This window comes from Garra rufa, chromosome 15, assembly GCF_049309525.1.
Source record: "Garra rufa chromosome 15, GarRuf1.0, whole genome shotgun sequence".
Lineage (NCBI taxonomy): Eukaryota > Metazoa > Chordata > Actinopteri > Cypriniformes > Cyprinidae > Garra > Garra rufa.
The window spans coordinates 857,348-929,436 of NC_133375.1; the positions used below are offsets into that span (position 1 = coordinate 857,348).

The 72,089-nt window shown below is 37.3% G+C and overlaps 3 protein-coding genes across 5 annotated transcripts in view; 1 reads left to right on the forward strand and 2 right to left on the reverse strand.

The window, feature by feature from the left end:
- cacna1fa (calcium channel, voltage-dependent, L type, alpha 1F subunit a) overlaps nt 1–13,967 on the forward strand; it is a 48,493-nt gene extending 34,526 nt beyond the window's left edge. The window contains exons 37-45 of the mRNA XM_073819096.1: nt 1,765–1,866; nt 2,008–2,132; nt 2,626–2,736; nt 2,895–3,184; nt 5,540–5,750; nt 7,442–7,766; nt 7,858–7,970; nt 12,540–12,860; nt 13,003–13,967. Coding sequence (XP_073675197.1) covers nt 1,765–1,866; nt 2,008–2,132; nt 2,626–2,736; nt 2,895–3,184; nt 5,540–5,750; nt 7,442–7,766; nt 7,858–7,970; nt 12,540–12,860; nt 13,003–13,212 — 1,808 coding nt within the window. The 3' untranslated portion in view covers nt 13,213–13,967. The remainder of the gene's footprint in view (nt 1–1,764; nt 1,867–2,007; nt 2,133–2,625; nt 2,737–2,894; nt 3,185–5,539; nt 5,751–7,441; nt 7,767–7,857; nt 7,971–12,539; nt 12,861–13,002) is intronic.
- Nucleotides 13,968–17,196: 3,229 nt separating this feature from the next.
- On the reverse strand, nt 17,197–43,745 carry aebp1b (AE binding protein 1b). The gene is made up of 22 exons (XM_073819254.1): nt 43,492–43,745; nt 37,838–37,912; nt 37,201–37,410; nt 34,065–34,346; nt 33,417–33,539; nt 33,237–33,329; nt 32,243–32,323; nt 30,261–30,320; nt 28,978–29,049; nt 26,049–26,138; nt 24,977–25,086; nt 24,741–24,880; nt 24,551–24,635; nt 24,087–24,231; nt 22,685–22,773; nt 22,354–22,477; nt 22,062–22,258; nt 21,655–21,834; nt 20,849–21,506; nt 18,677–18,816; nt 18,377–18,476; nt 17,197–18,297 (listed from the first exon to the last, which is right to left on the reverse strand). The coding sequence occupies exons 1-22, from the start codon at nt 43,646–43,648 to the stop codon at nt 17,717–17,719; spliced, it is 3,792 nt and encodes a 1,263-aa protein (XP_073675355.1). The 5' UTR covers nt 43,649–43,745; the 3' UTR covers nt 17,197–17,716.
- Nucleotides 43,746–60,963: 17,218 nt separating this feature from the next.
- The window catches only part of elmod3 (ELMO/CED-12 domain containing 3), a 23,042-nt gene continuing 11,916 nt past the window's right edge, over nt 60,964–72,089 (reverse strand). For all 3 annotated transcript variants that reach the window (XM_073819443.1, XM_073819445.1, XM_073819444.1), the window contains exons 9-13: nt 71,793–71,915; nt 70,058–70,188; nt 69,904–69,980; nt 69,586–69,713; nt 60,964–64,587 (exon numbers count right to left, since the gene is read on the reverse strand). In XM_073819443.1, coding sequence (XP_073675544.1) covers nt 64,343–64,587; nt 69,586–69,713; nt 69,904–69,980; nt 70,058–70,188; nt 71,793–71,915 — 704 coding nt within the window. In that variant the 3' untranslated portion in view covers nt 60,964–64,342. The remainder of the gene's footprint in view (nt 64,588–69,585; nt 69,714–69,903; nt 69,981–70,057; nt 70,189–71,792; nt 71,916–72,089) is intronic.

Below are 72,089 nucleotides of genomic sequence, written 5' to 3' on the forward strand. Positions count from 1 at the left end.
ACCCTCACAGCCTCATTTTCATCCAAGAAAAAAAAAAAATTAAATGCCATCTACCCTATCTAAGGTCTAACCATTCATCATATAAAACCCAAAACACAGCCACAGAGATAAGATGTTCTTTCTCTGCTCCTCAGGTCTCATTCACTAAGCTTCCTACCCACCCCGTTGAATTTATACATTTACTATATAACAACAAATACAGTCAAGTCCTGTCCTGCCCTATAATTTTTCACATTCTGAAAACTATTTCACTCTGAAATATGTCACAATACATATGCAATGTATGCTTTTGTTACATTTAAATTGTCATTGCCTAATTCTAGTTGTAAAGGTTAAAACAAGGTTAAGAATCTGACAAACAGTAGTGTTTAGTTGGACTCGGACTCGACCCATTTGGACTCTGACTCGACTCTGACTCAAATGGTTAAAGACTTGGACTCGACCCATTTGGACTCGGACTTGAGTCCAACTCGGCCCATTTTTGACTCGGACTCGGACTTGAATGGCTAAAGACTCGGACTTGACTTGGACTCGACTTAGGTGGACTCGAACCCAACACTATTATATACATTAAATGTCCATCCTTAGTATTCCAGGTATATCTCTTGTTCTTTGAAATGATAATAATGGGGATGACTGCTGACTTGGCAATTGTCCAGAAGACAATCATTGACACCCTCCACACAAAGGGTAAGTCACAGAATGCCATTACTGAAAGGGGTGGCTGTTTACAGAGTGCTGCATCAAAGCATATGGTGCACAAGCAACAGGGATGACCGCAAGCTTGAGAACACTGTCAAGCAAAGCTGATTCAAACACTTGTGAGAGCTACACAAGGAGTGGACTAAAGATGGAGTCAATGCATCAAGAGTCACCACACTCAGCCGCTTGCAGGAAAAGGGTTACCAAGCCACTTCTGAAACAGAAACAATATTAGAAGCATCTTACCATGCCTAAGGAGAAATAAAGAACTGGACTGTTGCTCAGTGGTCCAAAGTTCTCTTTTCAGATAAAAGTAAATTTTGCATTTCATGTTGAAATCATGGTCCCAGAGTCTGGAGGAAGACTGGAGAGGCACAGAGTCCAAGTTGCTTGAAGTCCAGAGTAAAGATTCCAAAGTTAATGCAGCAGTCTACCTGGAGATTTTGGAGCACTTTGTGCTTCCATCAGCTGACGACCTTTATGGAGATGCTGATTTCCATTTCTAGCAGGACTTGCTAGAATACTAGCAGCATCTGCCCACAATGCCAAAACCACTTCCAAGTGGTTTACTGACCATGATACTACTGTGCTTGATTGGCCAGCCAACATGCCTGACCTGAACTCCACAGATAATCTAAGGGATATTTTCAAGAGAAAGATGAGAAACAGTCGATCCAACAAAACAGACGAGCTGAAGGCTCAATTGTGCCTCAGCAGTGCCACAGGCTGATTGCTTCTATGCCACACCTCACTGATGATGTAAATTGTGCTAAAAGAACCCTGACTAAGTATTGAGTGCATAAATTACCATTCTTTAAAGAACTTGAACTTTTCTGTTTTGCAAATACTTTTTTTGGTTGATCTTAGAAAATATTCTATTTTGACACACTGGAATTTTGACTTTCATGAGCTGTAAGCTCTAATCATCAAAATTAAAACCAAAAAATCCTTAATTCTTTTCTTTTTTGAAATAAGTTACTGATCATTATAGATCTAAAGACTTCTAAACACACACTACAGTAAAAAAAACTGAAGCATTTATCTATCTTAAATTTAACACAGGCCCCATTGACCAGCAGAACGAGGAGCTGAGAGCAATCATTAAAAAAATCTGGAAACGTACCAAACCCAAACTTCTAGAGGAAGTTATACCTCCGCCTTCAGGTACAATATGTTATAAGATCTCTTAATAGGCTTTATGTGCTTAATATGGACTACAAATGACATGTACAACATTACTCTTTTTAGTGTTTTTAGTAGTATTAGTAGTAGTATTTTTTTAACATTTATCTCTCTGGATTTTAGGGAATGAGGTGACTGCAGGAAAGTTCTATGCCAGCTTCCTGATTCAGGACTACTTTAAAAAGTTTCGCAAGCGAAAGGAGAAAGAGAGGAAGAAGAAAGGCAAGGACAAATCAGCCTCTCTCCAGGTAAAGAATTATGACAGTTGTCTGAGTGTGTCGAGGCCATTTTTGCATGCATTAGACTATTATAACCATTTCAGATTAGAAACCATATATATGAGCAAGTGAAATTACAGATAACAATGAAATTAATTATGAGCATTCTTAATTGGGCAGCATGAACTTTATTTCTTATTTAAAGTTGGTATGTTACGATGATGTTCATGTCTTTTGATATTTAAATATCATTTAACTAAGACATTATTGGGAGATACAGAATGACAACTGATATTTATGTGCATTTTATGCAAGTAGTCTTTTATTCTGTTATAAATATCTCTTTGAGTACATCAGAAGTTCATCTTTTTTGGCCATGTAAATATCAGCACTCGCACTGATTTGCGTGCTTTTTCCTCAAGTATGAGCTTTATATTCTGTTTATATCATACTATATGATACAAATATGGTACTCAACAAAAACACGTCACATCTTTGACATGACTGATCTTGTGTGGTCCAGGCTGGGCTACGCACACTACAGGATCTGGCCCCAGAGATGCGTCTAGCTATGGTGATGGAGGATGAGGAAGGGCTGGAGGGGGAGATGATAGAAGACGAGGAGTTCTTCAGGGTGAGAACATCCATCGTAGTCTGTCTACATTAGAACTGGTGGTGTAGGGTTGATGCGAGCCACGTTGCAGTTGTAATTAATACAATTATTATGCATTATAAAAATATCATCAGTCTCACTGCGACCATAGTTAATTGTGTTTCTTTTGACAATGACAGAGTGACAGCGTCTTCAGTGATGCTCCTCCCACACCGGCCATGTCCACTCCCAGAGACACCCCTATGCCGCCCCATCTGGACGAGACCACAGTGAGCATTGAGCTTCCAACTAGAGTACCCAGTGGGAGCTTTATGCTGGAAGAAGCCCTGATGGACTCCCGGCCGGCCTCCGCCCTATCCGAAAACACAGTTATAAGTGAACAGCCTCACAGGTTGTCTCCCTTGCCCAGCAGGTGGGCCTCTGGTCACAGCAAACTCACCCCATTGTGGATACTGAATAACAACCAAAGGCAAGGAGCACAATTAGATAAGAGTCAAAAGAATAGAAACATACCTGTATAATCAGAGGCTAATGCTGCAATGCCAAATTAGAGATTTAAAACTGATGGCTTGATTTGCTTAAAGTCTCAAGGTCTGAAAGCTGTTTGAGCGATTTAGACTGAAGGATGTAGTATTTGGTCAGATTTTAGTCCAAGACAAAACCTAACAGTGTTTTCATCTCTTCTAATTGATCTTTTGCAAAGACCAGCCCCCTTATTTTCTGTTGCTACAGTACATTCAATAAGACATGGCACTCTCACATCACACATGTTCTCATGCAGTGAAAAATACATTGCAGAGCAAAGAGGACAATGACAACTTCTGGTATGAAACAAAGAGGCCTATCCTACAGTGAGGGAAAAAAATATTTGATCTGCTGATTTTGTACGTATGCCCATTGCCCTGACAAAGAAATTATCTTATCAGTCTATAATTTTAATGACAGGTTTATTTGAACAATGAGAGAGAGAATAACAACAAAAAATCCAGAAAAAAATGTATTTCAAAAAAGTTATACATTGATTTGCATTTTTGTATTTGATCCCTTCGCAAAACATGACTTGATGGCAAAACCCTTGTTGGCAATCACAGAGGTCAGACGTTTCTTGTAGTTGTCCACCAGGTTTGCACACACCTCAGGAGGGATTTTGTTCCACTCCTCTTTGCAGATCCTCTCCAAGTCATTAAGGTTTTAAGGCTGATGACTGGCTAGGCCACTTCAGGACCTTAATGTGCTTCTTTATGAGCTACTTCTTTGCTGCCTTGGTCATGTGCTTTGGTTCATTGTCATGCTGGAATACCCATCCACGACCCATTTTCAATGCCCTGGCTGAAGTTCTCACCCAAGATTTAACGGTACATGGCACCATCTATAGTCCCTTTAGCAGAAAAATACCCCTAAAGCATAATGTTTCCACCACCATGTTTGATGGTGGGGATTGTGTTTTTGTTTTTTGTCTCCTCCAAAAACGGTGAGTAGGGTTGATGGTAAAGAGCTTAATTTTGGTCTCATCTGACCACAACACTTCCACCTAGTTCTTCTCTGAATCATTCAGATGTTTATTGTCAAATTTCAGACAGGCCTGTACATGTGCTTTCTTGAGCAGGGGGACCTTGCGGGCGCTGCAGGATTTCAGTCCTTCATGGCGTAGTGTGTTACCAATTGTTTTCTTGGTGACTATGGTCCCAGCTGCTTTGAGATCATTGACAAGATCCTCCCATGTAGTTCTGGGCTGATTCCTCAGCGTTCTCCTGATCATTGAAACTCCACGAGGTGAGATCTTGCATGGAGCCCCAAAACGAGGGAGATTGACAGTTATTTTGTTTTTTCTTCCATTTGCGAATAATCGCACCAACTGTTGTCACCTTCTCACCAAGCTGCTTAGTGATGGTCTTGTAGCCAATTCCAGCCTTGTGTAGATCTACAGTCTTGTCCCTGGTATTCTTGGACAGCTTTTTGGTCTTGGCCATGATGGAGAGTTTGGAATCTGATTGATCGATTGCTTCTGTGGACAGGTGTCTTTTGTACAGGTAACAAGCTGATATTAGGAGCACTCCCTTTAAGAGAGTGCTCCTAATCTCAGCTCGTTACTTGTATAAAAGACACTTGGGAGCCAGAAATCTTGCTGATTGATAGGGGATCAAATATTTATTGCACTCGTTGAAATGCAAATCAATTTATAACTTTCTTTGAAATGCATTTTTCTGGATTTTTTTTTTTTTTTTTTTTGTTATTCTGTCTCTCACAGTTAAAATAAACTTACCTTTAAAATTATAGACTGATCATTTCTTTGTCAGTGGGCAAACGTACAAAATCAGCAGGGGATCAAATATTTTTTCCCTCACTGTACACCAGCCACAAAGCAGCAGTTTGTTTGCTAGACAAAATGGCAGATTCATCATTATGATTGGTCAGATTGCGTGACAATCCAACTCCCGGCGAAGGGTCGATTAGGCTTTAATGGTCTGAATTTTCTCAATTTATAGTAACTTTCATCAGGAAAGTTAACTAACATTAGTTTAAACAATAATATAAAACAACATCACCCCCTACAGTACCTTAAGAACCCCTGGTTGAAAACCAGGAAACTTTGGCAGTACTTTTAAACATCTTCAAAAGGCACTATTATTGTGGAGCATTATCAGCTGTTGTAACTTTGGCTATCGCAGTTAGCATGAAGAAATGCAAGTGACAGGCATATTCTCTCAATTGTTTGTCTACTCATACTTTAAAAAATGCATTAGAAGAAGAATATATTCTATAAGTTGATAGAACAACCTCAAGATTTTTTTGTATATCATCTTAATGTATTTCTCATATTCAGGACTGACACAACCAGGCCAAGTGAATATATTCCTTCCCCATCTCCGGATGGAGGAATGCAAAATGGAGGAGTCACAGGAGGAGATGTGGTCACTCCAGGAGGAGATGGAGGAGCAGTGACAGGAGAAGTTGCCACAGAGATGCCGCATCCTACAGAGCAAGGCAGTGTCAGCAAGGAGGAGCCTCAGAGTGCTGTCTCAAATAATAGGCAAGTACTACATGTTTGACTACCCATAATGCACTAAAACAAGCACTGTTAAGCATTGATATGTATATGTACAGTGCCTTATGAAAGTATTAATATCCCCCTTTTTTTCACATTTTGGTATGTTGCTGCCTTATGTTAAACTGTTTTAAATGACTTTTTTCTTCCAAATCAGTCTGCACTCCATGCACCATAATGACAAAGCAAAAACAGAACTGTCACAACTTCATAAATGTATTAAAAAATAAAAAAACTGAAGTGCATTGCATAAGTATTCATACTCTTAACTCAGTACTTAATTGAAGCACCTTTGCAGTCTCAAGTCTTTTTGGGTATGATGCAACAAGATTTGCACATCAACATTTGACAATTATCTGCCATTCTTCACCTCTCAAGCTGATTTTCAGGTTTCTCCATAAATGTTCGATTGGGTTCAAGCCCAGGCTGTGGCTGGGCTACTCAAGGACATTCACAGAGTTGTCTATAAGCATTAGGGTCGTTGTCCTGTTGGAAGGTGAACCTTCTGCCCAGTCTATGGGTTCTGAGTGCTCTTGACTGGATTTTTATTAAGGCTGTCTCTATATTTTGGCGCATTAAGCTTTTCTTCTACGCTGACAAACAGCCCCAGAGCATGAGGCTGCTACCAGCACACTTTACTTTTGGGATGGTGCTCTGCAGGTGATGAGCAGTGGCTGGTTCAAACATGATGCTTGGAATAGAGCCTCATCAGACCACAGAATCTTGTTTCTCTCAGACTGAGGGTCCTTTGATGAATTTCAAGTGTGTTTTCATATGTCTTTACTGAGGAGAGGATTGAGTTTGGCCACACCACCTTAAAGCCCAGATTGGTGGAGTGTTGCAGTAATGTTTGTCCTTCTGTAAGTTTTTTTCATCTGCATATATGATCATGAAGCTCAACTAGAGTGACCATCAGGTTCTTGGTCTAGCCAAGGCCTTTCTCAATTGAGCATCAGTTGCTCAGTTTGGCCAGGAGGCCAGCTCCGGGAAGAGTTGTGGTAGTTTAAAACTTCTATTAAGGGTAATGGAGATTGCATGCTTCTGTGAAACTTCACAGAAGGTTGCAGCTGATTTTTTTTTATAAACTCTTCCCCAGATCTGTGTCTTGACGCAGTCCTGTCTCTAAGCTCTACAGGTAGTTTTTTTGCATCAGGGCTTGTTTCTTGCTCTGATATGCATTTTCAGCTGTTAGACCTTTCATTAAGATGTGTGTGCCTTTCCAAATCATACCCATTCAATTGAATTTGCCACAGGTTAACTTCACTTGAAGTGTAGTAACATCTACAAGCTATATGAATGCTCCTGAGCTAAATTTCAACTATCTCAGATAATGGTATTAATACTTATGCAATGGAATCATTTAGGTTTTTAATTTTTTATTAAATTTGCAAAAATGTTGAAATAGTCAAAGACAGTCCGTGAACACTCGAAAGCTAGTTGACTGTGTCTGAAAGTAAATATACGCATGTATGAATATCTGTATCTACAATAGACGTGTTTCGTTTAGCAAAATCATTTGCTGACAAGACAAGAAAACAAAGACGTTACACATAAAAGCACAAACCAACACATTTTGCTGTATTTCAGGATCTTCACATGATTCAAACAACTCAACTGTCTCATACAGCATTTTACAAACTTTGCTCACAAATTAATCTGTGTTGATGTTTGAACAGACAGTGGTTTCCTGAGGTTCCTCCAGCACCAGCACTTAATGGGAGCAGTGAAAATGTGGCGCCGGTTCAGCCCAATAACATTAACAACAACAGCTATCAAGGCAACAGCCAAGATGCTGGTGTCTACCAGGGCAATGGATATCCTGTAAATGGCTACAATGCCAGTGTTACCAATGGGACTGGCTATCCAGGCAACCGTTACTCCACCAATGGCTACAGCAGCAATGGTTACAGTGGTAATGGTTACAATAGTAATGGGTACAACGGTAATGAATACAATGGCAGTGGTTTCTCTGCACGGCGGCGAATGCTTCCCCAGACTCCCTTAGGTAAAAGCAACTATTATATTTCTGCACTGAAAAATACTGTGTTCAGCTCTTCATGAATCTAACATTGCTTATATTTTCCTGTATGTGTCAGGCCGAAAGCCCAACTTTAACATCCAGTGTTTGAGAAGGCAGACCAGTAATGAGGATCTGCCCATTCCAGGCACTTACCATCAAAACTCTCCACCCTGCAGGGCACGAGTACAGGTACACATCATCAGTACTTTTCCAAAACATCTTTTCTATGTAATCTACATGTCTTCTGTCTCTTCAGTTTCATTTGATTATTCATGAACTTCAGGAAGCAGAAGGATATTTAATATAACTTAAAACATGACTAAAAATCTGATTTGAATGAACAGTAAGAATAGCAAGTTATACTTAATGTTTAAAAACGTTTTAATTAAAAAATAATTAAAAAAATAATGTACACACAGACACACACAGACACACAGACAGACAGACACACACATGCACACACACACACACACACACACACACACACACACACACACACACACACACACACAAACACACATGTTGGGTTTACATGTTTTATGGGGACATTCCATAGGCGTAATGGTTTTTATACTGTACAAACCGTACTTTCTATCGCCCTACACCTACCCTACACCTAAACCTAGCCCTCACAGGAGATTGTGCAAACTTTTACTTCCTCAAAAAAACTCATTGTGCATGATTTATAAGCCTGTTTCCTCATGGGGACCTGAGAAATGTCCCCACAAGGTCAAAATTTACTGGTATTCCTATCCTTGTGGGGACATTTGGTCCCCACAACGTGATGAATACCAGGTACACAAACACAAACACACACACACACACACACACACACACACACACACACACACACACACACACACACACACACACACATTTATTCGTCATCATTGTAATTTGTTTCATATGGAAGCTCGTATCCGACACTAAATAAAAAAGAAAAGTTATTGCAACTTTTTTATCTCACAATTCTGAGAAAAAAATTGTGAAATATAAACTTGCATTGGAGATTTATATATATTTAAGTCAGAATTGCAAGATAAAAACTCTAATTGCAATTCTAATATTCTTTTCCGCTAATAAACTTGCATCTACCTATTTTTTCACAATTATGACTTTCACAATTTTTTTCTTGCAACTGCGAGTACTTAAACCCACATACCGATCCGATACCATTTTCTTAAACAAGATATGTTATTCCCGCTAGCAAATCGGAAGCCAGTTCTTCTTCGCTGCTCAGAATGCAAACACAGGTGCTGCGTCCGAAATCGCATACTGCTTCAGTAGGTACTACATTTGAATTTGAACGTACTTCATGACCGTTAAAACAGTACTTTCTATATAGTATGAATATGGGTAGTATGAATGGAATTCGGACGTACTACATCCGCCGCGTTTCCACTTTCCGCCATTTTTCGAATAAGGACTCCTCTCCTGGGGCCTGAAGTGTCCATGGTATGCGTACTGCAGAATTCGGGCAGAAGCAGTAGGTTATCCGAGTACTTCTCGCCTACTGTATTTCGAATACTATGAATTCGGACATACTACTCGCCTCACATACTGTTTTTCGCATTCTATATAGTAGGGAAGTATGCGATTTCAGACGCAGCATATGTTCTATATAGTATGAATATGGGTAGTATGAATGGAATTCTGACTTACTACATCCGCCGCGTTTCCACTTTCCGCCATTTTTCGAATAACGACTCCTCTCCTGGGGCCTGAAGTGTCCATGGTATGCGTACTGCAGAATTCGGGCAGAAGCAGTAGGTTATCCGAGTACTTCTCGCCTACTGTATTTCGAATACTATGAATTCGGACATACTACTCGCCTCACATACTGTTTTTCGCATTCTATATAGTAGGGTATGTGATTTCGGACGCAGCAAGGGAGTAGTGCTGTGTTGCCACAAGCAACCACTGTTGAGAGCAGCGAAGAAGAAATACAAACGTGCTAGCAGTATGTCCGCTGTTTGGCAGTATCTCAGACTGGACCAACCAGCCAGTAAAACGGCAACATGTCTCATATGTAGGGCTTTATGATTTCATACTGGTGCGACCACTGCGTTGTTCAACTGCCATTTCTGTTTCAGATAAGAAACATAAAACGGCAAGTGAAACGAAAGCGAAACTAACACGATATTTGAGCTGCTCAGCTTGGACCGCAACGCAAACAAACTTGCACAAACCCCGAACAGCTTTATTCGGGAGCCAATGCTGATTTTGCGACACTGTTACTGCTGCGAGATCCAGTGAGGAGTGTTTGAAACTGCCGCACAACGAATAAGGTTGCTGCGAGATCTAGTGAGAATCTTTCAAATTCTGGCCAAAATTCTCTGTTATAAACAGGGCTGATTTACCCTGGAAATCCCGAGGTCTCGCAAGAGCACAATTTGAATTGTCTCTGCAAGACACTCTGGCATCGAGCAATGATGCAGGTTACTGCATTACGTAAGCAGTTCTGGGAACCAATCAAATCGGTGTATCTGATGTAGGCGGGCCAGAGGCGAGCTAAGCTGATGACGACGATGTCTGGAATCATTTAGTAGACATTGAAAGATGGCTACAGATGAACACCAGTTGTTTGAAACGGCTTTGGCCGATACAATGAACGAGTTAGACTTGGCTTTTCATATAAAAGAGGAACAGAAAACCGCGCTCGAATCGTTCCTTTGCAAGAAGGACGTTTTTGCTGTTTTGCCGACTGGATACGGCAAGAGTTTAATCTATCAGTTAGCTCCGCTGTTGTGATTGGTCGTGGCGTTATCCAATTGCGTGCAGTTAAGAGTTTCAAATGCATGCTTGGTGCCGCCCCTCGAGTTAGGTCCTTTTCATTGCTCGATGCCAGACCCTTAATCTTAATAGATTAGGGTCTGGATTTTTTCCTGGCTAGGCTGATGTAAGTCAGAAAACCAGATTAGTAATGCTAACTATATATAAAAATATTACTGTCAAATGTATGTCATATAATAAAAATACTCTAGTTCACTGTATATATCGCTGTATGTTTGTTTTATTAAGGGATAAGTCTGAAGCACACCATAAAATAATTTATTAGTATTATCTACAGCTGTATATACAATTACACACCCAGGTATCGGATTAGTACTCGGTATCATCCGATACCCCGAGCCCAGGTATCGGAATCGGTATCGGGAAGGAAAAAAGGGTATCGGAACATCTCTACTTTTTTCACTAATGCGACTTTATCTCACACAATTCTGACTTTTTTCTCGTGAATGCGAGTTTATATCTTGCAGTTGTGACTTTTTCTTACAATTCTGACTTTTTTGTATCTTTTGTATCTTGCTATTCAGACTTTTTTCTAGCAATTGCAAGTTTATATCTAACGTGTTTTTTTTTGTTCTCACAAATGCGAGTTTGCATCTTGCAATTCTAACTTTTTTCTTGCAATTGCAAGTTTATATCACAATTCTTGTTCTCATGAATGCAACTCTTGCAATTTTGACTTTTTTTCTCGCAATTCAGACTTTTTTCTCGCAAATGCGAGTTTGTATCTCATAATTCTGACTTTCTTTCTCACAATTCTAATATTTTTTCCTGCAAATGCGAGTTTGTATCTCGCAATTCAGACTTTTTTCTTACAATTGCAGGTTTGTATCTCACAATTCAGACTTTTTTCTTGCAATTGCAAGTATGTATCTCACAAATCTTGTTCTTACGAATGCGAGTTTGTATCATGCAATTCTGCCTTTTTTTCTTGCAGTTTTGACTTTTTTCTCACTAATCTGAGTTTATATTTCACAATCCTGGCTTTTTTTCTTGTGAATGCGAGTTTATACCTCGCAATTCTGACTTTTTTTTCGTAATTTGCGAGTTTGTATCTTGCCATTTTTTTCTTGCAAGATTTAAACTTATAGATTTAAACTTATAATTCTGAGAAAAAAGTCCGAATTGTGAGATATAAATACGTAATTCAGGGAAAAGTCCGAATTGTGAGTTTATATCTCATATATGTCATTATAACATGCAATTTTGACTTTATAACTCACAGTTACGAGTTTTATATCTTACAATTCTTCGAAAAAAAAAGTCAAAAGATAAGAAAAAAGATAAAAATTTGCAATTACCTTATTTTATTTAGTGGCGGAAATGAGCTTCCATAGTTTCATGATATATTACACCTCCCATAATAAAATAATTTAATCATTATTTTATATGAATTATATTGGATTATATACAAAACTTGATATTTGAGTAGGAGGTAATATTTAACTCTAACTTTTTGATTACTGGTTTTTATCTTGCTATAGATTAATTTTAATTCATATTATTATAGAGTATTATTCATAATAATATAATCTATATATTACATTTAATATGCACTTTATACATACATTTTATAATATACATTTATATTTACTAAATACTTATCTTGTCACTGATGAAACTATGAATGCATGGCAAAATAGGTTTCATGGATTGTAAATGTATAAAAAAAAACTTTTTGTCAATAACCATAAAGCCATTATGTATCAAAAAGTGAATTTAAAAAAGCATGCAACAATTAAAACTAAAACAAAATACAGACTATTTTACTGATTATTTTTATATTTCAGCCTTTACAGGGTTAAAATAATATGTATCATTTTGAGCATACTACAATTTACTATAAACCAAAATACAAAAATAAATTAATAAAAAAAAAAAAATCAATGAAAAATGAAATGAAATTGACACATTTTAGTTTCACTTTTTTCCATACAAAATGTAAAATGATTTACGTACCTGATCCAGCAGACAAACAACAGCTACGACTCACGGCGGAGCAGCATTTCATCTGAGGTTTCTTCAGCCTCCTGGGCGAACAACCAGGCCAGACGGGGTCGTCTCCTCTACGCCCCCCTCATTCTGGTGAACGAGGTTGGAGGCACTCAGGCAATGTGGGGCGACACCAATGGCAGTGCTAGCCTGCCGGCAGCGGCCCGTCCCGGGTGGATTGGCAGTGGAATGGCAGGCGTGACTCAGCAACCTCGAGCATACACCACTCTCAGAGTGCCCTCCCAAAACAGCCCTGCATACTTAGAGAAGGGAAGCGCAGACAGCCTCGTGGAGTCGGTAAATACTCTTTTTTTGATTGGTGTATCAAATAACTATTTTGCCTGAAAGTAAATTGTGCAGGTACAGTGTCTATTATTCAAGCTGTACCAGTTAAGCATAGACTTGTGTTATCATGATTTTTGTATTTTTTTTTTTTTAGATCCTTATCTCTGAAGGCTTAGGTCTATATGCCAAAGACCCCAAATTTGTTGACTTTGCAAAGCGGGAAATCGCAGATGCTTGTCACATGACTATTGATGAAATGGAGAGCGCTGCAACTGATCTTCTAAGTCGAGGAAGGGCAGGACAACCGATCAGACGCTTTGAGGAGGATCTGTCTGATGAGATGAACTGTGTTATATCATACTAAATGGGCTTCAGATTGTTGGGAAGCACAGAACATAGATTGTCAGTGTGATTGTTATGTTCTGTGCATCACAAACGCAAATGCATTCAACTCTTCATATTCAGCTCAGTTGGGCAGAGTCAACTATATTCAATTCCGCAGATATAAGGAACTTGTGGAGACAATATTTACCAATTGCTTTGCACAGAGTTTAGTAAGAGCTTCCTAAATTTGGTAAAAGAGATTTGGTGAAATATGCACATTTATGTTGAAATTATTTGTGCTTGTGGAAGTCTTAGCCCTAATAAAAAAACACACAGCCAGTAACTTGCAAATGACTGTCTGGTTCATACAAACCTACAGTAAAATCTGTAAGTTTAAAGTCACCATAAAATCAGAATGGAAAATGTTTTTTGTATGTATGTTGTAGCATTTATTATAAACGATTTATGTTGACTTGATCACCAGATAAGACTTCAAATAACCTCAGTTTTGGATTAACATACCATTGTCGACTTTTATCCTTGTAATCATTGCCTAATGTTTATTATGTCAGCTTAATTGAATTCATGATGTTTACTGACCATATATACATACATAACGTATTATCTTACAGCTGTGTAATACTACTGTATGGACATTACTTTTATATACTCATTTTTGGCTGTTAACAGCATACTTCTTGATTGTAATACTGAAACATGCATTTTCTGTGAAGCTGCTTTGTAACAATATATATTGTGAAAAGTGCTATACAAATAAACTTGAAATTAAATATTTTCCATGAACATGATTAAATGAATACATTTTTAATCGAAAACAATAACTTAGACTAATCATTTCACTTCATAAGACCTCAATATAAATCAGAACCACGGGTATTAATGGGCTATAAATCACTAAGGACCAGCTAAAAGTTGTCTTCACTGTTCTATTGAAGAAAAAGTTCATCTACATCTTGGATAGCCTGAGGGTGAGTAAATTAACTTCAAATTTTTATTTTTGGGCAAAACTAATGTCAACAACACTTAGTTAATGCGCAGATCTTTCACACCTAAACACATTTAACACCTGAAATATGCGCATAATACGAGTTATTGTAAATATGTGTATTTTACAATGTTATTGACGTGATAAAATTCTCGTGTTTTTGAACCATTTAGCCTTCCATATGCAAACGCATATTTTGGGCTTCATGACTCCACTCAAACATCACAAACACAGCTCTTACATGTCTTAAAGGGGTCATATTATGCTCTTTTACCAGAGTCTTTATTTTGTTTTGGGGGTGCAACATGCTCTCACGCTTGGTGGTTCGAAAAACGCATTATTTTTCACATAATTTACATTATTGCAATAGCTTTCTCCCCACTTTAGTTAATGCTTGCATTTATACAAGCTGCCCTCCGACTCGCTGAAGCATCCTATTAGCGTTAGTCCATGCTTCACCGCTAAATTTTGGCGAATCCCCGACCTTGTCCTTCCCAAACTGCCAACGATTTGAATTTCCGTAGGCAGGATTTATTTGAATGATATTCTAATGGACTGCATTGTGACATCATAGCATCTGGAAAACAAACGCTGTAGTCCAAACGAGCCATTTGTTGTAGTTCTTGAAAAGAGATTTTTTTAAAAACTAAATATCTCCCTTTGGAGTGGACTTTGAGATTTGTAACTTTGCAGATGTTTTTTTTATACCCAAACATACACACCACACACTGGCTAAAGTTCAAAAAGTGAAAAAGCATAACCTTTACCTTTAAAGACAAATATCAGGTAAAAGCAGGTTACTTTTCATAAAGGGTTTAACATATTAGGAATGCTTTTAGCTTGAAGTTATAGCTTACCTGCCGAGAGAAAAACTGAGCAAGTTTGTCGTATCGATGAACATTCCATCAAATCCCTCCATCTTGTAAAAACACTATAAATGTTTACCCTTTATTTCTGTCTCTGTGGTAGTCTTTGAATTTTGGCTCGCACTTAACGGAAATTTTTTTTTTTTAGCACTGACAAAACCATAGGTTTGCACTTTCGTGATGTTGGTCAGTTACCCGTATACACGGCCATACTGATGATACTTGGACGTAAACAACAGCATAGGAAAAAACGTGGAAGCTGCTAGATCATATAGAGAAGGACTTAGTAAGCAGGAAAGGGCGCAATAGTGTGACAAACTAAAGTAAATAGGTGGTCAAGATACGTACAAGCAGTATTAATTAAGATATTAGCCTAATATTTCACCTACTCAGGGCTGGACTGGGATAAAAAAAGGGCCCTGGCATTTTTGCTCAGACCGGCCCACCACAATCGGTCGGACACAACCAACAAGTACACCATCCTTGCGGCCCCTGTAGATATGCATATCTACTGTTCCATTCCCAAAAACCCCTACAAAGCGGAGAACTAAATGCCATGGACCAGTGTACTCACTCTCTATGTTTTTGGCCCGCAACTTCTCCGCACCCCCCTTGCCCTTGCGCTTTTGCTTCTCCATCCTAAATCCACTGATTTCTGGCTCTGAGCCACTGACTGCATCTGACACAAGAAACAGAGGAAGGGTGGAGCCTGTTAAGTGGAGCCTGTTAAGAGATGATTAGGCCAGCCCAGTGTCAGTATGGAAAATGAACCAATGGGCCGCTGTCCCTGCTTTATGGGCCGGTCGTTGGCCAATTAAAAAAAAAAAAAAAAAAATCATATTATATCGACCAGCCCCCAAGTGCGTCGGCCCACCGGTATGCCAGATTACCAGTCCAGCCCTGCACCTACTTGACCAGAAATGATAAGAAAAACACGAATGTTGTCAAGATTCTTGCCCTGGAAATCCTGGTTCAGTTTGGCCAGCCACAAACGCCTTTTGTTCGCCAGACAGTTTTTTGCACTCTTCTCCTTGATTTGTTACAACTTTTGTTAGTCTATAGTACTCCAAAAGTCTGACTAATTAGTACAGCCCAAAACATGACAACAATTGATAATTTTCTGCAGCAATAATCAGCAAAGTATGTGAGTTTTGTTTGGTTCAGTGGCATTGTTTATGTTCTGTGCCGCCAATATGCTGACTGATGAAGCATTGTAAAAACACTCGCCATTATAAAGCAATGGAACATTTGTGTGCGCAGTTTAATTAACAGCGTCACTTGTGTTTGAAAACATTGAAGTGTGCGATTCCGCAGTTTTCTCATTTTGCAAGTCCCGATACAGTTACTTTCCACAGTAAAAAACTCTTATCATGGCACTGAAGAGAAAAAACAGTTCTAGCGCTTGGGTGTACAACTTTTATCAAAGTACACCACCAAAATACAGCACCATTGCGGTTGAGAACTAGCCTCTTTTCAGTAGTCTTGAAGTCCTTCCTTTCAATCCCCTCTAGCTCCAGTTTACAAACGGAAACACTTGGAGAGTGACCTTGAGATATTGTTCAATACATCTTAGTGTATATTTGATGCTCGCTCTTTAGTGCACCTTGACGTCCAATCATTTTTTGTAATGTTCATAGACACTAACCCTGATTTGTGCTTCTTTATTAGCTTGTTAGTAAGAGAAATGATAGTCAGGAGAGACAGAACAGGAGAATCTGCCCTCTGTTCTTTTGTTTGACTGGAGCAGCGTTTTAGGTCAGGGTCAGAAAGTGGATGGCCAGATTACTGCAGCCATTGGTGAGAGACGAGCTGAGAGTAAATCAAACCATTTGACAATGTGTACCTGTTTTCTGTTTGCTAGAGCTTTGTACATCATAAATGCTATCATTTTAAGATAGAGTAATTTTTCTGTTCCCAAAGATTAAGTGTCCTTAACGGATTAGTTCACTTCCAGAATAAAAATGTCCTGATAATTTACTCACCCTTATGTCATTCAAGATGTTAATTTTTTCAGTCTCTCATTTTTCAGTCGAAAAGAAATTAAGGTTTTTAAGAAAAACATTTGAGGATTTACTTGAATCAATATATAGAGTATGAAGGTAGTGGCTTGATGTGCACTTGACACTGTAATGCAGATAAAATGACAACAGTGTGAATATGCAAAGACTTTATTTACTGAAAAGAAAAAGTCTTTTAGCACAGACCATTTAACATGGTGGAACTCTGAGGGAAAACTCCCTTGTACACTTGCCTTTAACAAACACTGACTGTTAAGGTGAAAGAAAGAAATGGTAATACAGCCATGTCTCTTGCGTTAAAACATTCTCATTTCCTCTCAGTGGGCATGATGGTCATATGAGAAGTTTTTATGTTATGTTTTGGTAGTATAGTACAGATGTTCAGCCATGAATACACAGCATAATTATGACCAACCAGGTCAATTTGATAATTTATATTATGAAATAATCTTATGTGTAATTACTTCAAAACTGTGCAAAGCTTTTCTTTAGTGTTGCCAGAATTCTTTCGTTCTAGATGTGACACCTCTTTTCCCATATCTGTTCATAGTCACTGGATCCAATCAAACCAAGGCGCGAAAGCATGGCAACATTGACCTATACTACTCCAAAACAATCAATCTCTGGAGCAAAACTCTTATCTGTAGTTTGCTCTTAATAATCATCTATCTTGTAATTGTAGTCGTAGTCCAGTGCATCTGTGAACTCAACCAATTCTGGTGGGTTTGTGCTCTCTTCAAAGGTTTCCTCAACAGGCCAAGTGTCATACCAGGGAGTTGTACTCTCTGTGGTAGGTGCAACTGTAGTTGTGGTCGTCGTGGTTGTGGTTGTGGTAGGTGGCAGTGTTGTTTGGCTGGCCAAAAGCCTCTGTTGTCTTAGGCGGCGGAGTCTCATTAGCCGTATTCGTCGAAGACGAGCCCTATTCATGTCCCCACCATTACCGTTAAGAACTTGGTTATTGAATTTAGAATTTGGGATTTGGTTACTGCTGTCCGTGTAGCGCTGTCCACTACCCCTGTTGCCACCGCTCAGCAATCGGATGGGCCTATTGCCATGGAGAGCCATGATCTGTTTGATGCGGTCCCAGTTGGATTTGTTGAGTTCAAAGTTGCACAAGGTAGCGCCTGCTTCAAACCCTACCACACACAGACGGCTGAAGGGGGAGAAGCCTTCTGCTCGGGCCGTTACACGGTACTCACCGGGATTTAGAAGTCGCCAGTAATCTCCAGAATCACCTAAGAGTAGAAGAGTCTTGTGAAACTGTTCAGTACTCTAAAAACAGGACACTTTTCAGAACTACAGAAAATATCTCACCTGTTCTAACGTCGTGGTTGACTCCCTCCACAGATACAGTGGCATTGAAAATAGGGTTGCCTTCCTTATCCTTCACAACTCCCTTAATGCCCCGATGCACCTGTGGAAAAAGACAATGGTTAGTCCATCTCAAGTCCGATTCCAAGACCAAATTTTTAGGAGCTTTTGGACTGGTTGGTTTTGTCCAGATTCAAGTGCTACAACACTGCCGCAGGTTTTTCAGTCTTACCTACAAGGGATTTTCTGTTTCTAAACACTCACAACTGTCCCATTCCCATGATGGGGAGACAAGTAGCTCACCTGAGCCATGAAGGTCAGCAGGGCCTCTCTGTTATGCTCCCACTCTCTTAAAAGTTCACTCTGATGAGGAAACTTATCACAGCCCAGGAAAACAGACAGCTCAAAACAGTTAGTGTGAAGGTAGCTGAAGTCATTCATACCTACAAGAGAGGATGAGACAGGAATAGGTATCAAAAAGAAAATTAGTCTCTAGAGCAGGGGTGCCTAAACTCGGTCCTGGAGGGCCGATGTCCTGCAGAGTTTAGCTCCAACTTGCCTCAACACACCTGCTGGGAAGTTTCTAGTATGCCTAGTAAGAGCTTGATTAGCTGGCTCAGGTGTGTCTAATTAGGGTTGGAGCTAAACTCTGCAGGACTCCTGCCCTCCAGGACCAAGTTTGGAGACCCCTGCTCTAGAATGTTCATGTAGACTCAAATTGATCTTACAGATCCTTCTAGACCAAGGCTGGGCAACTTTGGTCCTGGAGGGCCACTGTCCTACAGAGTTTAGCTCCAACCTAATCAAACACACCTGACCAAAGATAATCAATGTCGTCAAGATTGTTAGAAAGCGACAAGCACGTGTGTTAGATTAGGGTTGGAGCTAACTCTGCAAGACACCGGCCCTCCAGGACTGAGTTTGGAGACCCCTGCTCTAGAGTGTCAATGTAGATCAAATTGATCTTACAGATCCTTCTAGACCAGGGCTTGGGAGGGCAACTGTCCTGCAGAGTTTAGCTTCAACCCTAATCAAACACACCTGAAAAAGCTAATTAATGTCTTCAAGATCACTAGAATGCTACAGGCAGGTGTGTTAGATTAGGGTTGGAGCTAAACTCTGCAGAGCAGTTGCCCTCCACGATTGAATTGCTCAGCCCTGGTCTAAACCAAGGGTGTCTAATTCTGCTTTCGGAGGGCCACCTTCCTGCAGAGTTTAGCTCCAAATTAGCTCGATACACCTGCCGGGCAGTTTCTAGTATGCCTAGTAAGAGGTCTAATTTAATTGGAGCTAAACTCTGTAGGACATAGGCCCTCCAGGACTGAGTTTGTACACCCCTGCTCTAGAGTGTCAGTGTAGATTCAAATTGACCTTACAGATCCTTCTAGACCAGGGCTGGGTAACTTCAGTCCTGGAGGGCACTGTCCTGCAGAGTTTAGCTCCAAACCCAAATCAAACACACCTGAACAAGCTAATCAATATCTTTAAGATCACTAGAAAGCTACATGCAGGTGTGTTAAATTGGGGTTGGAGCTGAACTCTGCAGGACAGTGGCCTTCTCTGACCGAGTTTGGGTACCCCTACTCTAGAGCAGTGGTTCTCAATCCTGGTCCTGGGGGACCCCTGCTCTGCACATTTTGCATGTCTCTCTTATTTAACACACCTGATTGAGATCTTCAGCTTGTTAGTTCAGTTCATGGATGTCTCTCCTAATGAGCTGATCTCAATCAGGTGTGTTAAATAAGGGAGACATGCAAAATGTGCAGAGCAGGGGTCCCCCAGGACCAGGATTGAGAACCACTGCTCTAGAGTGTCAGTGTAGATTCAAATTGATCTTACAGAGATCCTTCTAGACCAGGGCTAGGCAACTTTGGTCCTGGAGGGCCACTGTCCTGCAGAGTTTAGATCCAATCCTAATCAAAAACCTTAACCTTAATTTTCAACCTTAATCTAATACACCTTAATGTAGCTTTCTAGTGATCTTGAAGACATTAATTGGCTTGCTCTGGTGTGTTTGATTAGGGTTGGAGCTCAACCAAGGTTGTCCAATTCTGCTTTTGGAGGGCCTCCTTCCTGCAGAGTATAGCTTCAAACCTAATTAAACACACTTAAACCTGAACCGAAGGGAAATCAATGTTTATTTATCCATTTGTTGTGTCGCATCGGCTTCTCGATAATACTGTTTCTGGGTCCAAGCCTCTATTTGATTTCAATTGAGAATACTGTCTCAATTGTTTAGGAACACTATTCATTTATAGTACACCTTCAATGTGGTGTAAATTAACACTGTTGTTGAAAAAACCTGGAAACGGTGACACATAACGTAACAACCAGATAGAAACTTCTAGGCAGGACTGGGGGAAGCTAATCTTTGCAGGAATGTGGCGCACAGGAGCAGGATTGGTCAGCCCTCTTCTAAATTATCCACTTTATGATCTATCACATGGTGGTGCAACACAAATTCCAAATGCTCACTTCCTGGGATGGGCTTCCACTTGGCACGGTTGACAATTCCCATTCCACCAGTTGGGTCATCAGTATGGCATCCTCCCTGAAAGGTTTGAGTCATGGTGCGATGAGTAGAGGCATAAGATATGGCCAACCAGCGGAACAAAGATTGGTCCTCAATCACTCTGATCTCCTCTTCTGGTTCAGCCTCTCCATATCCCTCCCTATTATATCCCTCTGAATATCCTTCCTCATGGTACCCTTCAGAGTGACCCTCATGATGGTACCTTTGGCTCTCATCATGGTACCCTTGGTTCTCATCATGATACCCTTGACTCTCCTCATGATATCCTTGGTTTTGATCGTGATACCCATAACTTTCTTGATGGTACCCCTGATGGTAGTTTTCTTGATGATATGCATTTTCTTGGGGGCCATTGTAGCTCTCTTGATGGTAGCCAATGTGAAGGTAAGGGTTGGGTTCCTCTTCTTCCTCTTCTTCATACTGTCGCTTACGTCTGTTTGCTCTAGAGTTTAGTTTTTTCTCCATCTCCTCAGCCTCCTTGGTGGGGCGGCGCATGTCGAAGGGGTATGTCACCAAACGCTCGCCACCCTGCAGGTTGGCACCAAGTACAAATGGATGGCTCTCCATCCAGGACATAAGGGCAAGAGTCTCCACTGCAACCTGCAAGACAGAACATAAAAAAAGTTTTGTCCTATAATCTGATCTCTTACCAATTTCAGTACGTTCAAGAAGTACTGTACAGAGTATGTGAGTGGTGCTTTGATTCATTAAATATACATCCATTACACAGCGTTATTTCATTACTTACTGAGCCATTGGTAGACAGAAAACCCTCAGGGATAGGTACATGGTGATTTGGTATCAATTTGGGCACCATGCCCTTATCCTCTGCATCCCAAAGAATGTTATTTACGTCTGGAAAGTTCTGAAAGATGTCATGGCCATCTTCAGTCCAGTGCCCTAACGTCCAGCTGCCCAGCTCAGAACCCTGTGAAATAAAGCAATATACATTTGGTAGATAGTTTTATCCACATTAGTCTGTCTTTTGTTAATCAGGTAAACCTGTTCAGTCGTTAAGTTAGATCTTTGCCAAACATGTATTTGTTTACTAGCTCAACTGGTGAATTTACTACCTTTGCTTAGCAATTTCTGGCCACCCAGTAACACAGAAAAAACATATTTCAAATTTACCTTTGTAAACATTTTTAAACGCACCTTTTCAAAAGCTTTCATATGGCCATCAGGATTGACTGATGGCACCAGATGAATTCGTGTCTCATCCACAAGGTAGCGCACTCGAGGGTTGCCATCTTTATATTCTCTACACAGGTACTGCATAAGCATCAGAAGAAGCTCTCGTCCCAAAGCCTCATTGCCATGATAACCTGCTGTGTACCTGAACTCTGGCTCTCCTATGGAAAGATGTTCATGTTCATGAAATGAAACAGTATCTGTAACCATATTGAAATAATACTGTGCCTTCCATAATTACTCTGACATTTCTCACCTGTTTCATGTGTCCCAGGATTGTCTGTAATCTCCATGGCATAAATTTCCAGACCTTTAAAGCTCTTGCCCAAACTGTAGAATCTGGTGATGTTGGGACACTCATCAGAGATGGATTTCATGAGCTGTGACAATAAGAAAAGTCAAATTTGCAAATCCACTCAATCCAAATGGTTTGTCCAACAAATATGAATCACAACATTTAGACTTAAAAACAAAGACATTCCCTGGCAGCCACCCACTATTTTCTAAATGTAAACTCTAGTGTATTTCTTATATCTTTTTTCATTCATGAAGTTTTAAGACTCCAGGCATTGGTACTCTCCCATCACCTTCTCCATGTCGAGATAGTTGTGATGTGTGTAGTCCAAGTCATCTCGATGCATCACTTCATTCTGACTCTGGTGCTGGCTGAGAGGATCTGAGTAAAGAGCAAATGCACAATATTGAGTAATTACATACAGTAAGTGAAAAAAAATATTTTTGGTATTTAAAAAAGTTATACATTCATTTGCATTTTAATGAGTGAAATAAGTATTTAACCCATTTGCAAAACATGATTTAGTACTTGTTGGCAATCACAAAGGTCAGACATTTGGTCATTTGGCCACCAGGTTTGCACACATCTCAGGAGGGATTTTGTCCCACTCCTCGTTGCAGATCCTCTCCAAGTAATGTTTGGCAATTTAAAGCTTCAGCACCCTCCACAGATTTTCTATGGGATTAAGGTCTGGTGACTGGCTAGGCCAATCTAGGACCTTAATGTGCTTTTTCTTGAGCCACTCCTTTGTCGCCTTGGCCATGTATTTTGGGTCATTGTCATGCTGGAATACCCATTCACAGCCCATTTTTAATAGTTCTCACGCAAGATTTGAGGGTACATGGCCCCGTCTATCGTCCCTTTGATGCGGTGCAGTTGTCCTGCCCCCTTAGCTGAAAAACACACCCAAAGCATGTTTGATTGTGAAATTGTGTTCTTGGGGTCATAGGCAGCATTTTTCCTCCTCCAAACATGGCGAGTTGAGTTGATGCCAAAGAGCTCGATTTTGGTCTCATCTGCCCACAACACTTTAACCCAGTTCTCCTCTGAATCATTCAGATGTTCACTGGCAAACTTCAGATGGGCCTGTACATGTACTTTCTTGAGCAGGGGGTCCTTGTAGGTGCTGCGAGTTTCAGTCCTTCAAGGCATAGTGTGTTACCGATTGTTTTCTTGGTGACTATGATCCCAGCTGCCTTGAGATCACTGACAAGATCCTCCCGTGTAGTTCTGGGCTGATTCCTCACCATTCTCATGATCATCTAAACTCTACAAGGTGAGATCTTGCATGGAGCCCCAGACCAAGGACGATTGACAGTTATTTTGTTTTTCTCCCATTTGCGAATAATCGCACCAACTGTTGCCACCTTCTCACCAAGCTGCTTGGCGATAGTCTCGTAGGCCATTCCAGTCTTGTGTAGGTCTACAATCTTGTTCCTGACATCCTTGGACAACTCTTTGGTCTTGTCCAAGGTGGAGAGTTTGGAAACTTATTGATTGATTGCTTCTGTAGACCGGAAGACAGGTAACAAACTGAGATTAAAAGCACTCCCTTTAAGAGAGTGCTCCTAATCTCAGCTTGTTACCTGTATAAACGACACCTGGGAACCAGAAATCTTGCTAATTGATAGGGGATCAAATACTTATTTCACTCACTGTACTTGCTTCCTATTAACAGGTCCTGCGTCTCTCACCTGATACTGGACAACCCAAAACCTCCATCCTCAAACACATGGTGCCATTCCAGCTCTGTGGCAAGATGCGGATATACCGTGCCACTACAGGCTCCATAAACTGAGTCAACACTGGGGTGGATTTATCTGAGTTACCAAAGAATAACTGAAAGCAGAAAGAAGGGAAAAAAAAAAAGGTGAATGAACTGCATGTGACTGAACTGTCTCTTTTGACTTCCACAGTACGGAAAAAATGCTGTGGAAGTCAATGGGAACCATCAACTGTCTGGTTACTTACAGAACATTCTTCAAAATATCTTGTTCTGTCTCCAGCAGAAGAAACAAACTTATACATTTTTGATCTCTTCAATGTAAGTAAACGATGACAGAATTTTCATGTTTTGGGAGAAATATACATTTAAGCACCACAGAAAGATTTGGCAACCAAAAGAAGAAGAGAAAATTATGACAATCTGGCAACCAACCCATTCAGCATATCCATCATCAAGGACGTTCCACTCTCTGCTGTCATTACTAAACGCCACATAGTAAGAAGACACATAGTCGGTCCTGAAACAACAAAACAATAACAAGGACTATAGATGTAGACTTGGTATTCTTAAACACAACTAAGAACACTGTGCATGGGCTCCAAGGTTTTAACAGCCATCTTACTCTATGGGGTCATCTCGACCCTGAGTGATAACGCCAGTGAACTCTGTTAGTGTGCGAGCATCCAGTTCAATCCAGTGGACCTTCTCTTCAGGGTTAGCACACCATGCTCCACCATTCATATCATCTTCATCACCAGATGCCTGTGAGATGAGCCAATATGACACCGCATCACATTTCCTACATTTCAGTCATGCCAGTAACTACTTTTCAGAGTGAGTATCTGCACACGTTTGTACCTGAATGTTGAGACGAGCTCTGTGTGTGCCATAGCGATGTTGATAAACAGAGGAAGTCAGCAGCTGGTCATTCTCTATGCGATGAGACTCCATACCCAGAGGAGGACATACTGGTAAACAATGTAAACCAGAGGAAAAAAATGAATATGGACAGAATGTTCACACAATAAGTTAAAGTAAAGCCTGGAATTGTTTTATCTGTGCTTTCTCACTAAGCAACTATTTTGATTGCATATTATTTTATTTAAATCCACACCCTTTTATTTGTATTTTTATTGATGTTCTTAGTCATTCTAATGTATTTTTCTTTTTAGCATTACAATTTTATATATTACTACTTTTTCATGAATTTTTATTAATTTAAATTTGTATGGTGATGTATCAATATGAACAGGTACACATATATTTCTATTAGTTTAAACTAGCAAGATAAATGGAAAACACATAGACTATAGACAGATTATAATGGAGTGTTTTAACTTAAATTTAACTCAACAACTACACCTTTTTAACTTATAACTTCAAAACAATTTGTTATGCCACTTGTCTTGAATCATAGTAATGTGCTGAAGATGAAGGACTACATCCATGCATCTGTTTCATGAGCAGGGAGGACATTTGGAATTTCCTTTGAAAAGAACCAGCTGTGGAATTGGAGCAAGATTTGGCAGGATTCTGCATCTGTAATGACTTAAAAACAGTCTTACAAAAGTTCTCATATTCCCTTGAAACTAATGAAACTTTCGTCAAGATATCACGGTTTCAGTTACATTTATTAGCATTAATTATGCTGTCATTATTATCTAAGACATTCCCAACAAGACACTGAACTGAATGCCAGAGTTCTGCTTCAAGAAACATCTTTGTCGGTTAAGATCTGTGGCTAGAACTAAGAGCTGGGTGAGATTCAGTATTACATCACTTGAGAACCATTATATAAGTTTGTTACATGTCAGTATTTTATTTATTTTTTCACAGCCATTTTGTCTTAAGTGTATTTATTGCTCTATGTTATCTATTAAGCGATGAATCCCACCTGGCTCCGTGCCTAAACCGAGTCCCGATCACTTACTTTTAGGTTCTCTGTACACGCGTGGAGGTGGAGGTTTGTGAATCCTGCGTTCTCTCTCCTCTTCTTCCTCATGTCTCCTCTCTTCTCTTTCTGAGGGGACAAATTATTGGAGAAAAGTTCACCACCGATGCTATGGATTAATGAGCATGAAATATGAAGACTAGGTTCTTAACTTCATTTTAAAGGGACAGTTTACCCAAAAATAAACCTGGAGCACTAAACAAGAACAATTCTTTTACAAACTGGACATCACTCCAAGCTGTTTCTGAGGCACTGGATTACAGGTAATAATGTTATTAATAATGTTCAGATTCTTGCACAGACCAATTGTTTCACTTCATAAGACCTCAGTATATCAGAAGCATCTGGTATTAATTTTGCATTACCTGTTATGCTTTTTAATTCTCAAAGGCAGCTGTTGATTTGCATTTTATGAATCACCAAGCACCACAGTTTCAGCTAAAATATCTTGTAAATGAACAGCATTTTTTTTTCTTTAACTGACAGTATTCAGTGTTGTTATGGCTAACAAATACTATGAAACATCGTTTTTGATCATTAAATAAAAAAATAAATGAAAGAAAATGACAGAATGTAGAAATGTTGCCTTGGCAGCTAAGTGAGTGTAAGTAATTAGTAAGTGTAAGTTGAAATGAAGAGTTCAGATGCAAAAGCCTCTAAGTTCCATCTAAAAATTTAATCTAAAATTTGTATTTTTTATTAGGCTCCTATTTTCATGTTCAATTATTTAATTTAATTGCATAGGAAAGGACCTATACATTGCCATTAGAGTGAATTACTGAACCTAAACATAGGACCCTGATAAAAGTGCTAATTTTAGATGAAAATTTCAGATGGCACTTACACTCTTAAAAAAATAAAGGTGCTTCACGATGCCATAGAAGAGCCTTTTTTTTTTTGTCTAAATGGTTCCATAAAGAATACTTAATATCTAAAGAACCTTTCTGTTTCACAAAAGGATTTTTGTGGTGAAAGAAGGTTCTTCAGATTATAAAAAGGTAAGAAAGATATGGTTCTTTAAAGAACCTTTGACTGAATGGTTCTTGGTGGAACTAAAAAAGGTTCTTCTACACTCTTAAAAATAAAGGGTGCTTCACGATGGCATAGAATAACCTTTTTTTTTTTTTTTCGAAATGGTTCCATAAAGAACCTTTAACATCTGAAGAACCTTTTTGTTTCACAAAAGGATCTTTGTGGCGAAAAAAGGTTTTTCAGATTTTAAAAAGGTAAGCAAGAGATGGTTCTCTAAAGAACCTTTGACTGAATGGTTTATTGTGGAACCAAAAAAGGTCATTCTACACTGTTAAAAATAAAGGGTATCAGGTTGAGCAATTTGAAGAGAAACACACATATAATTCATAAATGAACACAAATATCTTGAATGTACACTAGATTCATGCAATATTTTTGACAAACATTAGGAACTGTTCAAAATCATCTGGAAATGCTCTGGAGCTCCATTCCCATTTATCTTTACAATCCAGAGATGGGAGGATGTCATATAGATCTGTAACTGTAAATATTAGGATTATAGTTCCTAAAATGCTCAAAGACCCGTCATAGTGGCATAATGGTTTTCCAAGTAACATCTTGACCATATATTTGCAAATCAAAGATAATATCCTTTACAAGTTAGCATCTGTTTATGCATTTTAAGCAAGAAAAAGGCCTTTTAGTATAGTTCTAAAACTGTCTATCTTCATGTTTTTTTAATACATTTTTAGTAAATGTAAGAATAACTTACATGGTTAGTAATGTTTAAAGAAAAACATTTATTATACTAATCCACTTACACACTTAAAAATAAAGGTGCTTTATGAATGAAAGAACCTTTTTTGTTTAAATGGTTTCATATACAACCTTCAACATCTGAAGAACCGTTCTTCTTTCTGTGGCGAAAAAAGGTTCTTCATATTATAAAAAGGTAAGAAAGAGATGGTACTTTAAAAAACATTTCTTTGTGGAAATAAAAATGGTTCTTCTATGGCATCGCTCTAAAGAACCTATTAAAGCACCTTTATTTTTAAGAGATTAGTTAGGTTACTGGATTATCCATATATAATTATTAGAAAAATCATGTTAAAATGTGTCAGATATACATAGTATCTCTATCATTTCTTCTTTTTAACCCATTTATACAAATTGAGAGATGACACATGCTTATTTTCAGTGGTAATGCCACATATGCTGTTAATAGAGCTGAACTTTTGTTGAACCTAAAACTTTTCTTCATCTCTATCTCAGCTTGCTTTCTAATTTCAGTTGATAAGCCCTGCTCTACAATATCCTGCATATCAAAATTGTCCTATTTCCTCCAGCACTGTCTTATGTCAAAATAGTGCAAAGGATGTTGTTCAGTCTGTTGAAACCAAAATTGAAAACAGAGTTCATGGGAACAGGGTCCGCTCACAGTTAATAAATGCTTGTCATTCAGTAATTTCCCACAAAGTCTATAATCAAGTAAATTGTGGGGCAGCTGAATGACAAGCAGAGGTGATTTCCATGCTAACGGTGTTATTTAAATAATTATAGTGCAGATAGTTCGAATTCGGAGACGGGAAGTTAAAAGGCCAAACATTTTGATGTTGACCAAACACATTAATGTTTTTCATCAGTAAAACATCTCATTTTTTCGATTTAGCTCAAGATGAACCAAATAAATGGAATGAATTTCAATGAAAGAACAAAAGAAACTAGATGATCTTGTCCAAGTATAACTGAAACCAATGTTAGTCTAATGGAATAAACAAGACATTACAACACTATTGTTGTGGCAGACTGAAGGGTAGATATGGTAAGTGTCTGTGAGTACATCTGTGAGTACTTGTAGTTTAGTATCTACATGTTCAGAGCAGCAGCACGTTTTAAATATTAGCTTACAACTTATAATGGGATGAAAACACTGTACCTTTTTCCTCTTGCTCTTTTCGTTCTCTTTCTCTCTGCCTTTCTTTTTCACTCTCCTCTTCCAGTTTCTTTTCTGTTGACAAATCAGAAACCTTGGGTGTAAGTGGCACTAAATAACAGTGAAGTGTTACACATTAAGCAAGTACAGCAGGTTTCAGTCCAAGACTATTGAATTCTACAGTTCCATATTACAATGCATAAGAAATAATCCAAATTCTGAGCTTTAAGGCCAGTACATTTGTAACATAGAGCATGTGAACTTGTTAGTACAAAAGATAGAAAGATAGAAAATCTTTAATCAAAGCAAATGAGGATAAACCAAATAAAAAATTGAAATATGTAAGAAAATACTGTCTGAAACTCATATTTGCAACTGAAGTGGATTAAATAAAAAATGAATCAAAAATGTCCTCAAGGCTTTTGCCAGATTTCCATTTTTCTACCCTAATAAAAACAGGCTCTGGCTACATAATCAGAAACGGGTGACATTTTTGTTTTTATTCCAGGACAGAGTTTGGTTACTAAAATGCTACTTATGTAAGAAGTGTTCCATGCAAAACTTGATAACAGATTTTTTTAATGCACTTTAGTTTTAGTTAAAGTTTAGTTATTTAACAAGTTAGACGACAACTATTCATTGTTAGTTTAAATTAGCTTAAATCCGTTAAAAATACAACTTTTGAGTTTAATATTGCATTAGTACATGTTGAATTTAATATTAACTAAGATTAATAAATGCTTTAGAAATATTGGTTCCATTATTTTCTAACAAAGAAAAATACTTCTGAACCATTTATTAATCTTAAATTGTATCTATTAATGTTATTTAACAGACCTGAACTAACAATGAACAGTTGTATTTTTTTTTACTTATGTTAACAAATGTATTGCTCATTGTTAGTTAATGCAATAAATTAAAAAGTCTATATGCAACAAGTGTAACCTTACTGTAAAGTATTTTTCATTGACTAATTTTATCAACCATTTTGTAAAGTGTTACTGTTTTTCTTTTTCTTTTGTTTTTTGAGTAAAGTCTAGTTGGGGAGGATGCACTAGCACTAGTAATTTTCTATTTATAATTTTCATCTAATGGCAACATAATTTAAAATGTTTCAGCTTGACATCAAGCGGCACCTCTGCGTCTCTGAAAGGGTTTATTTGAGCGCAGAAATGACAGGTCACACTGTCTGTACCCTCATTAAGACAAGAGCGAGGCCAGCACCTCTCATGCAGTCTCACTTTGCTTGTTTTCTTTTTAAAACAGAGTATGAAAGCAGTATGTACCATGTCCGTATTCATATTCTTCATACCAGTTGTTTTCAAATGGAGGGACGGTGGGCTCCTCTGTGAGAAGATAAGAAAAGAAATGCTGGTTAAATTTGGGAGTTTTACAGACAGTACAGTAGAGAAACTTGAATGACTCATAAAATGCTTGCTAATTGTCTGTCACTGCTGGTCCGCTGAACCACACTAGACACTGTGGATTTTAAATGGTGTAAAAACAAGATATTTTATGAGAGGGGTGTATATTGCGGCATATGTTTTAGTTGATTCACACACAAATTGAGTATTAAATTGATGTATTAAAACACCAGAAACCTATTAACACAACTGACTGCTAATTTTTTTTTTTTGTCTGTGTTTAACATGTTTTAGAACTACAGTCACAAATATAGCTGCAAGCAGCAATTACGGGGCCAAGCTCAAAGAAAGCAAGATAAGTCATGCCAGCATGTCTGGCAGCATCAGACCAACTGCGTCAATGAGCAATAAAGTTTGGTGTCAATATGTCAAAGCTTTGCAGAGATGCAGCCTCAAAGTAATTTTGGCATCACGCCTCATATATGTTGTTGCACTGTACAAATACGGTTTTGTCTATCGACATGAAATCCATAACTTTTTGTCAACACAGTCTGAAGATGATCTGACTCGATTTTTGTGAAAATCGGAAGAACAGTGTACGACGAATTCGAAAAAGTAGGTTTTCAACATAAATCAAAATAGCAGACAGGAAGTTCGACCGACTTTGGCAAAATTATATCTATGTTCTCGGCATTACCTAAGGATTATTTTGAGACCCGTTTAATTACAATAGGCTAATGCAAGCTAAGGTTAATAGCATTTTTGGAAATGTTATTTTTAATGGTTAAATGAATGGTTTATTACTTTTGACCAATGAGTGGCGCTGTTACCAAATTGATGTGGTGTGGTTGATGTGAGGTGAAAATGGCACATACAAAGTTTGATGTCAATATATCACAGCTTTGCAGAGATACAGCCTCAGATGCAGTTTGGCTTGATTCCAGCAAATGTATTGTTTTGCTAAATGATAACTGTTGACACAAAATCCATAACTTTTTGCCAGCATCGTCTGAAGATGATCTGAGTCAAATTTGGTGAAAATCAGACCAACACTCTAGGAGGAGTTCAAAGAAGTAAAAATGGGGGACAGGAAGTTCGGCTGACTATGGTATCTACGTTCTGGGCATGACCCAAGGAATATATTGAGTTCACCAATTTAATCAAATGGTATTGGCAAATTTTTTTTTTTACATTTCTTTATAGCTTTTACTATTGGCTGAAACTTTTTGAGTACTGCCAGAGCATGCTGCCGAAGAAACACGGCGAGTTTCATAACGATATGCCAATGCGTTCGTAAAAATATAGCATTTTACGGAAAAATGCTGAATGGCCTACGTCCAAAATGGCTGACATGGGTATGGTTTTGCTGCACTAAATCCAAAAAAGACCAGTTTTGTGATTTTTAGTCATAAAATTTAGAAGTTATAAGCCCAAAATATAAATATTTCATATCTTCTGACCACTAGGTGGCACTATGCCGAAACTCTGCAAGTAGCCTCAGGTCATGGTTGTTACAACACACTCCAAGTTTGGTCTCAATATGCTAAACCGTTGCGGAGATATAGCCTAATATCCATTTTTGTGTGCTCTTCGTCAAATTCGTTCACGCATTTTTCGAGAACGGCTTGATTAATCAACTCTGTTGTTTCAACTTTTTGCTAGCGTACTCTAAAGATGTTCTGAGCCAATTTTAATGAAAACCATATACTAATACTAATGTAATCGGATACATTAAGTATTACCTAATTACATAATGTGAACATACAGTAATGTAATTTCAAAGTAGCAGCAGTCTACAATAACAGTGAAACAAAAAAAGTAGCACAAGAACATTTAATAAATCATTCATTTTAGGCAGGCATTTTTGCAGAGGACACAGCGTTTAGAAGTAATGATGGGTTTACCTGTGGTAGTGTGATGCCAGTCTTTTTCAGTAGAGCTGATTTCCTTGCCATCAGGGAAAGGCATGTTTTCTGCCACCTCATCTGTTGCCACAGAATAAATGTAAAAAGTTTATAAGCTGAACAATCAGTAATTTGTGACCATTACTTACTAACTACAGATCTTATTAAAAGGATTAGTTCACTTCCAGAATAAAAATGTCCTCTTAATTTACTCACCCTCATGTCACCAAAGATGTTCATGTTTTTCTTTCTTCAGTCGAAAAGAAATGAAGGTTTTTGAGAAAAACATTCCAGGATTTTTCTCCAATTAGCGGACTTTGATAGGTCCAAATTGCAGTTTCAATGCAACTTCAAAGGGCTTTACACGATCCCAGCTGAGGAGTGAGGGTCTTATCTAGCGAAACGATCGGCAATTAAAAAAAAACTAAAAACATATATATATATTTTTAACAAGAATTGCTCGTCTTGCACTAGCTCTACAATGCACAAATTCACACATTGCGTAATCACGCTGGAAAGGTCACACACAGTTAGTTCTTCATCTGTGTACTTCATTTCAAAAGGTAGGGTAGGGTGAAAAACTCCATCACATTTTCTCCTCCAACTTCAAAATCGTCCCACATTGTTGTTTTACCCTTTTTTTGTGAAGGGCGTTTGACTTTCTTTGCACATTTGCTTTGTAAACACTGGGTCAGTACTTCTGCCAACATCACGCATGATTTGTCCAATGTGATTACGCAATACGTGAAGTCGAGCTAGTACAAGACGAGAATTTGTGGCTAAAAAGTACATAAATACATTTTTTTTTTAGAAATGATCTATATATAAGCTAGATAAGATCCTTATTCCTCGGCTGGGATCATGTAAAGCCCTTTGAAGCTGCATCGAAACTGCTATTTGGACCTTCAGCCACCATCGAAGTCTTATTCTGGAAGTGAACTAATCATTTAATCTAAAAAAAAAAAAAATAATAAATAATTATTGAAAGACTCACATCTAGCATCCCAGTAATCTTCATCATCAGTTGGACGGCCAGCAATCACGGAGGTTGTAGGTGTGGGTTCATCCACCTTCCAATAGTCATCGTCTAAAAAAAAGTAAGTTGAAGCAAATGTTGATCAAGATGAACAAAAGTGGTGTTTATTTACACAGACATGAGTGATATTCTGCTTACATGAGTCAGGGTAAGGCGGGGAATACTCATCCGTGTCAGGAGGAAAGTCCGTTGGGAATTCTGTGGTTTTCTCTGTTGGAGGGTCAGTAGGCTTTGCTGCCGTTGTTGTCTCTGCAGGAAATTCTATGGATACCAAACAGTCTTTGTGAGTGTAAGTTAATTCTAATGAGTCATATTCCAGGTCACGGAATAAAATCTTAAACTTATTCCAAGTGCAGCATGTTCTCCAAAGTAGTTTAACAATGATACATGCTTCAGTAGAAGCCACAAGTAACTATATTTTATTTATTTTTTCCAATAGCAGAATTCCAGGTGAAGAATTGCATTACCCATAATTCCTGAAGAGAGAAGCTATTGTTATCATACAAATCTCTCAAACTACAAACACTAACAATATTTTTCAATAAACTTATTTTACTTTGAGTTAATTTGTAAAAGAAGGCCGCTTGATATTCAAATCAGAGTTTGCAATGTTACGATTCATCTCTGAGCTGGTTTGGTTGCTGAATCTTTATTAAAGAATGTTTTGAAATCCCCATGGAGAAAACAAATCGGAAAACCACTTCGACAAAACCAAGGCGGTCACTCTTCACCAAAAATACACAGATCTAAAAGACTCAGTCTTTTAATGAGAAGGGCTTCTCTAACCTTCCTCCCAGTACTGGTCAGGTTCAGGGTCATAAAACTCCTCATCATACTCAAGGGCCACAGTGGTTGTGGGAGCCTCAGTGGTGGTAGTGGTGGTGATGATGGTGGTGGTCTCCTCCCTATTCTTCTTGCCTTTCTTCTTCCCACCCTTCTCCCCTTTGTTCTTCTTCTCGCCCTTGGGTTTCTTGGTGGGCTTAGGAGCTTTGGGCTTCTTGGTGGGCTTGGGCTCTTTCTGTCGTTTTTCTCTTCCCTCCCTCTCAGTTTCTCGACGCATTCTCGTCGCTTAAAGAACGTAGAGAAAATAAAAGAGAATGAAAAACAGCTTGGCAAAGTAAGCAAGCGAGAAAACTGTAGTTTATACCTCAATCATAGACTATAACTTCACATCTAGTTCATGTAAGAGCTAGTTGAAGGTTACTTTGTGGTTAGTCTGATGCATATTGGAAACAAAACTGTCACTTTCCAAAAAAGCAAGCTAATCTTATTGGTTGCATTTATGCAATTTCCATTCCAGGGTTTAAAGGCCATGTTTACAAAGTACAGTTTTTGGACGTCACATGCTGGTTGGACGGTCTGTCTATGTAGTTCTTGGCAAAAATCAATTGCAAAGTTACTTTAAACCCATAGTCAAAAATACAGTCAATTTCCATTATTCAGTTCACTTTTATCAACTCTGCATACATTGCATACAAAATTCTCCAAGTAGTTTAAGGTTTTATTCACTTTTCATTTTGAGTTAAAAGTTTCCTGGTAATTTACTCACCCCCATATCATCCAAAATGTCCATGTCTTTCTTTCTTCAGTCGAAAAGAAATGAAGGTTTTTAAGGAAAACATTCCAGGATTTTTCTTCATATAGTGGACTTCAATGGGGATCTAAGGTCTAAGGTCTAAATTCAATGCAGTTTCAATGGGCTCTTATCTAGTGAAACGATCTGTCATTTTCTAAAAAATAACAATAAAATAAATATACTTTTTAACCACAAATGCTTGTCATGCATTCTTCACTTCATGACTTTAATCATTATGTAATCAAGTTGGAAACGTCATGCATGGTTAGTTCTTCGTCTGTGTACTTGGGTTCAAAAAGGTACTGGCGAAAAACTCCATCTCATTTTCTCCTCCATCTTCAAAATCGTCCAACATTGTTGTTTTACTTTTTTTTTTGTAAAGGGCGTTTGACTTTCTTTGTACGTTCGCTTTGTAAACACTGACGTTCCACGCATTGTGATTATGCAATGTGTGAAGTCGTGGACACAGAGCTGGTGCAAGACGAGCATTTTTAAAAAGTGTATCGCTAGATAAGACCTTTATTCCTCGGCTGGGATCGTGTAGAGCCCTTTGAAGCTGCATTGAAACTGCAATTTGGACTTTCAACCCGTTAATCCCCACTAAAGTCCACTATATGCAGAAAAATCCTGGATTGTTTTCCTCAAAAACCTTAATTTCTCTTCCAACTGAAAAAAAGAAAAACATGAACATCTTGGTTTTTTGCAACAAAGCCATTTAAAGAACAATTGTAGGTTCTCTTAAGAACCTTTCAGTAAACAGTTCCTTAAAGAACTGTTATTTTGTCCTCAATGTGAATAATCTGAAGAAGAACCTTGATTTTTAAGAGCGTAAACATATTACACAATGTAGACATTTTAAAAGAAATGAAAAATAGCCTGTCATGTCTATTTTGTTTGAATCTGTTGTGACCAAAATCCTCCCAGGCTCAATTGAATTGTTTTTTAATCAAATGCATGAAGTTTCGGGAAACCATACCAAGAATCAGCCAATTCTGGCTTTCTTAAGGTCTAGTTTTCTCCAACACTGACTCCCTCAATCAACCCACGCTTTTTGGATGCTTGTAACAGGAACGTACAAAGAGAAAGGAATGTCTCTGTGTCTACCAGGATGTCTGGCTACACTTTGATAATTCCTTCCCAACTTCCAACACATTGTTCTGGATGACTCACTAATTCAAGCATGATTTAAACAGCCCCTCAAGCTACTTCTGCTCCAAATTTTGAAGCATGAAAATAGTTCTCTATTACAAGAAATATTACAACGACATACACAATAATAAAAATCTTAGAGCAAAAATTAAGTTTTGCACAATCAATTTTTAAAGTCTGTTATATTCTACTTCTTTACAGTACGATTATTCAGTATTTTTATTATAAAGAATGCATTAATATCCCTAATTTGAGCATCCATCAGAAACTTTGTTAGTGATTTATTTCCCATGTTCAGTTTTGCACATATTTGGTTGGCTGACATTGAAGGGCAGAGTTTTGAGGAATGGCAGAAGTTAGCAAAATGTTAATCACTTACAGCACACCTAAATGTGAACACAATTTAACCCATTCATATTTGAAACACTAAAAATATTCAAAATGTCCAAATATGAATATATTAAAACAATTAAAATATATATATATATTTTTCTATGCTTTCACTATGCTATAGAAGCCCATTTTCGCCACTCAATAAAAAAAGGTAAATGCTAATTTTGTCTTACAGTTCTGACTTTTTCCTCAGAATTGCGAGATATAAACTTGCAAATGTGAGTTATAGTCAGAATTGTGAGATATAAATCTGCAATTGCGAAAAAATAAACTCTGACTATGACTGTTTTTCCTCAGAATTGCGACTTTCTTTCTTGCAATCGCAAGTTTATATCTAAATTCTGACTTTATAACTCACAACTGCAAGGAAAAAGTCAAGATTGGAAGTTTTTATCTCGCAATTCTAACTTTATTCCTCGCAATTGTGTTTATATCATGCAATTCTGAGAAAAAAAGAGAAAAAATGAGAAAAAATTGTGAGTTTATATCTACCATAATATTCCTATATCTCTTCTTCTTCTAGTTTGTACTATTTGGGGCAATGATGGAAGCTTTGCATTGCTAGCACTTCTTGTGTCATTGCCTCTTTATGATCAATTGCTTGTTGTATTCCTTATTTTTAAGTCACTTTAAATAAAATGGTCTTCTAAATTAATATATTTAATGTCACAACCTCAAATGGGTTCGTATTTTAATAATGACAAAACACTGAATCCAGAATGTTAAATGAATCATGAAAATGCAGACTGGACTTCTCTTCTTGTCATAATATTTGAGAAGATAATATTAAATGTAAATACTTACAAATGATGTCCAGCTGGACCGTGGCTTGTGATTGTGTGTCCCCATTTCTGGCCGCACATTTATATATCCCAGCATTGTTTAAATTGGCATTGAGTACAAGAAGCGAGGACAAGGATTTGCCATGACTGCGCACTTCAAGATTGTCATGTTTTGTCAGAATCTTTTCACCATTAGGAGAAAACCAGCTGATCTCTTCTGCAACCCCATCAACTAAGAAAAAGCAGAGAAAATTAATTAGCATCTGAGTTCAACAACAAGCGCTTGTCCAACCACAACCTAATGTTTTTTTTATTATTCATTCGCATGCTGTTCCAAAGCCCTATGACTTTCTTTCTTCCATGGAAACAAAAGGAGAATTGTTGGATGAATTTCCTAGTTGTTCTTTTGGAAAATATGATATCCATTTGATAGCTTTGTGTGAAGAACAGACTGATATTTACAATTTTATTCAATTTATTCTGATTTCAAAATGCTTTTTGGAACTTAAATCAAAATCCCCTTCGGTTTCATATATTGGAAAGAGTAGCCAGGATGTTCTCCAAAAATTCACCTTTTGTAATCCATATGGATTTGAAACAACATGAGGTTGAGTAAATGATAACAGAACTATTATTTTATGATTAAACTGGCCTCTTACCTTTACACATCAATCGTTTGTGTTGTCCAGCTTGAATCTTTGCATAGGATGGAATTATCTTCACTTGTGTAAGATCTAGAGAAACACAGCAAATTACTTTTGGTTCTTCATTTCCACATTGTCAACTCATATTTACTTGAAGCTGCACTCTAATATGCACACAGACTGCCCCATTTAGAGTTCATAGCCTCATATGTTGACACAGACGCTCTGACTCTTGAAACTCATCCTGTCCCGTCTCCAAAGGGTAGTTTCATCCCTGCTGGGAAAGTTTTAAGCAACATTCTTGCCTGTTGCTGTGAAGTCATTACCCACACAGAGCTAGTCCACAATGCCAGTCCTCAGGAGTAATCTGGCATTAGTTTACTTAGCTGTCAATCAGAACTGGGTCACAATGAAGGGGTTTCAAAACAGGAGTTTTTTGGACCTTTCTGCAATTTTTATTGGCAGACAGGACAACAAATAAAAACCAATGAGGAGAAAAGCAGGAACACGATCAGTCAAACTCGTACTGTCCATATAAACACCAAAGCATGTGCGCAAACCACTACGCAAAAGTTTAGGCCGAAACAGGGCAAATGACAGAGGTCAGTGGGTTTCACTGTTTTTTTTTTCCATGCATAATGGTAAAACTCTTTTTACACCGTTTGAAAATGTACAAATTTCCAAGTGTTTCCTGGAGAACAGTTTGCTTTTACAACTTCTGAAGGTCAGTTCCAAGATCAGATTTTACAGATTGGAAAAGTATCAAACATCTGACCCTTTTCAGTCTGACAGACTAAGAGTACTAACTCATCTGGGCTAACAGACAAAAGCAAAGTCTGGGCTGGTGCACAGGTGTGTTTGAAGTCTAGTTGGTCTACCAGAGCATCTTTAACATCAAGAACCACAGCTGGGCCAAAACTGAACTAAGTAGCTAAGGGTCTTAAAGGAATAATTCACCCAAAAATGAAAATTGTATCATTAATTACTCACCCCCATGTTGTTCCAAACCTGTAAGACCTTTGTTCATTTTCAGAACACAAATTAAGATATTTTTGATGAATTCCTAGAGCTTTCTGACCCTGTATAGACAGCAGTGCAACTGACACATTCATGGCCCCCCAAAAAACTCTTAATGATCCCAGCCGAGGAAAGAAGGGTCTTATCTAGTGAAACGATGGGTTATTTTCTAAAAACATTTACAACTTATATACTGTTTAATCTCAAATGCTCGTCTTGCCAAGCTAGACAAGATAAGCATTTGAGATTAAAAAGTATATAAACTGTAATTTCTTTTAGAAAATAAACCATCGTTTTGCTAGATAAGACCCTTCTTTCCTCGGCTGGGATCGTTTAGAGCCCTTTGAAGCTGCATTTTGGAAGTTCAAACTCGGGGGGCACCATAGAAGTCCATTATATGGAGAGAAATCCCGAAATGTTTTACTCAAAAAACATAATTTCATACGACTGAAAAAGAAAGACATGAACATCTTGGATGACAAGGGGGTGAGTACATTATCTGTAAATTTTTGTTCTGAAAGTACTCCTTTAAAATAGTCCATATGACATCAGTGGTTAAACCTTAATTTTGTGAAGCTATGAGAATACTTATTGTGTGCAAAGAAAACAAAAATAATGACTTAATAATGCTGATGCAGGAGTCAGTGTTCTGACGTAGAACCCGGATGTGCTGTGGCTTGTTTACAAGCAGAAAAAGACTTGCAATTTTTGGCCCAGCCTTACTTATTTAAGCAGAATATATAGACAATGAACTAAGACAGATGTTCTACATCAGAACGCCAGCTCCTGTGTCTCATTAATGTGCATCGAAGACTGTCACAGAAAGAAATCGTTGATTTAACTTCTTATTTTTGTTAATATTCTTGTAGTTTCATAACATTACGGTTGAACCAATGATGTCCTTACTACCTTTCTGGGCCTTGAGCGTGCTACAGTAGTTGCATTGCTGTCTATGCAGGGTCAGAAAGCTCTCGGATTATATCAAAAATATCTTAATTTGTGTTGCGAAGATGAACGAAGGTCTTATGGGTTTGGAACGACAAAAGGGTGAGTAATTAATGACAGAATTTTCATTTGAACTAGTGAACTAGTCCTTTTAAGTCAATGTGAAACCCTGTTCAAAACTCATTTTACTTGGTTAATGTGACATATTTTAAATAAAACTAAATTTAACAAGAAAAAATGTAGGGCTGCACTTGATTTTGTTAACTTGGAATTGATTAGATTGTGAAAAGTTGGCGTTACATACCACAACAGAGCCAGAATGAATGTGAGCTTGCTAAAATAATGCCTACATGGCTATTATTTAACGACAGCCAATAGGCTGTGAGGGCATCAGTAAAAACAAAAGTCACCTCAGAGGAAGAGGAAGTTATTACATTTTGATTAAAGCTTGCATTTTTTTTCTTCTTAGGAATAATGTGCATTGATGAATCCTTCACCATACGACCAGGAACATATATTAAGTGAGTAAGGTCAATGTAAACATGGTGGCGCTTGTCATGACGCCGCAGACACTGAAGAAGTTTCTTAGATTTCACTTTCACATGGCGTACCATTGATTTTTAGGGGGGAAAATCAATGGTACAGCATTTGGTTTAAAGGAGTAGTTCACTTTCAGAACAACAATTTACAGATAATGTACTCGCCCCCTTGTCATCCAAGATGTTTATGTCTTTTTTTCTTCAGTTGTCAAGAAATTATGTTTTTTGAGATAAACATTTCCGGAAAATTTCTCCATATAATGGACTTAAATGGTGACCCGATTTTTGAATCTTCAAAATGCCGTTTAAATGCAGTTTAAATGCAGCTTCAAATGGCTGTAAACGATCCCAGCCGACGAAGAAGGGTCTTATCTACCGAAACGTTCTGTCATTTTCTTAGAAAAATATATTTTTATATACCTTTTAACCACTGAAACTCGTCCAGCAATAGGGCTTGTAGTGCGCGTTCCCGACTTTACGTTCTCACGTCGAAAGGTCACGCATGACGTATGCGAAACTACAGACCAGGGCCGTGCACAGACCTTTTGAGGGGCATGTGCTGAAACTGAAAAAGGGCACCCCCCAACCCCTCCACCACCAAAAAAATAACACACAATAATATTCTTATATTATATTTAATTAGTATTATTAACTTTCATACAGATAATGTATACATGCATCAGCACATTCAGCAGATAGCCATAAAATCAAAATAGAAATTTCTTATAAGTTTACCTAGCTGACAAGGATCATTCGGTTGCTTTGTGTCAAACTCAAATGCAGTTACACCGCGGGTTTTTGACCAGCGAATGTGTGTAATTTGTCCATCATTAAAACGAAGACATTACGTCAACATCACACCGGTGTGGTGATGCATTATATGAACCTTTATAGACATACTAGTGTTTATTTCATAGAGACAACGTTGCATTTATTCAAACAACAATATATTTTACTGTTACAGGACGAATACGTTCATCTGCTTCTGCTCTATGACTCTTACTGATGTGCTGTAAGGTAAGTTCGCGCCGGCGCTCAGGGGGCGGAGTTGTGAAGTTTGACTGACAGTTTGAGCGGTTCTAAGAGATGCGCTTTTTATTGCCTTTAATTGGTCAAATATTTGTTAAAAAGACAAACAGACGTAAAGGGTTACCAATAGCATTGATTTACATATATAAAAAAACTCCCCCAAAAAAGGGCACTTCCGAGTGTAATTACAAGAAGGGCTACCTGTGCACGTGCCTGCTACAGACCCAGTGTTTACAAAGCGAACTTGAGAAGAGAGAAGTGCAACGCAATCAAATACTCTTTAGCAACAAGGTACAACTTAGAGTACAACGATGTCGGACGACTTTGAAGCTGGAGGAGCACATGAGATGGAATTTTTGACCGTTTCCTACCTTTTTGAGCCGGAATACACAGACGATGAACTCTGCCAGAGAGAGAAAACTGCGACAGCCGCGGTGGCGACACAAGCCTCGGGCAGACCGCGTTCAAACGAGACGAGATGGTGGTGAACGTTTTGGTAGACAAGACCCTTCTTCGTCGGCTGGGATTGTTTACAGCCATTTGAAGCTGCATTTAAATGGCATTTTGAAGATTCAAAAATCGGGGCACCATTTAAGTCCATTATATGGAGAAATTTCCAGAAATGTTTATCTCAAAAAACATAAATTGTTGTTCTGAAAGTGGACTACTCCTTTAAGTCTATGCTTACATCCATTGCCACCTGTAAGCTGTGGTCACTGTATCAGTATTTTATTTTCTGAGTTGTGTTGCGGTAAAAATACTAACAGGTAGTGCCAGTAGCTCACAAGTGCAACCATCATTGAAATAATGGTGCCCCCCATAGTCAAAAATATGTATAAAACAATGTGTATTTTTTCAAATAACTTAAATCTTTCATGGGTTTTCTACTACATATTTTAGTTTAGAGACATAATTTAAGTTCTATTAAGCTACACAAGTCTTATTACCCAGGGTTCCCTTTAAGTCTTAAAAAGCAGCCAAAAAGCTCATCCACTACGACAGTAAACTTTATGACCATCTTGTGAAAGGCTGCTCACTACTTATGGAGTGACCAATAACACTATATTTATTTTTGTCTGAGACATGTATACTAAACACATACATTCCTATCAGCTTCCACAGGGTAATTCAACCATGTTGGACGGTTCCTCTGTTTTTCCCATTACTTTTTGCTATTTTACTGATCTGTCCGGTTTGTCAGAGTGAGTCTGCTTCCCTGCATCTAATGGAAATGCTGTGTTACTGAATACCAAAAGCCTGCCAGTAACCATATTTTCCAAACCTCAGCAACAGTGCTGCTATTAACTCCTAAATTAACTCCTTTATTCAAGTTGCAAGCGTAATGAAGCTGTGACGTTCTTTCGAATGCCAAGGATGAAAGTCTGTCCACAATGTGTACAGCACTAGTTTTCAGCTTCTCCATTCGTCATGGTGTCAGCTAAATATTCATTTGAACTGGCGCTCAGCAGCGGTTTTCTCCCTCAGTGAGTTGGCTTCTTAGACTTGGCTTCTCCAAGCACAGGTGCAATTCTCGAGTATGCCGTTGTCACCAAGAGCTTTGCTCATGTAACTGCAAAAACCTGGCATCCCACAAGAAGAAGTACCATTCAAAATGTGCTGTAAACTATGTGGAAAATATAACCTGTCAACATAAATGCAGTGTGCTGCTGGAAAATGGCATACGGCAAATCACAGAAAATTTGTACTTGGTTAAAGGTGACGTCTCATTTAACTCTTTGTAGTTTCATTTGGGGTTGCAATGAACCTAACAAAACCCAGTAGACAAATATTATTAAAGCTTCCAGGAATCATGAACTATCAATCTGACAATGCTTATCCACTGGGAATTGATTGGATTGTTGGCATTACATATCAAAACAGAGCCAGAACGAATGTGAGTTGCAAGCATAATGAAGCCATGACATGATTTTTGAAACGCAAGGATGAAAGTCTGTCTACAACAACACCAGTTCTCCAGTTTCTCCATTCGTCATATTATGTCAGCTAAATATTAATTTGTATTAGCGTTCAGCAGCGGTTTACCTCTTCAGCCAGTTTCTTAAAAGCACAGGTGCAAGTATATTTTATACAACAGAGCTAAAAAGAACATGACAGACAACTGCATTTTGCCATTTGTACCTGCTCCAGTTGCTGCTCTTCTGTGCTCATGTTGCTCTGGGGCCGTGCGGCTGATCTCTGAGTTGCTGTGTTCTGGCAGTCCGTTTACAGTCCAGAAGCGAACCAGCAAGGACAGACAGAGAAGTGACAGTGCCGTCTGGTCCTTCAGTCCCGGCATGGTGCCTTATTCACTGCTGCAAACAGAAGAGGTGCTCCACGGATGGTGTTTCTGAGGAGAGAAGTGAGAGTGAGCGCTGGAGAGAGAGAATGTGTGAGAGAGAGAGACAGAGGGGTGTGAGGAGACGGGGAGGGTCAGAGAGACACATGAGGAGCTATGGAGGAGTGTAAAAACAGACTTGAGAGGGGGTGGGAGAAAAAGAAAGAAAGAAAGAAATACAAAGTAGAACGGTAAAGTTAACTGATGCTTTAACCCTTTTTGTTCTGCAAAGAGCCAACTCAAGAACCATATATGGATAAAAATGGTTGTTGATTTGTAGAGGGATTTTGGTGAGTCAAGGCACTGCAAAGAACCATTAAAGATCCGTTTAAGAGTTTTACTAGGTGATGAGAAATTTCTGCAGTCAATTGTATAAACAGAGAATCATTCATTGAAGACTTAGGAGATCCAACAGCCATATATAGACATATACAGTAAAGAGATATATACAGTGGTGGCCAAAATTATTAGACCACTTTTTAGCTAAAAAATGTCTTTTGCTGTAGTGTCAGTAGGAAAAATCAGTTTACATTTCCAAACATTAAATTTGCTATTAATTGTAATAATCCAGTGAGTACACGTATGAAGTTTTTTTTTTAAATTATATAATAAATAAACAGAAAAAGCAAGCTAGTGTTAGAGGCCTAAACGTGGATAGAATACAAGAACAGAGAAGATGTTTATTTTTTTAAAGAATAGATATAGAATAGAGGGTGCTAGTGTTAGAGGGTCAAATAAAGATGGAAGAGATGACATGATTTCAACTGCACTTTTGCAAAGACTCGCCTCTGTTGCTATGTCCGACAAGCTATGCTTATCTCAAAGTCTTAGCTTTCAAATTTTTTTTAAAAAGAAATTCAAATAAACATGGTTTTGTGGCTCTTAAAGTGTCGTGACAGATTACTTTAGGGCCTCAGTTTAAATGGCACATGAAACATTCATCTTTTCATATTTACTTAAAGCACGAAATAAACATGAATAAACATCAGAAGGTGTTTTATTTAAACTGCAAAAAGACATCAATGATACACACCATTTTTTTCAAGTTTAAGACCACTGAGGTTAGTCTACTCTCCTGTCTGATTTATTTTTCAGACAACATGGCAAACTTAGCATTATGATTGGTCAGATCACCTGTCAATCTAACTCCATGCGGAAGGTCAACGGATTATACATTTAGACTGATTGAATTGTCACCAGAGCTGAGTAGATAATTTACATAATCTAGGTTACGCATTTTATGTAATGTATTTTGACTACTTTCTAGATTACTTTTAGATTAGTTTTTTTTAATCAACTTGTTTTAAACTTTCTATTAACTGTACCATATTGATATAAAAAATGCCCAAAGTCTTCAAGATTTTTTTTTTTATTATTTAAACAGCATTTGTGAAAATAATGCAAGCTAAATGTTATGCCACACAGAAGGATTTTTAGAAATTAAAATTTAAAATAGAAATGAGAAATGAACCAATAAATTATGAATAAATTACTGCTATTGTGTGAATGTAAATGAATGAATGATGTAATCCATAAAAATTAACTATAATCGGATTATGAGCATTTTATAATGTAATATACTTTAATTACAAGCAGTGGTGAGGAAAGTTACTTTTGGAAAGTAATGTGTTACTTTACTTTTTAAATCTGGGCAGGGCTTGCTTTTTTTTTTAATATAAAAAGTTCTAATGTAAAAGCCCTTTCACACCAAAAGTGAAATGAATCAGCCTCAGGCTGAAGAAAAAGTAAATTCATGTCTTTACAGAAGAACGTAGGAAAGAAAGTTCAACACTCTTCAGCAATAAAAAAAAAATGAAGCACAAATGTTAATTTACCTAAAGTAATTTTTGCTTATTAGTATGGTTGAATTGGATCAATGAAGTTTAGCAGAAAAAACATTTGGAATTCTATACATAAAAAAAATATGTTAACATATTTATTGCAGTTATTATTGCAGGTTTGTGTCATATTCTGGGTTTGTATTTCACTGTTTTCATTCATTTTGACAAATACGTAAATCTGTTTTATTTAGTTTTTTTTAGCGAGGAAATGCATGTTTTAATTTAGTCCAGAACTACAGTCGTACATTATGTTTAAAGCGCACCTTTGTACTAACTCTCAATCTTTTTCAACATTGGGACAAGAGACTTGTCAGTCAGTAAATAGGATAAAGTAACTGCCGTTACTTATTTGAAAAAGTAACTTATCCCCAACACTGATTACAAGTACTTAATTTTTGGAATCTGATTACGTAATCCTGATTACATGAATTCAGAAACTACACAGCCCTGATTGTCACAGCTGAAGCCTTAAGGCCAGAGCTTTGATTTATGGCACAGCTGTGCTTTAGGTGACCAAAGTTCAAGACCTAACTTATGGTTAGGTCCTAATCCTGTTCACCTCCTAGGAGCCCTATAAACATTACTGAAGTTACTTAAATTAATTACTTTTACTCATATTCTACACAAAAGATTCTGCAAGTGCTCTTTTAAAAAAAATATTGCAAACATGAAGGCCACAGTGTGGTTTTATTTTACTTATAGTGCCAAATAGAATTCCACAAATAACAATTGTTTCTTGAAGTTTACCACCACCTGCAAGTGTTTCCTTTCAAATATTATTCATTTGATTCTAATAAGCAGCGGTAGTAAGGTACTATTCTTTGTAAAGCTGCTTTGGAACATTATGGCATTGTGAAAACCCTACATAAATGAACTGAACGGAATCTGCAAAACAGATCACTTTCCAAACTCTTGCAGATGGCTGAGCCAATATTGGTACGTTTGAGTACTTAAACCATTAGAGTAATGTTGAAAATTCCAGAGAGTCAGTGTTTATAGCATTACACTAAACTTATGTTTAGTTTACTTTTAGTTGTCTCTGCATTCTGAGCAGGGAAAGTATTTAAATTTAAATAAAAAAACACACAGAAGCTTTTAAAACAGTTCTGAATGGGTGCCATTCAACTTCGAAAATCAGGGTGAAGGGACCTAAATTGTTTCAGGATTGGGTGCACTTTCCTTTTATTATTAGCCTTAAACTGGAGGTTCAATAATAGTCAAGAAGAGAGTGAAAGGAGAGAGAACAAGAGTGTTTCTGGTGGCAGACTGGGGGAGGGGAAGGATGAAGAGGAAGTACAGATTGAGAGAGAACAGGAAAAAGAAGTCTGAATGAGTCACAGGAATTGGATTCAGAAAAACTGGGACATCAACACAAGTGTGCCCAGAGTATTATTGTTATGATATCATGATCTGGGGATAGGAAAAGAAATGGAGAATTAGTTTGTTTTTTTTTGGGGGGGGGGGGGGGGGGGATTTGTTACAAAGTAAACTTTACACTTGGCATTAAATAAAACAGATATAAATATATATTGTTTTGGAATTTGTTGGCCTGATTTAGCAGTCTGTTATTGTCGGTGCACCACTTGTTCCAACCAAATAAAATTATACTTGACATTTAGGAGAAGATTTTATTTATAAAAAAAATTTTTCAACCTCAATTGTATATTTTAATTAAGTTGACCTAAAATGTGGTGTGATGCCGATAAGTGTTAATATAAATAAACAAATGTGATTTGAGGGGTAGGGGCAAGACTTTTAGATTATTTCTGAGACTTAATTTTCATCCTTATGTGGAAAACATTATGTACGTTCCATAGGATAAGGAAAATCAATCCAATTGGAAATGACACATGGTGAGTAAATGATAGCAATTTTTTTTTTCATTGAACTAACCCTTTCTGCAAAATGACAGTGACTCCACAACATGTTATGCAAAAGGTGAAGAATTTATGCAGTAGGCTTTAGTGATTTTTAAACAAAAGACTTTACACTAAACTTTATATGCTTTAGTAAGAAAAAAAAAGTGAAACAGAATATAAAAATTAAAGGCTAAAATATAAATGTTATTAAAAACCCAATTAGCAAAACATGAATTTGTAAGAAAGCTAGTCACTGAAGTAAATTTAGAAAGATTCTTATATCACAATGACACATAGATGACTCCTGTTATGAAATTCTTTCCACCTCCTCGAATGGAACCGCTGTTGGCCTTTAGTGTCGCAGACTAATGTAATATCCCCATGGTGACAAGGAAATCTGAGCAATATGGAAAAGACAGCTCATATATCATCCACACACACACACACACACACACACACACACACACACACACACACACACACACACACACACACACACACACACACACACACACACACACACACACACAGTCTAACTGGACTTGATCTTCTGACCCAAAAAGTAAATCTTCACTATGTCCCTTGTTTTAAAATTCCACCAAAACATCAGTTCTGTTTTATAAGTTAAAAACAGATTGCCTAGATAGATAGACAGACTAAATAACATCATTATTTAAAGGGATAGTTTACAGTGCAGCACAAAAGATGTTTAGCAGAATGTCCTGCCATCTTTTTTAATTGAATAGGGACAGGGCTAGTAAGCTCAAGTGTTTAGTCAACATTTAAACATTACATCAACTACTGATGAACTCATTCATTTTCATTTAACCTGCTTGTCCTTTGTGTTGTATAAAAACAAATGCAGTATATTTTCTCTCTCTTTGTCTTTTTATATCAATATGGTAGAAGATTATCTTATTTTAAACCACTGTAATAAATAAGCTAGAAAAAAAATTATCTAAATGTAATCAAAGAGTAGTCTGATTACATTACATTCAGTTACATTAGTAACTACAGTTTTGGAATCAATAATGGACTACAATTTGTAAGTAATCTAGCCAGATATACTATAGATATATAGGTAGACAGAAAAATACTGTAGACAGACACAATAGATAGACAGACAGACAGACAGACAGACAGACAGACAGATAGACAGAAAGATACCATAAACATTCAGACAGAAGACGGCAGATAGACAGACAGAAAGATACTGTAGACATACAGACAGGCAGAAACTACCAATAGTTAAATAGAAAGATACCATAAACATACAGACAGAAGACGGCAGATAGACAGACAGAAAGATACTGTAGACATACAGAGAGACAGACAGAAACTACCTATAGTTAGACAGAAAGATACCGTAGACATACAGACGATAGACAGACAAACAGAAACTACCTTTAGTTAGACAGAAAGATACCGTAGACATACAGACGATAGACAGACAGACAGACAGACAGAAACTACCTATAGTTAGACAGAAAGATACCGTAGACATCCAGACGATAGACAGAAACAGACAGACAGACAGACAGAAACTACCTATAGTTAGACAGAAAGATACCGTAGACATCCAGACGATAGACAGACACAGACAGACAGACAGACAGACAGACAGACAGGCAGAAACTACCTATAGTTAGACAGAAAGATACTGTAGACATACAGACGATAGACAGACAAACAGAAACTACCTTTAGTTAGACAGAAAGATACCGTAGACCAGGGCTATTCAATTGGCGGCCCGCCAATCATCTTCGTCCGGCCCGAGGGAGCAGCAGGTGGCTTGAATGGTTTTTGCACTAATTAGTTTGTCCACTAGGCGGCGGGCCAGCCAAAAAAGAAAAGCAAGAGAGCCAAGAACAACAACAATCTACCGGAGATCGCAACATCAATAGACGGCAGATTTGACAAGCGCTTGTATGGCTCCAGACTGCGACCAAATGGTCGCATTTTTTCTGCCGGTGCGACTAAATTTTGTGAGCGGTCGCAATGGCGCGACCACCGCGTTATTCAACTCATAAGCGCTGCTATTTCTGTTTCATATTAGAAACATTAAAACGGCAAACGAAGCGAAAGAGAAACCAAAGCGCGCCACGTTTGAGCTGCGCAGCGCGGACCGTTTATCAGCTCGGACCGCAACGCAAACACACTTGTCCAAACTCAGAACAGCCTCGGGAAACAAAGTTGATTTCGCGACACTGTTACTGCACAGTGCTGCGAGATCCAGTGAAAAGTGTTTGATTTCGCCCAGAATGAATTAAGGTTGCTGAAAGATCAGTGAGAATCATTCAAATTCTGCTCAGAATTCTGTTATAAACAGCGCTGATGTAGGCTATGTCAGACAACCAGAAGTCACACCAACTTAAGCATAGTCGAATGTTATTACAGTATTGATTTCAGGGTTTGTACAACCTTTTGAGAGAGAAATTCAAGCACTTTTCAATGACTTTCAAGCATTTTGCACAACCATTTTAAGCACTTTAAAGCTCTTATGATCCAATTTGAATGTTATCTTGATGGCCAAAATATACTTTGTGGTAAACAAACACTTATGTCAAATTAAAAACATAAAATAACGATTATAACCAGTATATGGCAATAATAATCTGTATATTTTATGCATATACAATTTATAGTTTATGTGAAGATTGTTTTAAAATCACCTAAATTAAAAGCTGTTATATATTTCAGAGCCTATTAAATGTTGGGCTTTCAATTCTACTAAAATGTTGAATGGACATAATTAATATGTAAAACTGAGAGAAAATTCATTTAATAGAGACACCAGTAGCAATATTGATATCAATACTTCATTAATAATAGGCTACTTGGTAAAAAGATGCTATTAAACACATATTTAAAAATACTTTGTTATCTCTACCTTAATTTGGAGGTTCATTGTGAAATTATGACAGTATAAATATATAAATATGCGATTATTCATGATTAATTACAAAAAAATGTGTGATTTTTTTTTTTTATTGATTGACAGACAGCACCTTAACCTTTTATAGATGTTGGTGTTGGTAATATTTGTTCATTTTAGTGAATATGCATTTCAATGTAATTGTATAGGCCCCCTAGAAAAGATCGGGACGGCCCCCATCCCCTTGGCCCGCTTCAAATTTCCAGTTCGATAATCCGGCCCTCAAATGGATCTAATTGAATAGCCCTGCCGTAGACATACAGACGATAGACAGACAGACAGACAGACAGAAACTACCTTTAGTTAGACAGAAAGATACCGTAGACATACAGACGATAGACAGACACAGACAGGCAGAAACTACCTATAGTTAGACAGAAAGATACCGTAGACAGATATTATAGATAGACAAACACTGTATACAGACAAAGGTTCTATAGACTGGCAGACAGATATACAGACACAAAGAAAGATACTAAGGCAGATACTAAGGCAGGTAGACAGACAGATCCTATAGATAGACAGATACTGTAGACAGACAGACAGACAGACAGACAGATAGATACTATAGATAGACAGATACTGTAGACAGACAGACAGACAGACAGACAGACAGACAGACAGACAGACAGACAGACAGATAGATAGATACTATAGATAGACAGATACTGTAGACAGACAGACAGACAGACAGACAGACAGACAGACAGACAGATAGATAGATACTATAGATAGACAGATACTGTAGACAGACAGACAGACAGACAGACAGACAGACAGACAGACAGACAGACAGACAGACAGACAGATAGATAGATACTATAGATAGACAGATACTGTAGACGGACGGACGGACGGACGGACGGACGGACAGACAGGCAGACAGACAGATACTATAGATAGACAGATACTGTAGACAGACAGACAGATACTATAGATAGACAGATACTGTAGACAGACAGACAGATACTATAGATAGACAGATACTGTAGACTGACAGACAGACAGACAGACAGACAGACAGACAGACAGACAGACAGACAGACAGACAGACGAATCACACCTGAACCAGCTAACTAATCTCTTAAGCAGCACTTGATAATTACAGACAGCTGTATTGGAGCAGGGCTGGAACAAAAATCTGCAGGTAGGTAGATCTCCAGGAGCAGGGTTGAGCAGCCCTGCTATAGACAGACAGACAGACAGACAGACAGACAGACAGACAGACAGACAGAAATATACTATAGACAGACAATTATACAGACAGACAAAATAGATACTATAGATAGACACTGTAGACAGACAAACAGATTGACAGAAAGATATTATAGAGAGACAGACAATTTTACAGACAGACAAAAAGATACTGTAGATAGACAGACACATAGACCGGCAGACAGACAAACAGCATGCACCTCTCGTGTATTTTGTGAGCAATCCAGACCACAAACAGTCTCTACTCACAGAAGAGCTGTAAATCTGTGCTTGTGTTACACATCTGCCTTTGAATTGCGCTGGATGAAAATGCACATGAAGCACATCTCTGCTCAGACGCTGAAATGACTGACCACAGAATGACCTGGGACGAACCACGTCTGCAGACCCTAGCGAGGATCGTTAAGAATGGAGAGCTGAAGGAGGAGAGAGAGACGGAAAAAGGGCTCAAAGGGGGGTGTAAGGAGAATCCGGTAAAAAGTACTAGGAGCAGGAAAATTGAGCATAAAGGAGGGAGGGGGAGGGAAAGAACCAGAACATACAGCTGAGAGAGCAGAGTGAGATGCAGAGAGAGAAAGAAAAAGAAAGTTATGAAACACAGCGAGACGAAGGAGGGGGATATCAGCCAGAAGGCTCCCAAGATTAAGATGGGGAGCAGGTTGAAAGAATGCCTTATCATACACAATCTACAGTATTCAGCTAGCACAAAGCTTTTGTTAAATATGCACAAGATAAATTATAATTTACAATTTTCTGAAAGAGAAAAATGGAAACTGCTCGAGGTAGAGCAGTGTGTAAAGAAAATACAGCTAACCATGAGTATGAACAAAGCTTCCATCATCTTATTCACAGAAACGCCAGTGTGCTTCTCTGACTCACAGCGCTAAAATGTTGACAAAGAGGTTTAGCACAAACCACAGAGCTTGTGATGAAGTAGAAACAACGTCTGCCCCAGCCTGTAACACATGTTTAAAGCAGCAAAGAAGGGGTGAAGGCAACTGTGGCTGATATGCTGATACATGAAAGATGTGGTTAACTTTTTTAAAACAGTGGGCACTGACCTGATTTTTTTTTCCAGCTTGGCAATACTGAAAGTACAATGCAGGAGATACCTAGTACAGAGAACAATCTGATTACACACAGATGGGTTTACAAGACAAATAATTCTCTCTTGTCTTGCTTTGTGTTTTGTAACCTTTGACACCTTCGATATTGAGTTGAACTTAATAATAGGACAGAAATATCATAGAAATGTACAAAATTATTTAAAGGGACACATCACCCAAACATGTAAATTCTGTTAAAAGAAGATGGGAAAAGAAGTTTTTTTATCTCACAGTTCTGACTTTTTGTCTTGCAACTGCGAGTTACATCTCGCAATTCTAACTTTTTTTTTTTTTTTCAGAATTGTGAGATATAAAGTTGCAATTGTGAGTTATAAAGTCAGAAGTCTTTTTTTTTTTCTCAAAATTGCAACTTTATTTCTCAGAATTGCGAGTTTATTGTGATTTTTTTATTGCAAGTTTATATTGTGCAATTCTGACTTTATAACACAATTCTGAGAACATAAGTCGTTTTTTCTCCTCTCAAAATTGTAATTTATAACTTGCAATTGCGAGTTTATATCTCACAATTATGCTTATATCTCATAATTATGAGAAAAAAGTCAGAATTTGCGAGATAGAAACTCGCATTTGCGAGAAAAACTTCAAAATTAAGTTTGTATCACACAATTCTGATGGAAAAAAAATCTAAATTGTAACTTTATAACTTGCAATTGCGAGTTTATATCACAATTCTGAGGGAAAAAATAAAAAATTGTAAATTGAGTTTATATCACACAATTCTGAGAAAAAAAGTCAGAATTGCGAGAAACTCACAATTGTAGGAAAAAAAGTCAGAATTGTGAGATTCATTTCTCAGAATCACAAGTTTATTTCTTGCAATTCTGAGAAAAAAAGTCATAATTATGAGAAAAAAGTCAGAATTGCCAGATAGAAACTCGCATTTGCAAGAAAAAAGTCAAAATTGAGTTTCTATCACAATTCTGAGGGGAAAAAAATCTAAATTGTAACTATAACTCGAAATTGCGACTTTATATCACACAATTCTGAGGAAAAAAAATTTTTATTTATAACTTGCAAGATAGAAAATCGCATTTGTGAGAAAAAAAAGTCAACATTGAGTTTATATCACAATTCTGAGGGAAAGAAAATCTATATTGTAACTTTATAACTCGCAATTGCGAGTTTATATCGCACAATTCTGAGGGGAAAAAGATTTAAAATTGTAACTTTATAACTCGCAAGATAGAAACTCGCATTTGTGAGAAAAAAGTCAAAATGGAGTTTATATCACACAATTCTGAGGGAAAGAAAATCTAAATTGTAACTTTATAACTTGCAATTGCGAGTTTATATCACACAATTCTGAGAAAAAAGTCAGAATTGTGAGATAGAAACTCACAAACAAAAAAGTTAGAGCAAGTTTTTAATCTTGCAATTCCGACTTCTCACAATTGTAAGTTTATATCACGCAATTCTGAGGGAAAAAAATCGAATTGTGACTTTATATCTCACAATTCTGACTTCATAACTCACAATTTTATATCAAAATTTTAAATTTATTTCACACAATTCTTAGAAAAAAAAAATCAGAATTGCTAGTTTCTCGCATCTCTGACTTCATTTCTCAGAATCACAAGTTTATATCTCGCAATTTGGACTTTATAACTCACAATTTTGAGTCTATATCACTTAATTCTGAGAAAAAAAGTCAGAATTGCAAATTTATATCACGCAACTCTGACTTTATTTCTCTGAATCGCAAGTTTATATCTTGCAATTATGACCTAATTTCTCAGAATCACGTTTATCACAATTCTGACTTTATTTCTCAGATTTGCAAGTTTATATCTCATAACTCTGACTTTATAACTCGCAATGTTGATTCAATATCATGTAATTTTGAGAAAATAAGAACTGAAGTTTATATCGCAATTCTGACTTCAATTCTCAGAATTTCTAGTTAATATCTTGTAACTCTGACTTCATTTCTCAGATTCGCAAGTTTATATCTCACAATTCTGACTTTATAACTCACAATTTTGAGTCAATATCATGCAATTCTACGAAAGAGTTGCGAGATACAAACTTGCAATTCTGACAATTTCAAGTTGATATCTCGCAACTCTAACTTCAGTTTTTCATTATCGCAAGTTTATATCTCACTATTCTGACTTTATTTCTCAGAATCACGTTTATATTACAATTCTGACTTCATTTCTCAGAATCGCAAGTTTATATCTCACAATTCTGACTTTATAACTCACAATTTTGATTCAATATCACGTAATTCTGAGAAAAAAGTCAGAATTGAAGTTTATATCTCGCAATTGACTTCATTTCTCAGAATCGCAAGTTTATATCTCACAATTCTGACTTTATAACTCACAATTTTGATTCAATATCATGTAATTCTGAGAAAAAAGTCAGAATTGAAGTTTATATCTCGCAATTGACTTCATTTCTCAGAATCGCAAGTTTATATCTCACAATTCTGACTTTATAACTCACAATTTTGATTCAATATCATGTAATTCTGAGAAAAAAAGTCAGAATTGAAGTTTATATCTCGCAATTGACTTCATTTCTCAGAATCGCAAGTTTATATCTCACAATTCTGACTTTATAACTCACAATTTTGATTCAATATCATGTAATTCTGAGAAAAAAAGTCAGAATTGAAGTTTATATCTCGCAATTGACTTCATTTCTCAGAATCGCAAGTTTATATCTTGCAATTATTAGGTTTTCAAAATCGCAAGCTAATATCATGCAATTCTGAATTAATTTCTCAGAATTGCAAGTTTATATCTCACAATTCTGACTTCAGTTATTAGGTCAGAATTGTGAGATATAAACTCACAATTCTGGGAACATAAGTCTTTTTTCCCCTTAAAAATTTGACTTTATAACTCAAAATTGCAAGTTATCTCACAGTTCTGAGGAAAGAGTCAGAATTCCGAGTCACGACTCCAGGAAAAAGTAATTTGTGAGATATTGTGATGTGAGTTGCAGTAACATTTTTAAACTTTTCATTCAGTGGCGGAAACTGGCTTCCATAATTAAGTGCACAAAATGACAAAAAAAAATCACCATAAAAGTATTAAAACTCATGAAATGTATATTTCAAGTTATTGGAAATACTGTTAAAATGAAATTACTAAATTATTATTTCTTTAAATTCTCAATTTTTAATTTCACCATTAAATATTACAACAGTAGTATCTTTTATTGTTTTTCATTTTGATATTTTTATCTAGTTGTAGTAATAATCCAGCAAATATTTTTCACAATTTTCTCAAGAAAAAATTAAAGTTAAAAGATCTTCAAATTGTGCAACCCTAAAGAGAACTAATGTCCAATCTGGTATCATGCCTTGTGAAATGGCTTTTTTCACCCCCAGTCACATTTGTTTTACAAAAAGAGCAGCCAGGACATTCTGCTAAGTAACTACTTATTAATTCAGTCCCATTCAGCAAACCATAAAAATGATTAGAATTTAGTATCTGTATGTAATTATTCTGTTAATCATTGTGAAATCAATGATGAGTTTAAGAACAACATGAAGTTGTGTTTTTCTTCCTGATATGATTTGATAAAGACACTCTACAAATGTTTTTGAATTCCTCCAGGTCTCCTCCATTAATTGAAAACAGCATTGAGGCGCTTTTCATTGTTTACATGTCGATGTGGTGCAGACTCCCAATATAAACTGCTGACTTTATCCTTTTGTAATTTTCCCTTTGATTGCCTGTTAAAATGGTGGATTATGCCTTTAAAACATATGCTGTAAAACTTTTATTACAGAAGAGTGAAAGTGTTTCTTCAACACAAATGTAACTACGCTGTTCTGTTCGAAGCGTGTGTCTACAAGCGCAAACTCCTTGGCCATCAGTTGTGTCCTTCATCCAGACAGCATGTCATCTGGCATAAGCATTTCCAGCAGAGAGCGTCTCTTCAGCCTAGCCAGATTCAGATCAGCATGGAGAACTACAAGCTAAAACAGCAAGAAAATGTAATACTTTTAATACTGTTGAGGATAAATTTAAAATTTATTGAATCTTGACTTGAATTTTTGTCCTTACCTCTCAGGATGTGATCCTTCCTTTTTCTTCATCTCTCAACAAAGCAGGCCAGATGCCTGTCCTGCTTGATTCAGAAATTCCTGGAAGAATCACTGGCCCGTCTTTAAATTGAGTCCTGAGAGAGGAGTCTGGATCTGTTACCCTGACTCAGGGACAGAGGAACAGCGTCAGAGCTACTGTAAGGATGCCAAAGCAGCAGGTTTACATTTCATATTCTGATCTTTTAGCCAGGGAAGTTCAGGCCAAATGCCTCAGAGGAGCTGTGTGTAGTTCATTATACGCAGGAAAAAACATCAGATTTCATCAAAAAAGTGCCAAAACAGTCCTAATGAAGCGGTTCAAAAATGTGTATTTTAAAAGTCGTTCCAAAAGCATTTGAAAGGTTCATTTGTTAACATTAATGAATGAATTTTTCAAAATATACTGTAGTTCAATGTTAATTTATGTTCATGTTAAATGCATTAAGAAATTAGTTCATCCAAAAATGTATATTTCCAGAGAATGTCCTCACCCTCCGGCCATCCAAGATGTAAATTAGTTTGTTTTCTCATGAGAACAGATTTGGAGAAATTCAGCATTGCTTCACTTGCTCATCAATGGATCCTCTGCAGTGAATGGGTGCCATCAGAATGAGAGTCCAAACTGATTATAAAAACAAAACAATAATTTACAAGTAATCCACACCACTCCAGTCCATCAATTAATGTCCTGTGACATAAAAAGCAGCGTGTTTGTAAGAAACAAATCTATCACAAAGCTGTTTTTAATTTCGAACTGTTGCTTCCAGCTGAAATACAAGTCCTCTATCCATGATATTGCTTTAACAGTTCACAGCTTTAAGTATCTCTACATGTAATATATATAATACAGAGTTTAATATATAAAATAGAGTTTTAACACTGGCAGTTGTATACATAATCATTTAAAGGCATAGTGCACCTAAAAATTAAAATGCTGCTGAAAATGTACTCACCCTCAAATCATCTAAGACACATGCTAGCTTGTATCTTCATCAGAACTGATTTTGAGACATTTAACATTATATCACTTGCTCATCAATGGATCCTCTGCAGTGAATGGGTGCCATCAGAATGAGAGTCCAAACCGCTGATAAAAACATCACAATCCACATGACTCTGTTCTATCAATTAATGTCCTGTGACACGAAAAGCAGTGTGTTTGTAAGAAACAAATCCATCATAAAGCTGTTTTTAATTTCAAATTGTTGCTTCCAGCTAAAATATGAGTCTTCTATCGATAATATTGTTTTAACAGTTCACAGCTTTGTGTATCTCTACATCTAACAGATACATAATATAGTGTCTAATATACATACATTATTTTTTAGCATTGCTAGTTGTACACATTAGAGTTTAAAGGCATAGTTCAACTAAAAATAAAAAGCTGCTGAAAATGTACTTACCCTCAAATCATCTAAGATGCATGATAGCTTGTTTCTTCATCAAAACAGATTTGGGGAAATTTAGCATTATATCACTTGATCATCAATGGATCCTATGCAGTGAATGGGTGCCATCAGAATGAGAGCCCAAACCGCTAATAAAAACATCACAATAATTCACAAGTAATCCACATGACTCCATTCCATCAATTAATGTCCTGTGGCACGAAAAGCAGCGTGTTTGTAAGAAACAAATCCATCATAAAGCTGTTTTTCATTTCAAACTGTTGCTTCCAGCTAAAATACGAGTCCTCTATCCATAATATTGTTTTCTTCAGTGGAAAGTCAGAATCAGGAGAGAATTATGCACAGATCAAGCACCATTTACAAGTGAAAACAGACCAAAACAGTTCCAAACAAATATTACGGTGGATTCTGATTTGAGAAGAAAATAATGGATAGACTTTTTCACTCTTTTCTTTGGTGAATTTAGACTCATTTTCTTACAAATACTCATTAATTGATGGACTGGAGTCGTGTGAATTATTTTTATGCTTTTATGAGCTTTTTGGACTCTCATTCTGATGGCACCCATTCACTACAGAGGATCCATTGATGAGCAAGTGATGTAATGCTAAAATTCCCCAAATCTGTTCTGATGAACAAACAGACTCATTTGCATCTTAGACAGTCTGAGGGTAAGTACATTTTTAAGCAGCTTTTTATTTTTAGGTGAACTATGCCTTTAAATGAGAACGTATACTATGCTATTTTATATATATTTAACTGTATCATTTATCTATTATATGTAAAGATTACTCAAAGCTGTATTCACTGTTAACTAATGTTAACTCATTTCAGTTCAGATGAAATCTGCAGACTTGTTTTCAGATGAGAATCTGTGGAATTCTGTGGAACAGTCTGTTAAACAGATCAGAGAATATTGAAGGTGAACAAATCACTCAATTAATTTAAAATAATAAACATGTTGATACCCGGAACCTTCGGAATAATGGTGTTCCTTTTAAATCTGTGGTGCTTTCTGCGGAAGTTCTGCAGCACAGACGTCATAAAGGACTTCTTAGAAGACAACATGCACTATAAAAAGTTCATTCACACTATATATAACTTCCTGTGTCCAGACATTTGAAAAATGGTCAGCATTGAAGAGAAAAGTCATTCCTGCTGGAAACCACAGTTGTTATTAATTAACATAAGAAAAGGCATTCAGTGCAGGACAGCATTTGCTAGTCAGACTGCATCAGACATTACAGTAGACTGACCCCTGATGGACAATCCATGCCATTACAAGTCTAGAAGGATCACTTTGATGATCTGTTTTAAAGGATAAGTTCACTTTCAGAGCAAAAATTTACAGATAATGTACTCACCCCCTTGTCATCCAAGATGTTCATGTCTTTCTTCAGTCGTAAAGAAATGGTATTTTTTGAAGAAAACATTTTAGGAATGATCTCCATATAGTGGACTTCTATGATGCTCTTGTGTTTGAACTTTCAAAATGGTGTTTAAATGCAGCTTGAAAGAAGCTCTAAATGATCCCAGCTGAGAAATAACGGTCTTATCTAGCATCATTTAAAAAATAATAATAAATAATAATAATAATAATAATACACTTTTAAACCTCAAATACTTGTCTTGTCTAGTTCTATGTGCATTCCAGTTCAAACCTCCCATCTCATTTTCTCCAACTTCAAAATCCTCCTACTTTGCTGCAGAAGTATCGACCCAGTGTTTACAAAGTGAACGTGCAAAGAAAGTCAAACGCTTACAGTTAAAAGAAGGTAATATACAACTTGATCTTACCGAAATAGAAAAACAGCTTTTTTCTTCATGTACTCTTAAAAAAAGATCTCTGAATTATATACATTGCTGTCTGGTTGAATGTTGGTCCTTCAACCTTTGACTCTTTAAGGTTGATATGGGAAAATTTCTTAGGGTCTATTTTTTAGTGATGAGGAGTGGCTATCTGTCTGCTCAAATATCTTTCTCAAAAGTGCTTCAATTTCTGTTCATGAACAAAATTATAAATGTATTCACAGGATTTATCTAACCCCAGTTTGCCTCCATAGAATATTTCCCAATTGTTCTCAGCTATGTTTTAAATGTAAGGTAGACATTGGCACAATTATGCAAGTATTTTGGGACTGCGACAAAATCAAATTGTACTGGAAAGATCTGAGGTGTTCTGGCACATTTGTTCCTCTCTCTGGAACTTTTTTGAGGGTACTCCGTGAATATATGTCTTTCTGAATTTTGTTTAGAATTTCCTTTTATTTTTGTCTTTGCTTCTAAGCATTTGTATGCATTTGAATGTCTAACAAAAAATGCTGTACTTGTTGTTACGAGATACCAGTACCACTGTTGTTTTATTGAAAAATTAAATAAAAAAAATTAGGTCAAACGCCCTTTACAAAAAAAGGTAAAAGAGCATGAAATGGGAGTTTTTCGACATACCCCAACTGTCTTGAATGGGAATACACAGTACGCATTGTAGAGCTAGCCAAGACAAGCATTTGAGATTCAAAAGTATATAAATTTATATATTTTTAAAAAATGACCATCGTTTCACTAGATAAGAAGGTTATTTCCTGCCTAGGATTGTTTAGAGCCCTTAGAAGCAGCATTGAAACTGCATTTTGGAAGTTTTAACTCACGGGCACCATAGAAGTCCACTATATGGAGAGAAATCCTGAAATGCTTTCCACAAAAAACGGCATTTCTTAATGACTGAAGAAAAAAGACATGAACGTCTTGGATGACAGGGTGAGTACATTATCTGTACATTTTTGCTCTGGAAGTGAACTACTCCTTTAACACTAAAGCACATGCAAGGAATTACAAATGTAACACTTAGAATTTTTTAAGTTGCATTTATTTATTACTCTTCATACGATACATCACTGTACCACCGCATATATTCTGAAATATATTTTCATTATAAAATAGGGATTCTACAATCAAGGTTCAGATATAATAAAATGCTCTGAAGGATCATAACAGACAATAACGATGCATCTTTAAATGAAGTGCAGGATATTTTGGACCGTACTTTGATTCCGGCAACTCAACGAATCAGATTTGACATGTGGGTTTGTGTTTTCCCCAGAAATGCATTTCAGCTCTGTGGGCCGGATAGATGAAGTATCGTGGAATGCTTTCATCTGAAATCAAAACAGAGAGATTCTAACATTTAAGGACGGCAAGATCTCCCGTTTAAAAATCGACCTCCGAACCAGCTTCAAACCCACAAATGTTCCTTTTGGTCCGAACGAATATTGTAACATTGTGCCATAGTAGAGTGAATCGTTTTTGACATATTGTGACGTTGCAAAAAACCATTCACGAAAGCACAGCAAATACCAAAGGCCACAAAATCGTCTGATTTGCTTCGACGTCAAACCATTAAGATTGTTAAAAACATCCTCCAGCGAAGGTTCGGTTGCATTTCAGCGTGTAAGACTACGGTTTTCACAAACATGGGCTATAGAAATATATACTGTAGAAGTCAATATTTTGCAGTGCTGCATTAGTGTACATACATATACATACAGTACATTCCCAAGCTAGGTAGATTACTGCAAGAGACACCACACCATTTTGTGCTACGACATGGGATCATGGCTGTCCTCAATAAAACGTCTGCCCAGAAGAGATTTGTCTGAAGCCTGAGGTATGCATAATATGCCCCGGTAACAATCATACTGTTACAATCATATATTTTTGTTATATATATTTATATATATATACACACTCTTTAATAGTCATCTCACATACAGACCACCCTCTCCTTTTAAAACAAAACAAAACGGCAAAACAACCACTAAGCAACTAATTGTGCGCACATATACACAGAAAAGGTGCCACGGTCAGGGTTATGGATGATTGCTCAATTTGTACATTTGATTGTTCATAAGAAGTTTCGAGCTGGTAAGCAAGATAGAAACACTTTTTCGCACGACAGCATACTATTACAGATGTGGCCATTAATAATGCGCTCATTCATAGTGTTAACGTTGCTTTCAGCAGGTCAGTGTGAAAAACAAATGGCAGGGTATGAAACAACAGCACTGAATTCACTCAAGATATACAGACGGACTATGAAAGTGTTGAACCTGCTCCTCTAAACTAACACAAACCAGCCAAACTAGTAAATAACCCAGGAAAGGGTGATTTGCCTCTTGTATATAAACATTCTTTTTCCATCATGCTTTGCTCTTATTCAAGTTTATAAAATACTACTCTGCTTTATATAAAATTAAACTGGCTAAAGTGACAGGACTTCTAATATACATCCACTGAGTATTTATATTCATGTGTCGTTTAAGAAAATAAACTACAAAAGAATCAAACGAGAGCGTCAAATTAAAACCTGAAACATACAGAACGCACTGTACTCATATTGTACAACAACACTTTGGACTAGGTAACTTAGACAAACATATGCAACCATACCGAGTTAGATTAACAAGCTTTTTTAACAAGGAATTTAAAACAACGATTCCAGGATGCTACATCTCTAGCGCTACCTGACATGCTAACAAGACGAGAGTGCAGAATAGGGTTGCAAGGGGAGGGAAAGGCTTTCCCCATCAAGTTTTTTTCCAAATGTACAGTACGTCACCGTCAATTTACATGACTGCTGCAACCCTCACATCTTTATCGGACCTGGACTAGGGAGAACAAGACGCGAATGACAAAAACACATCAAATTCTCAGCTATTTTCTGCACTAACCTGGCAAATAAGGTATTCTGCGTTTTTTTTTTTTTTTTTTGCGTGTTCAAATCAACAAGTCTCACGAAGTACTTGACTACACTAGTCTCACGTCTATTTGACTGCTGTATGTTAGATGCAAGAAGTGATTCACTTTTTGCTACTGAAGTTTTCAACGTGTCTCATGCAACTCTGAAGGAAATAATTGTTAGGTTTACGTATAACATACAGCTTGAATGACCTGCAGCTTCCTGGCTAATGTTTTATTCAAGCCATGTCTTATAGACACAATTATTTCTAATAAGTTTAAACACTTCCTAAGTTTAAAGTGCTTCTGGGAGCTGTAACGATATAATCACCATCCAAGAGTTTAAAATACACTATCTATTCTCTCAGGACAAGATTGACAATACCAATAACATTTTTTTTCCAAAGTATTTCTGGCATAACAAGGTTTTGCAATATAAATTGGGGGCTCGGCCTGGACACCAGAAATTATTCAGGAAAAGTTTTACTTTGTGGGATCATCACTCTCGTCTACAACATGTTCACTTAAAACTGGAATGTACCTGCTATCATTAGAGAAAACAAGTAAGATTTGCTTCATGCAGACAAGCATAACAACACCTCCAAATATCACATTTAACTTTGACTGCTGCCTAATTTTAGCTCAAAGCTCAAACAGATAATTCAGTTAATAGTGAAGAGTCTGCAATGGTCAAAGTTAGTAACTGAACTGCAAAATATATACTCAAACATCCATACATTTTGGTCTACAGATTACTAAAATGCACTTTCCCCATAAAAAGACGCTCTTACTTTACAATTTCAGGCTCTTGTTGAACAGTTCCTGCCAACAGAAACAAGTCAGACTATCTTTGAACGATAGTGTGGCATTTATCTCTCTCTAAAGCGACGAATGAAATTAAAAACTTTGGCCTATTGAGGCTATTTCCATCCAATGTTTTGATACCTCATTCCTTTTTTCAACAGTGAAGCGTAAAGAGCCAACATCAATATAAACTCAGCCAACTTTCTTGAGCATTGACTCGGTCACAGTGAACGTGTTCAAATGACCACGAGGATCACAAGGCTTTCACTAGACTAGTCTCAATCAAATACGTGCCTAAACAGTCAGGCCATCACACACAGGAAGTCACTCTCACTCAATACCACAGTAGTGGGTAAGGTGCTGGCCGGCTTTTGCAACTGCACACCCATGAGGCCTGTAAACAAAGTCTCTTTCTTCCTGACAGCTTCAAAACAACCTGCTGCCACTGAGGCGGGTAATTCTGAGATTCTCCTTTTAAACTTGGCAACTAAATCTAGTCCTTTTCATAGAAGAGCCAATAGGTATTCTAAGAGAAACAAGACAGCCGATAGTTTTATACTTTTTAGCAACTACAGTTACAACATAGACTTGTCTCTGAGCATGAAAGGACAGAAAGGAAACAAAGAAACAGATAGAACGACAAAGTTAGAGCACGAGAGATAGTCGAGAGTGTACAAATCGAACGCCTCTCAGATGAGTCTCGCCTCGCCCTCCATCTCAGGTGGCAGCTCACACACTCCAGTGAAGTTCAGCTCTTTGCCCTCCTTCCCGCCCTGACTCCCTGCTCGAGACCCAGTGTCATCGGGTGAAGGGTTGCTATGCGATAGAGTGTCGGGGGACGTCCGGTGTCCTGTCCCAGCACGTCTCTCCTTCAGGTAGCCCTCGAGACGTTTGAGAATCTGCTTGGGGTTCTTCTTAGCGAAGAGCTCCACTTCTGTGCATCACAGAGCAGAAAGAGAAAAGGTCAGGTTCTCTTGTTTTCCACTAGATAAACTCTCATGTTAAACACAAAGCACTCAGTTCCCACCCACCTTCACATTTCAACTAGGGCTGCAAAGATTCACTTGCTTTCTAGATGCAATGTTTACAAATGTTGCCAATGCATGGATTTTTTAATAGTTTGGCTTTAATTGATTAATTGATCATTTATTTGAAGGGATAGTTCACCCAAAAATTCTGTCATTAGTTACTTACCCTAATGTTGTTCCAAACCCGTAAGACCTTTGGAAGACAAATTAAGATGTTTCTGATAAAATCCGAGAGCTTTCTGATGCTGTATTGACAGCAAGGGTACTGACACGTTCCCCAAAGGCCCAGAAAGGTAGTAAGGACATTGTTATAATAGTCCATGTGACATCAGTGGTTCAACTGTATTTTTATGAAACTACGAAAATCTTTTTTTGTGCACAAAAAAAAAAAAAAAAATTACAACTTCGTTCAACAATTTCTATTTTATTGATTTTCTTGAACATGGTCTTTCAGTTGCTGTCTATGCAGGGTCAGAAAGCTCTGGGATTTCTTTAAAAATACCTTAAGGTCTTACAGGTTTGGAATGAAATGAGGGTGAGTAATTGACAGAATTAGAATTTTTGGGTGAACTCTTTCTATAATAACTAAAACAAATTAATTGTTTTGTTTTACCTTTCAATATTATAAAACATATACACATTCAATTAGTGACATTCACTAATTAATGGAGTATTCGTGAGGCATTAGTTAATTAAACTATACTGAAGACTATTCAGTCTTTCATTTTACATTTAATTCAACTTCTGTAGTATTTCTTACATGACTACAACAAATATACAAATGAAAAATATACAAATGTTTTTCAGGTAGGTCATTATATTGACCTACCTGAAAAAACATTTGTATATTTTTCATTTGTATATTTGTTGTATTTGTAATAATTAAATCGAATGAATTGTTTTGTTTTAGTAAGTGATTGTTTTAAAAATGCTAAAAATGCAATGACATGCAAATCAGAAAAGAACCTTTCAATATTATAAAACATATAAACATTCAATAGCTGGGTTTCAGTCACGTGATTATGATGATGTGCGAAGGCGGGGCGATTTCAGATGGAGGGCAGGAAGCAAACATGGAGAATATACGTCTATGGAGGAAACCATTGCGGAGAGTCCGTATTGTATGAATTTAGAACCAGTTTCAAGAAATAGATACAAGGAGTTAGTAAACAGATTTGTTGGACATGACCCGTTCCTCATGAAGATGAGTGAGTTTTCGGTCGAACTTGAAGATTTGCCGACAGTTGAGTGCTTTTTTAGAAACGGTATACTTCCAGAAATACTGGGACAGCAAGTTACAAACTCACATGTGTAATGAAAGGATCCAGGCACTCTTGAAAGTGGGCTGTGTGATATTGCTGTTATATCAATACTGTTGTATGAGACAAGATTACATTTTGACTATTGTTATGAGTGTGGTCTTTGTGAGTTCTGTCTGTTGTGTAATATAAATGAAAACATTAAATGCCATTGATAGAAGACAGAATTATACATGGTGGTTTATTTACAAGATTAGATTTTTCAACAATTGTTATAATAAGAACATGGTGTGCAATAACAGATTAGAATCCATTAACAGACTCTGCTCCTCCCGACCACAGACGCACGTTAAAAATCCACTTTTTAGGGCGTTGTTCTGTGAGCTTTTTACATTTCTCACCTTTATGAGTGACAATCTTTGATACGCTGTAAAACCCCTTTCCCTTTTCTCGGTTTGAACGATTGGAGCAGCCGTAAACTACACAAAACACTGGCATTATTTCAGATGGCACTGGCAGATCCTCAGCTATTTCACTTCCTGCCCTCCATCTGAATTCCGTGCTCTCACGATACAGCAGCGTGACGTCACGTGAAACCAAACTATTAGTGACATTCACTGATTAATGGAGTCTTTGTAAGGTGTAAGTTAATTTAACTTCTGAAGACTATTCAGTGTTTCACTTTACATTTAATTATTTCTGTAGTATTTTGAATCCTACTGTTATATTGACTTACCTAAAAAACATTTGTATATTTTCCATTTGAATATTTGTTCTATTTGTATTGATCTGTTTTCTCATTCTTATTCGTTTTAACTTTAATTTAGTGTTAGAATTTGCTGTGCTAATTGTTCTGAAATTGCAAAAATTACTCTAGAATCAAAAACCTGATTCATGAATTGAATTGATTTGCTCTCTTCTGAAAGATTCACACTAATCTTAACATCTATTAAGTATGCAGCAACTTTTATCCTAATGAATGACAGTGTGAATAATGTGGAAGCTAGCCAATCAGAATAGAGGGCATTTACATGTAAAAGTCTTAAAGGTACAGTAACCAAAACCTTATTTAATTCAAAGGGTCAGCGAGAGTGGAAAGTGGTTTTGGTACAAACCTTTAGCATTAAACTCGCAAAGAAAATAGTTTTTTTTTTTGAGGAAAACATTTCAGGATTTTTCTCCATATAGTCAGGGATGCAAACAGAGGTATGGTCAAAAAGGAGTGAGATTATCGAAGCCCGTGCCCCCGCAGCAAATATCATATAATTACATTGCCACCAACCTCTGCCATCCAGGCCTCACCCTATACACACACAAAGTTCATTATATGAAAATACACAGATTCTGTGACATCAAAAATTTTACAGCCCTCATCCACTTTCTGCACTGTAAGTGGCTCTCATCAAATTCTCTCATTCTGCAAATGAAAAGTTGCATATTTTAGCCTTAGTGTAGCATAAAGCGACCTGACATCTATAATCAGGACGTCTGGATACCCTTTACCAGGGCTATTCAATTAGATTCATTTGAGGGCCGGATTATCGAACTAAAAATTTGAAGGGGGCCAAGGGGATGGGGGCCGTCCCGATCTCTTTCTAGGGAGGCCTATATAATTACATTGAAATGCATATTCCCTAAAATTAACTAATATTACCAACACCAGCATCTACAAAAGGTTAACATTAGTGCTGTCTTTCAATCAATAAAAATAAAAATCACACATTTTTCTGTAATTAATCATGATTAATCTCATATTTATATATTTATATTGTCATAATTTCACACTGAACCTCCAAATTAAGGTAGAAACAACATGAAGTATATTTTAAATGTGTGTTTAATGGCATCTTTTTACCAAGTAGCCTATTATTAATGAAGTATTGATATCAATACTGCTACTGGTGTCTCTATTAAATGAATTTTCTCTCAGTTTTACATATTAATTATGTCCATTTCAACATTACAGTATAATTGAAAGCCAATATTTTCAACATTTAATAGGCTCTGAAATATATAAAAACTTTGAATTTAGGTAATTTTAAAACGATCTTCACATAAACTATAAATTGTATATACATAAACTATACAGATTATTATTGCCATATACTGGCTATAATCGTGATTTTATGTATTTTAATTTGACATAAGTGTTTGTTTACCATAAAGTATATTTTGTCCATCAAAATAACATTAAAATTGGATCATAAGAGCTTTAAACTGATGAAAATGGTTGTGCAAAATGCTTGAAAGTCATTTAAAAGTGCTTAAATTTGTCTCTCAAAAGGTTGTACAAACCCTGAAATGAATACAGTAATAACATTCGACTATGCTTAAGTTGGTGTGACTTCTGGTTGTCTGACATAGCCTACATCAGCGCTGTTTATAACAGAATTCTGAGCAGAATTTGAATGATTCTCCCTAGATCTTGCAGCAACCTTAATTCATTCTGGGCGAATTCAAACACTTTTCACTGGATCTCGCAGCACTGTGCAGTTACAGTGTCGCAAAATCAACTTTGGTTCTCAAGTAAAGGCTGTTCTGAGCTCGGACAAGCGTGTTTGCGTTGCGGTCCTAGCTGATAAACGGTCCGCGCTGCGCAGCTCAAACGTGGCGCGCTTCAGTTTCTCGTTCGTTTTGTTTGCCGTTTTATGTTTCTCATTTGAATCAGAAATAGTAGCGCTTATGAGTTAAACAACGCGGTGGTTGCGCCAGTGCGACCGCTCACAAAATTTCGCCGCACAAAAAGTCTGGAGCCCTACAAGCGCTTGTCAAATCGGTCTCCGGTAGATTGTTGTTGTTCTTGGCTCTCTTGCTTTTTTTTGGCTGGCCCGGGCCAGTGTTGCCGCCTAGTGGACAAACTAATTAGTGCAAAAACACTCCAACGTACCCCCCCCCCCATCACCAAAAAAAACTCATCGGATCTGCACGATTCACACATGTCCCCCACACAGCCGTGAAAAAGGCGGCATCCGCCAAAAGGCGCGCCGTTTGCATCCCTGATATAGTGGACCTCAGTGGTGCTCAAAAGTTTGAAGGTCCTAACTACTGGTTCAATGCAGCTTCAAAGAGCTCTACACAATCCCAGCTGAGGAATAAGGGTCTTATTTAGCGAAACGATTGGCCATTTTCTTAAAAAAAAAAAAGTACTAAGTTAAAAAAGGTAGGGTATGAAAACTCCATCTCATTTTCTCCTCCCACTTCAAAATCGTCCAACATTGTTGTTTTATCTATTTTGTAAAGGGCGTTTGACTTTCTCTGCACATTTGCTGTGTACACAGGGTCAAAACTTTAAAATTACGTAATGCATAAGGCCAAGCTAGTGAGAGACAAGCATCTGTGGTTAAAAAAATATAGAAATTTTTTTTTTTCTTCAAAAATGACTGATAGTTTCACTAAATAAGACCTTTATTCCTTGGCTGGGATCGTGTAGAGCCCTTTGAAGCTGCATTGAAACTACAATTTGGACCTTTAACCCATTGGGTCCCACTGAAGTGCAAAATCCTGGAACGTTTTCCTCAAAAACCTTCATTTCTTTGCGACTGAAGAAAGATTTGCATCTTGGATGACATGTGAATTAGTGATTGGACAACCAACTATGCTGTATGTCACTCAAAAATACCATGCACAGTAACTAAAAAATGTCACCTTTGAGTACATGGCCAGAGTCAGAGATGGTTTTCTGCTGGCTCTTCCACAGCTGGTAGAGATGCAGGAACGTTGCAACATAAAAATCATTCAGCACGGCCACGACCTGTTGCCTTCGGTTACACTCCCTGTGTGACATCACAAAGCAACGAAATGTTTTATTGCCATGGAAACAACTTCAGTGGTTATGAAAGGCTACAGCAAACACAAACACAGCCGAATCATTTCAAAGCTTGACAATATGTAATTAGCACTGTCCAAAATAAACACCAATTAATGTTCAAAAGCTGCAGCTTCCTACACTGTGAGATGACTTACTTGGACAGCACCTCCTCCCTGAGAGCATGCAGGGCGATCCGCGTCATGTTGATTGACATCACACAGAAGGGAAAATTCTGCAGGTGATAAAAATGAAAATTAGCATTTTTTATAAGGCTGTAGTAAGTGTATGTTTGATTGGGTTTTGCATCACCTGGACTGGATGCTGAGAGAGTTTGTAGATTTCTCTAGCAAGTGGTAGTATCTCTGGGTCCATGACAAAGTAGAGAGTGTGCATCAGGCCCAGAAAACCAGTTCCTCTCAGATCTGTAGCAGGGTCCGAACCTGAAAGTAGTGTTAATTTCGTCAGACGAGACGAGACTAAATATGTTCGTCAACGACCTTTTTTTTCATGACTAAGACGAGACGATGACAAGACTGCACCACTGTCCAAAAACGCTGACTAAGACTAAATTAACATGCCTTATTGTTGACGAAAAAAGACGAGACGAAAATGTTTTGCATAAAATAAAAACTAAGATAAAATCTCTCTTCATTTTCGTCTACAATCGTCTCTGCTTTTTCATCAGCTGTTACGGCTTTAAAATATTCAAACTGCGCTTTGGCACGCTGGCTGGCGCTGAGCCAGAGACGGACGAGCTCTGCGCTTGTCATATAATCACAACTATGCAGTGTTTTTAACCACATAATGCTTATTTTAGGTTTCAGACATTTAAATACACATAAGTACTAGTAAAAGGAGACATTTAGAGTTTGTAAAATACACACATAGGTCTATGGAAGCAGCAAATAACAATCTATTCAAATATAATTTGCCGATGTGTTTTATTCATATCACATACACATAGGCTAAGTAACTAAAAAGTTCACTCTATTCCTCTTCTAGTTCACCAGCCACCTACTTGCATGTATTTCGGGAGAAACGGATGAATGTATATGTGCTGTAAATACGGCTGACAGGACTCTCTGAGTCTGAACGGCAGCGCGAACAAACATGGCCGCGCCCATCTCACATTACAGATTACGATCCAGATCATTTATATAGGGTTTTAAACGACGAAACATACTAATTCACACATATTTGTGAATCGGAATATTAGATAGTTCATGGCATGGTAAGCAAGTGTGTGAGTATTCTGGATAAAAAAGGAAAAACGAAATAAAAGCGATCTATCTGTCATACAGTGTTATTGTGTCTGTGTTGTGTCACGTGACAAGCTTGATGCGTCGCCATGGAAACAATAAGGACGAACGTTCTAAAATAACAGTCGCTTAAAAAAAACTCACTCTCAGGGGTCCGCTAGAATATTTTAAACTCACCACTGAAAGGGTTAATCATTTGTGAATGTGTCTCCTAAATCAGAAATTGAAAACCAGACACGTTTAACATTTGCATTCAACAAAAATCATTCAACAAGTGTATTTTGTCAGGTAATTATGACATTTAACCAATGTTTGAGATATGTGAAACACTTTTTTTACTGAAATGTGTATCAGTAATAATCTCAGTAATAATGTGTTATTTTAAAAAAAGACTACAATTTTTTGACTAAACCTAGACTAAAATATATTGAGTTCTTTTTTGACTAAAACTAGACTAAAATTAAAAGACTTTTAGTCGACTAAAACTTGACTAAGATACCTTGAGTTTTCTTTTGACTAAAACTAGACTAAAATGACGAGACTTTTAGTCAACAAAAACTTGACTAACAAAAAAAGATATGTGAATGACTAAATATGACTAAAACTAACAAGGACATTTGGCACAAGACTAAGACTAAGACTAAATTAAAAATAGGTGACGAAATTAACACTACCTGAAAGTATAAAAGACATGCAAAAACAAATATTACATACAGGTGACTTTCATGACATTGTGAAAATTGTTTTGTTTAGACACTTTTAGCATAGGTGCTTTTTTGAGGTACCTTGAAAGCCCACATTCTCCCAGTGTGGTCCATAACGAGGGCAGTCTGCTCGGGTACAGGTCAATTTCCTGTAGATGGTCTGGAGTACACGCATGTGAACTGGCTGGCCATTATCCAGAGAACCTACAGAATCACAAAACAAAGATGTCACATGTAAGATATAAGGCAGTTACTCAGCCCTCTGAACAACTTAAAGGGGTCATGAAATTGAAAAACAAAATGTCCTTTATATTTACACATCTACGAGGGTTAACTCTACAATAAAAAATACTGCAAATACAGTTGAGGTCAAAAGTT

Coding starts and splice junctions, on each gene's coding strand:
- aebp1b (XM_073819254.1), bottom strand. CDS start 43,648: ATGCCGGGACTGAAGGACCAGACGGCACTGTCACTTCTCTGTCTGTCC. Junction 33,540..34,064: donor TGACCAGTACTGGGAGGAAG/GTTAGAGAAGCC, acceptor TGGTATCCATAG/AATTTCCTGCAGAGACAACA. Junction 25,087..26,048: donor CGTGTACAGAGAACCTAAAA/GTAAGTGATCGG, acceptor ATTGTTTACCAG/TATGTCCTCCTCTGGGTATG.